This window comes from Euprymna scolopes, chromosome 15, assembly GCF_053919585.1.
Source record: "Euprymna scolopes isolate OS-2025 chromosome 15, ASM5391958v1, whole genome shotgun sequence".
NCBI classification, from domain to species: domain Eukaryota; kingdom Metazoa; phylum Mollusca; class Cephalopoda; order Sepiida; family Sepiolidae; genus Euprymna; species Euprymna scolopes.
In genome coordinates, this window is record NC_136496.1 from 105,960,957 (window position 1) to 106,033,045 (window position 72,089).

The window sequence follows — 72,089 nt, forward strand, 5'->3', positions numbered from 1 at the left end:
TGCAGTTTGGTTTGGCCAAAGTGCCACTGGTGCTTTATCTATTCTGATACAAATACAAGAGAAGTAGTTTGGTAAGAAGAAACTGTAACTTGCCTTAGTGGATTTGGATGTGCTGAAGAGTTAACTACATCCCTACTACATAATCAATTCACGTAACTTGATTGTAGTGTTGTTTTTTTCTTTTTTAGGGCAACACTTATCATTCCACCCCGTATTCAATGTAGCCCTCTTCAGCCTCAATACGAGTCCAGAACTGGGAGCATGCCTTTTCTACTAGCGCTAGCAGTAGCTCAGCAAATATTCGGCGACGATCAGGCTGGCTTTGGTGTTGTGGGAGGTCATCTTGGTGATGTTCTCGACATATGACCAAATGAAGTAGTCCAGCGGGTTCAGGTCAGGGGAGAAGGGAGCCAGTGAGAGAAGGATAAGTCGTAGCACTCCTCCTGAAGCTAAGCCTGGGTCTCTTTGGACTTGTGGGCTGGCACCGAGTACTGCTGGCACACTCAGGGTCTACCAGCGGTCACCTGATTGCACCAGGGGATCACCACACTCTTCAGTATATCCAGGTACACTTTGATGTTGACTTTCAAGCCAACTTCGAAGATGTGAGGTGGTATGATGTGATCCTCACTTGAAACTACACCAAAGGCCGTAACTGTGGCTGGAAACTTTGCTTTCATCACACTGGGCACGTCCCTATTATTCGTGGCAATCCAGCGATGCATTTTGAGGATGCTTTCAATGATCCTGTTGGCATAACTTGGATCAGTAGAGAGCATGAGTTGTACAGTGGCGCATCTCCAATCTCAATCGTTGAACATTGTGTCACTTTCACACATGATAGAGGCTCCTATTGATTTTGGGATTTGTACACAACTGACCAATTAGTAGATGGTCTGCAACAAAAAAAAAAAAAAAAAAAAAAAAAACCCTGATTGTCATCAAACGGAAATGGAATCCTGTAGTCTTTTCTAGGGCAACAATTTTATTGTTCCACCTTGAAGTAGAAAGTTTTATTTTTATTGTGAAAGTAAATTAGATCAGTGTTTAAATGAAGTGGTTATTGCTGGGTACAAAATGATTTCAGTGATAAGACATTTCATTTATTTTTTTAAATGTAATTGTTATTTACTTCATCTCCCCTTGAAGTCAGAGTTAGACACAAGGTTTATTTTAAGCGTCTGAGTTGGGATAAAAACAAAAACTACATCTCCCTTGACAGAGGATAGAAAAGATTAAGTGCCGTATCTGTTCAGATACTACACTTTACTTCAAACTAATAGGATAAAAACACTTGTCAGTTTAATACATTCAGATTTTGAAATTAGTTTAATTTTATGTAAACAACAGATTACTATCAGTTTCAGGTTTCTATTTGTAAACATGATTTTAAAGTTTTTTTTAAGCAGCCTTGTAATTCTTGCTTTCATTATTGTGTCTTTTAGTCCTCACATTCCATAAACGACACATGATGTTCCTGACAAAGATGGGAAAAAATGTTTGGGGGGGAGGGACACACACACACACACGGAATCTATCCATCTAATACTTATTGTTAATTAATTGTTTATTTTTTTAGCTGGTTATATCAAGTAGCTCCATGCCTTGTCTGGAGCAATTTGCATTATATATAAAAAAATAAATAAATAAATAAAAAAAAAAAAAAGAAAAAGAATCCGGAGCATCTAATGATAACGGGTCCACCACAGAAAAAAAAAATCTTATTGTGCATCTGTTTGGTTTGGTTATTTTGTTTTATGGCATATCAACCCTTTCAGGGAGGAGTGGTAATTATTAGTGAATGTTGGAATAGGAATATTAATTGTTACCAGTGGGACTTGGGGAAATTCCACAGTGGGCTCCTTCATATGTAATATATTGATGTTGGCATTCTGTAGATGTTCAGTGTAAATCGAGACGCTCTGATATTATTGTAGCTTTTTTTGTTAAAACTGCAAAAATATTTATCAAAGCTAGCAGAGACACCCAGCATAGCCCGGCCATAAAGTACGCTTAAATGATATTTTAATTCTTGCAGATTTTGTATATATTATTATAGAGTTAACGTTCTATCGATTTTTATATATTATAAAGTTGCGATTTCAAACCAAAAATTTATATCCATGACTTAGTGCACCAGCTTGAATCAAAACGAAAACTCATGAAGAATTCTTGGTAAAATTATTACAAGAAATGGAAGTCCATAACAATTAAGCGATAGTCACTCGGATGTAAGCGTGACACACAAAATAAATAACACACATGCTATCCTATTAATATATAGAGAAGTGAGTGCAGGTTTTATAATGGTGGGTATTGTCTAGCCCAGGTAGGGGACAAAGTGGAGTTCATCCACTTCCCCAGGTTATGAACGGCTGAACCACCAGGATCCTGTTTCTAAGCATAATTGCCAACCACAGGAGGAGGGAAAAAAAAAAAAAAAAAAAAGAAGAGAGAGAGGGAGAGAGAGAGGGAGGGTTGGTTGACGGCATATCAACCCTTTTCAGGTTATTTAATGCCGAATCGAAAGATTTTGAAAAAAAATTTTTTAATAGAATATATTTATTGTTTTCAATTCGGTTTCTATTTAACTCATACTTGGGACCCTGACAGGTACTCCCACTCCAGGTCAGAGTGGATCTGAGAGCAATGGCAATTAAACGGTGGCTCCACACTCCCCAAAGCCCACAAGCTGGGGCCTCACCACTGGATATAGTTTAAGGTCATATCCAGGACCGAGAGAGGGAGGGGGTGCTGGAGTTTTGCAAAGGAAAAGGAAAAAACAATATCAATGTTTAGTGCATTTCAGGTCAAGAAATAGTTATCTTCAAACTGACTGACATCTTACCTGTGTTAGATGGTTAATTTTAAAAATTGAAAAAAGGAAACAAATTAAAATGCAAATTACACAAATGATTTTATTGACGAATGTTTGATTTTATTTGCAATATTATATTTGTTCTAAAAATTAAAAGTTTCCTTGACAAAAAAAAAAAAAAAAAAAATCGATACCCCCCCTCCCTACCTCCCTCCCACACACTTTCTTTTTACTTGATGCGGTAAAGCATTTTTCTTTGCATTCGGTGTTGCAATTCACCACGGCGCAACATTAATGTAAGTACCTTGTAGATGGAACGTTCGGGATAATTCTGAAAAAAAAAAAAAAAAAAAAAAAATAAAAAAAAAAATATTTTTAAACAAATTGTAGGAAGTTAATAAAATTTTGACAAAAAAATAAAAAATTGTCCATAAGGCATCTGCATATCTCATATCATTAGAGAGCATCGTCGACCAATAAAGACCTGTATAATATGGATTCTTCGGACTACTGTTCTCAGCTTCAGTGTCCATTTTCAATGTTTCGATAGATGTAACCTCTGACCTTAAGATATATCTTGAACTCGGGAATTTGGACCCTTTATTTATTTCAAGAGAGTAGAATGAGGTCCTAAGGAAGTTGCGATTATATTTCCCGCTCACCCACACTGAGAATTGAACCTCTAACCTTCAACCTTCAGGAGAAGGTCACTTTTACAACTGATTTTTTGTAAGTACTCTGCACCATGGGTCCTTGCGGACAGTTCTAGTATGAATTTTAGGAGCCTTATAGCTATTTTATCTCTAATTGTAAATATCACTATTTTATTACTCTAATACATATAATTGTTTACTTATTACTGTATATATTATCTATTATATCAGCAGTTTTCATATAGGGTTAAATTCTATACTAGGTCTACTTAGTAATCGATTGTCGCCTAGCATATGCGCTGCTTCTTTGAGTAGTCTTACTCTGCATCGTTCTTGGGTCTATAACTTTTTACTTCATGCGATAATGGTAGATGGAACCTGAAGTCCTACCTAACTAATATTCCTAGTGAACCGAGTGCAAAAGAGATCCAGACAATTGCACTTCAGGGAACAACGAGGATACTAAAAAGAGCTCTCGGTTGGTTTCAATAAAAAGCAGGGGAAGTTGGCAGCTGGTTTGGCTGCCCTTTACCCAGCGTTACAATCTTCAAAGGAAAAAAAAAAAAAGATTTTAATCTTCACATACTGCAGTATTTCGAAGTTCTTCTAACCGTACTTTTAGTGGACAATACGTCTCACGTTTGTATAGTTTTATACATCACATTCACGTGGGATCTTTTGCATGTGGAGTGATAACATACATACATGCAAACACAAAATGCTTTAGCATATCATGTAGATATATAGATAAGCCCTCCACTAAGTACATGCTGCTAATACTTAATATATCTCTCAGATGTTAAAAAAAAAAATAAAGAAATAAAGAAATAGTTGATCTGTTCTTTCTGTTCACAATTGCCTTTATTTGTAAGTAGGGTAAGAAACGTTTTTTTATGAAGTGATTGTTAGTAAGAATTAGACATAAATATAACCATACACAACAGCTGTTATTATAACGATTCACATTGCATAATGTTGACTCTTTAAAGCAATATTGTGTGCAATGTGTTTTATATACCAGGGCTACCCAATATTGCCAGGGTAGAAATGCAGAATTTCTATTAAGACTTTAGAGATTGTGCAACAAACGAAAATATTAATGAACTAGCAGGCCGCCCAGCATTGTCCAGTTGTAAAATATGTATAATATTATACAAGTTAGAAAAGCATTTCATCCAAGGCATGAAAATTTTTAAACAAAATCTTTTTACTATAGGCTTTAAAAATAAAGGTACAAGATTCGATTTGAAATTTATTTATCTTCAAAGTACACTTTTATAAATTTTACAAAGTAAGGTATAAAAATTTAATTTAAATTGAATCAAAAAAAATTACCTTGGATTTATTTTATGTAATGTACATTCAATTGCACTTTAAAAAAAACTCACTGAACATTTTATATCTATATCATTAATTGCTAGATGAAAGATGTTTTAAAATTGCAACAAAATGTACATTACATAAAATAAATCCAAGGTAATTTTTTGATTCAATTTAAATTAAATTTTTATACCTTACTTTGTAAAATTTATAAAAGTGCACTTTGAAGATAAATAAATTTCAAATTGAATCTTGTACCTTTATTTTTAAAAGCCTATAGTAAAAACATTTTGTTTAACAATTTTCATGCCTTGGATGAAATGCTTTTCTAACTTGTATCTTATCTTTTTAAGATTATATTTTAAAACTCCTCTATTTCAGTTTGTATTTCTCACACCACAACTCATTTTTGCAACCCCCCTCTTTGTAATACAGGTCTGAATAATGAGAAAATCTGAATTTTTCTAACAAAAACTTTAAAACCTTTTTAGATTAAACTTTTTAAAACTTCTTTCAGAATAGCAAATCTTTAAAATTTAATAAGGAACATATTTCATATAGGTTTCATTAATAAATATTCAGTAGATAACGAGAAAAATAGAGATGAAAATTTCAAAAGTACTGTATAACTGGTTACGGTCAATAGTAGTCCTCGCCAGCGAAAGTCTTTGTTATTGTTATTCTATTATTATTATTATTATTATTTAAAACATTTTGTGTCCTGTTATTTCGCGCGAGGACTAATTTTAAGTAACGTAGAACTTTTATTTATAAACAGAAATACTGTAAGTATTAAGATTAGCATAAAATTACTTTAAAAATAATGAAATAAAAAAAAACTTAGACATGTGCATATGAGTATTGTTTTTTCTAAACAGTTCACTTCTTGTAAGTAAAAAAAAAAAAAAAAAAATACTCAAGCCGAGATCAAAACCAAAAGCTAAACATAGTTATTCAAGTAGATCTATAAAAAGTGTTTTCAAACATACTTATTCTTAACATAAAGAAGCTGTCATGTTTTCTGACCACTCACGCGCATTCGTGAAACAGTTGACAAACATAAAAATCCAACAACTCACGCATACCAATTTTTCAATTTTGACCACTTAGCAACCCTTTTTTTCGAGATGAAACAGATTAAAAAGTTTTCTGTATGTCTGAATATCCTATATACCAAATTTCAAGTCTTTAGTTCAAAAAATTCATTAAGTATATAGGTTGAAAAGTGTCCACACACACACACACACATCCTTACTTTTATAATAAATATTACCATAATCAAAAACAAGTTACTTTTCTATATATCTGGCTCATTTTCTTTTGTGTTTTAAGTAGTTTGTAATGCTTTTTATTTCATCTAAAATGTTTGGTTTTTATGAGTTGCTAACCAACAAGATGGCTGCCCAGATTCTTCTTCATGGGAAGCAAACTGACCGCCATCTTAACAACTAGTGAAACTGAGTATTTGAGATGAAATAAAGAACATTTAAAACAAAACAGAAATAAAAATGAGCCAGGTATGTAAAAAAGTAACTTATTGGCTATGGTAACATTTATTTATTGTACATTTGATTTTTTTTTTTTTCTTAGTTCGTTGATTTAACTGCACAATTCTCTCACACCTCTAGCTTTGGACATACAGAATAGAGAAATGAGTAAGTCTAAGGGAGATAACTCCTTGAAACTTTAGTCTTTGGTAGTACATCAAATGGTTGGAAAACAAACCCCCAACCTGAATGAAAGTTGTATTTATTTATTTTTTTGTTTACTTGCCTCCTCAAAAGGGCAGAGTTAGACACGCGGCCGGTTTTTAATGGGGAGAGCAGCTCCCCAAAAAGGGGCACTCTGGTTAGTAACAAAAATTAAAAATGTATCAGTCATGAAGGATTTCTCCATTCACAGAGACCAAAAGTGTAGTGCAGTATCAGAACAGATACTACACTTTGATCTTAGCTCGAAGGTCAAGAAAGAAATTATACATAAATATAATGAAGTAATTAAAATATTTAAAATATTCTTGGTCCAAGAAATAAACATTAAAAGAAAGGCCTCAAGCATGCATTTTTTGAATACAGGCATTCATTTGTCGACAAAACAAAAATCTTCTATGTGTCCTACTTTCCCTGCAGTGAATCATTCCAAGTATGGCAAAATTAATATTTCCAGAAAGTAAAAGTGGAGAGAGACAAACAGGAAGAAAAAAATAAACAGAATTAAGTCAGAAATTAGACCTAAAAAAAAAAAATAAAAATAAAAAGACGGATCAGTCACACTTGATTTATATTTCTTCTATCTATTCCAGGGGTTCTCAACCAGGGTCCACATGGACCCTAGGGGTCCATGGAATATTTCTGGGGGGTCCACAGGCAAAACATAACAGTCCATGAAGAAAACCAATTCAGAATAGTTTTTATTATTAAAAATTTAATTTCTACTGTCTGATCTCCATCGGCTTGACCATGGAAGAAATGTAATATTGTAATACAAGATATTGGTAAAGTATTATTATCACTCTAATTTAGATTATTATTATTATTATAGTGGTTGTATTACTATTATTATTATAGTGGTTGTATTATTATTATTATTATAGTGGTTGTATTATTATTATTATTATAGTGGTTGTATTATTATTATTATTATTATAGTGGTTGTATTATTATTATTATTATTATTATTATTATAGTGGTTGTATTATTATTATTATAGTGGTTGTATTATTATTATTATTATTATAGTGGTTGTATTATTATTATTATTATAGTGGTTGTATTATTATTATTATAGTTGTTGTAGAATACATTTGCATTAAATTAGTTTTCATTTAAAAATAAAGCTTGATTATATAACATTTCTTTGATTATTAAAAACTCAAAATTTATATTAGTGAAAAATAGAAGATTGCCTTATGACCAATAGTTACGAAGGGGTCCCCCAAGATAAAAAGAAGGGAAAAGGGGTCCATGAGTAAAAAAAGGTTGAGAACCACTGATCTATTCTATTTACTCCTAAACTAATGAAGTGATTAGGCACATGAGCCCCCCACCACCACCACCTCCAAGCACACATTCAATGATCAAGTTGGAGGATAAGTAATAAAAAATGATATTTCTACAAAATAATAAAAACACTTGGAATAAAATATTGGTAAGTCACGTAATCAACAATGTGAGTGGCCAAATGGCAAATGAGATCAATTTCTCAACATAGCCGTCACATGTAACCCCTTCAAATTTACTAACCTCACTTTCTCTGCACATGAAACTTAATGTAAACTAATCCTCTATTTTAGGGTCACTCCAACTTTTTAAGATAGTTAATCAAAAAAACTTTTTTGTGCCTATAGGAGAGACTACCTCCTCCCAAATGAGAAAAAAAAAAAAAAAAAAATGCATAGAATTTATCTCAGAAAAAGAAAAAAATGCTTAAAATACAGTTCTGTCCTTTATTGAAATTCTTTGTTCTCTGATCTGGTATATGAATGCCCTGTCAAAGTTGTTTCTGATTAATGTTTACTAGTTTTTAAATGTTATTCTGAATAACAGCCAAGTTCATTTGCACATTTTAAAACTGGTAAACATTAATCAGAAGCAACTTTTCCAGGGCATTCATATATATCAAATAAGATGGCGAATAATAGATCTTATTTTAACCAACACAGCTAATTAGCCCACAACACAACATAGGCCAGAAATAAGGGATCATCTTATACTGAATTCATGTGCAAAACTGATCTCATTTTAAATTCTAAATTTTTTTATTTTTTTTATTTTTGCAAAGTTTTTTCGTGTTCAACATAACTGCCTAAAAATATTAGAATCACATTTTATATTTTGGCAGTTTGAAAGTGCTTTAACAAAGGGTGTTAATCTCAACTAGCGGAACCTGTGTAATGATGTTGGCATTCTGGAGATGTTCAGTGTAAATAGAGACGCTCTGATATTATTGTAGCTCTTTTGTTAAAACTGCAAGAGTATTTATCTAAGCTAGCAGTAGTAGCCCGGTCGTAAAGTACGCTTAAATATATTTTAATTCTCGCAGATTTTGTATATATTAGAGAGTTGATGTCCTATCAATGTTTTTATATATAAAGTTGTGATTTCAAAAAAATAAAATATATCCATATGACTTGGGTGCATCAGCTTGAACCAAAACTAAAGTTCCTTCAGCTATACCCAAAACCAAAACTTATGAAGAATTCTTGATAAAATTATTTATAAAAAAAAAAAAGATTAATGTGCCATCAGCTATATATAATCAAAACTGAAACCGAAACTTATGAAGAATTCTTAGTAAAATTATTTATTACAAGAAATGGAAGTCCATAACAATTAAACGACAGTCACTTGGATGTAACCGTGACGCACAAAATAACAACTGCTATCCTATTAATATATAGATACTTTTTATACTGAAAGTATCGACTGATATTTGAACTTCATTTTTGTTATCAATTTTGTTAAATTTTATTCAAATTAACTTTCTGTAATAAAATCTGAAAACATTACAAATATGTTAGGTCTAAAAACAAAAAAAAAAGAAAGAAAATAAACGTGGTCGTTAACAAGAGAAGACGAGAAACTTTCTGGGATTAAATTAAAGTCTTTTATCCCTACTTCAAACCATCCACATCATTGATGGTTTGCAGTGTCACTAGAAACAAAGAAAGGAAGAGGACAAGAGAAATAAATAAATTTGAGAAAAGAGAAGGAAAGAAAAATATTGGCACTTGTACAGTTTAGTCAAGACATTAAAAAATGAAAATATCGAAAAAAAAAAAAAAAAAAGTCATATTGTACGTATCTGTTTTGGACTGAAGATCTCAAAAAAAAATTTCATTTAATTTGATAGAGTAGTTTTTTTTAGTTTTTTTACAGCGGAAAAACATGTTCTAATGAGAACGCTTTGAAGTCAGCCATTTTTAAATTTGCTAAACACGCCATGAGGAGATAACTCCATGTAAAGCACCGATACTCCCTCCCCATCTTTAATTCTAGCTTTTTTTCCTAAGAAAAAAAAAAAAAAAAAAAAAAAAAATCGAACCTTTTGCTCGATATCAAATTGTTTTTTTGCTGTAAAAAAAAAAAAAAAAAAAAAAAAAGATGAAATTAAGTGAAATTTTTTTTCGGAGAACTTTGTTCCATAACAGATACGTGCAATATAACCTTTTTTTCGATATTTTCATTTTTTAATGTCTTGACTAAACTGTACAAGTACCAAAATATCAAGCCAAATCATAAAAAATCAGCAGAAATCAGAATGCTTCTTGGAAGACATACACAGGTGAAATACAATAGTTCAACATAAACAGGAAAATCCTGATATACTTACGTATCAGATCAAAATAGATATCTACACAAAAAGTTATGGAGGTTATCAAGTAGAATTTTTTTAATAAATTCATTTATTCATATTTCCATTTAGTGCCTTTCAGGCAGCACGTCATAGATTATCTCCCCTGATTATGAAAACAGCATGCAGATTTGTCCCAAGTTCCTAGACTACACAATTTTTTTTTTTGTTTGTTTTTTATTATTCTAGTTCATAACTTTCCGTTAGTGTACATTTTTCACCTATGTATTTATTCTAAGAAGCACGAAAATCAGGGCTCCATATAAACCGTTTTCTTTAGTGGGTATCTCACGTAGTAATCCTCTGACTACTAATAAAGGCCATAATCTAAAATCTCCAGTGAGGGGTGAAAAGGCTCCAAAAGATGGGAAGGGGAGACAGTTCTAGGGCTAGGGTCTGGGCACGGTTTTTCTGATTTGATTAGGCCAGTGTGCCTTTTTGGGTAAGTTGGCTCCTTGGCATTTTTAGCCAAAAGAATTGTGACTCATTTTGGTTTGGTCAGGCAAAAATCTCATTTTGCAAGTCTGCTATTCAACTAAAGAAAACAAGCACAATTTTAAGCTTTGAAGAAGAATAAAACCTCTGTTGATTATTTTTAAACTGGAATTATGGTTTTTGTTTGCAAGGAAAATTTCTTTTGTAAAAACATTGAATTGATCAACTTTGGACTGGCACTACAAGTGGGGTGATCATGGTTTGTTCATAGATTGGCCGAAATTAAATTTGTGAGTTTCAAATAGAAAATAAGTCATATGTGGTAGAGTTGAGCATTTACAATTTTCAAGAAATGTCACAGGATGAGCATTCATTAATAATAAAAATTACTTTAATAAGAATATGAAATTGAAGACAAATGTGATTAAACTAATTCAAAGACAGTGATTCATCAAATGGAAGTTTCAAGAAAAAATTAAAAGATTTAAAAGAGAAGAGTTCTCTTTCACCTGTCGTAAGAAATCCTGAACAATGGCATATTCAGACACCTGGGAGCCAATGACAAAGCGACGTTTCAGCTGTTTCTCGATTCGGGAAATTACTTCTTGGTCGGCCTCAGACGTAAAACCTTCAGCACCTAAAATGGATAATAGAAAAATTTAAAGAAAGCTTATTTTTACCAACTAAGGATTTGCAGAAAACTGTTAGAGTTATTAAGCGTTATTATCTCTTATTTCTTAACATTGATCAAAATCTACATTATAGTTAACCACCGTGTAACTGGGGTGAGGTATGTCTGTTCTATGACGTATCACTCCATTTCAAGATTTTCTCTTTGCCAATTTCTGTGGAAGACATGAATTTAAAATGGAAATGAAGAAACAAAATGCACGACGATTCGTCTGTTCCATGGGTTTTATTTAAACAACCGTTTTCAAATCAGCTTCTAGTTCATGTCGGGATAGAAATATGGATCGTTTTGTCACCTTTTTGTAGTTATTCAATTCGTAAATTAATTGTAGGATGTTTTTGTGGGGTATTATACTTTGCTTTCCAGATAATGTTGGGTCATTAGGAGAGAATGCGCACAGTTTCAGTGCCAACCTTTAAACACTGATGTTTGGCCAATATTATCTGAATAGTTAAAAGCACATTTTTTTCTCATTTATATAAAATATTACCTTTAAATTTTTTAGTATTTGTGTATCATCACAATCGTAGTTGATGATGAGGCTAATAAATATATTACTTGTACTTATGAAAGCATCCATCTGGGTTGAGCCAGTTCCAAGAGAATTCACTAAATCACGAGTCAAGGTCTGTCCGCTGGTGACTCCTCAGCATACTTCAACTATTCACCATTTTATCGTCACACATTGAAGACACAAGAGCTGGTCATAGCATCTAAATCAACTTTGACCACTGCGTGTCACATCCTCAGTTGACCAGTCTTTTATCCTGGTAGCAGTGTCAGTGTTAATGCCTCAAGAATCAGGTCAGTTGGTGGATATAAGGTGTGACTAAAACCATAAGAGTCTCCTGATAAAATTCCTTCAAGTCTAGGAAGCTAACATCATGCATGGATTGTGACATTTGGGATGTGTTTGGAGATATGAATCCCAAGAATGCACCGAAGGCACTGCCACTCAGCCTTTGAACATCAGTTATTTATAGGGGTCAGGTTTCACTCCCATGGAGAAAAACCCCGTAAACAAGGGTCTGGTAGATACAGTATTTACATATATTAGTTACATAGATTCAATAAAGGATTTCTTAGAGTCTCATACCATCAATATCTGCAACATGTCATGAATGCATAAGTTCAGTCATCCTAACAATGCAATATGCAATCCTCTCTGATCCATTTGGGTGGAATAAAAAATAGGAGGCATTACTTTTGGAATGCCTCTTCTACAAAAAACTGTAACGGTATTCACCCAAGATGGGTTAAGCTAGCTCCACAGGAGATCATTGGATCTCGGGTTAAGGTGATCCAACTGCGGCGACGGCAACAGAGTCCTCAACATACTTTGTTGCCATTCCTGGTTCGAGCAGTGAACACCAAAAACGCAGGGGCCAACCACAAACTCCATCTCTCTTGTTGGATTCCCATCTAAGTCTGTTTGGTCACCTCCAAGCTTCCTTTAGTTGGTGGATGCGATTAGCACTACCATTTTCTGGATGAATTCCTCCTCAGAGTGCTGACTAATGTGACCAAACCAGCAGAGTTTGATGCCTGTATGGTGCATTTTAAGATTTATTCAGAGACAAATGCACAGGGTGCATCAAAGCAATACATGTCAAAGACTTTGAGTATGTCATGATTTTTGTACAAAAGTATTGTATATTACAATTTTCTTGAGTTTTATCAGGTGTGTGTGTGTGTGTGTATTACATACACACTAGCTGGACACCCAGTGTTGCCTGATCATACAATACGCTTAAATGTTTTAATTTATACAGACTGTATGTATTATTGTAGAATCAATCTTCTATTGAATATTATATATTACGAGAAATAATTTGCTCGGACTAATTCGCAAGAAGAAAATTTGAAATTAAAAATAGAATAATGTCATTTATCAATTCTGTCTATTTACAACATCATGTCAGCTGATATTTGGGCTTGCCGATCTTAAAAATAGTCTTTCTTCTCTTATAGATAAAATAGAATTTTTAGTGTAACTTAAAATATTTCCATGTAAAAATTCTTTTTATCTACAAGAAAAAAAAAAAAATTAAGGTTATTTTTAGGATCGTATTGTTTCGATTTTCGATACTTATCAGATTAATTTCTGTACAAAACATATCTAAGAACACTGCCAGACATATAAATTATCTGTGTGAAATTTGCAAAAGATAGGCTCAGGCGTTTCGGAACCTATGAGGAAGGAACTCACACACAAAGTGACTTTTATATAACAGTAGAGATATACATATATTTGCAACATGTTATGGATGCATAATTTCAGTCATAAAAATTATTTTTATTATAAAAATAAAAGTACTTGAATGATACTGATGCATATTGTGGACCAGACACATATCAGTGTTCGCTCGGCTTTGGTCAGAACATGATGCCAACAGCTGGATTATGCCGAGCATCACTGATAAAATGACAACACTACGTAAAAGAAAATAGCAAAATGAATAAATGTAAAATGTAGAGACCAAAAATAAAAATAACAACCTAATGTAATTTGCCGTTTTATCATTCATTTTTTTTTAATAACTGTCAAAAAAATGTTAGAAGCAAAAACTAATTTTTTAGGGGTGTCAAATAATTTTAGGGAAATGTAAAAAAGATTCAAAGAAAACAATTTTTTTTTCATTATAAAATATATTATAGTAGAGATATACATGTCTTACCAGAGAGATGGCCAGACATAGCAGCATCAAGTGTTGATACTTGAAACAATCTGAGAGCTTCATCAACATCGGCATCTGTGGCAAAGGCAGCAAGACGCATTTTGGCAAGAGATTCTGAGATTCTAACAATTGCTTCAAGTTGTCTGCAATGAATAAAAAAAACTTTTTTTTTATATATATCTTTGAAAACAGATTCAATTCTAGATAATAACTCATCTTTATTTCTCTATCTCATATATATATATATATCAACTGAAATAAGCAACATTATGAAATTTATATTAGTTCCAGAAAGTCGACATAAAATATTTTGTTGAATAATCATTTCTAAGACGAGCAGATTTTTTTTTTTTTGTTATTAAAATTCCATTTGTCTCTTCAGCAACGATTAATATCACGATTTGAAGTCAAACAAAAAAACACAAACATTATCTTCAAATATGTAGTGATTATAAAAACACACAAATTTTTTTTTTTTTAATGGTATATCAACCCTTTTCAGGTTATTTAATGCCAAATCAATCATTTTGGTAAAAGTTTTTCTTTTTCAAATGTTTATTCATTGTTTGTGTAAATTTACATTATATACATACATGATGCATGTATGTGTGACGGAAAAAAATATATACTAAAGATTATGATTTGATCAAGTTTTATTTTTAAATTAGAAAATACAATTTTTTTGCAAACAATGAGCGACAATTTTGCTATGACATTTTGACAAATTTTGAAGGAGCAGGAGAGATGACTAAATTCTAACTTTTGTGAAATTTTACAAAGCCATTCTTAACATGGTGGTGGTGGAGGAAGGGCATTGGAAAAACTCAAATTTGCTTAAAAATTATTTTTATTATAAAAATAAAAGTACTTGAATGATACTGATACATATTGTGGACCAGACACATATCAGCGTTCGCTCGGCTTTGGTCAGAACAAGATGCCAACAGCTGGATTATGCCGAGCATCACTGATAAAATGACAACACTACGTAAAAGAAAATAGCAAAATGAATAAATGTAAAATGTAGAGACCAAAAATAAAAATAACCTAATGTAATTTGCCGTTTTATCATTCATTTTTTTTAATAACTGTCAAAAAAAAGAATTAGAAGCAAAAACTAATTTTTCAGGGTTGTCAAATAATTTTAGGAAAATGTTAAAAAAATTCAAAGAAAACAATTTTTTTTCATTATAAAATAGTCGTAAATCAGTGCGCCATGTTGTGATTGACTGATTGGCATGTTACGTCAGACAACAGCTAAACCAAAGCTGTTACTCAGCATAATCTGGCTGTTGACATCATGTTCCGGCCAAAGCCGAGCGAACGCTGAGGTACGTTTGGTTCACAATATGCATCAGTACTATTGATTAATTTATGTGATTTTTTTGCTGTACAATATTTTCGCTTACATTATACAGATTTTTCATTTTTATTCTGAGAAGGAGGCGCCAGAAAACATACAATGCTAAAAACTCACCGTACAGTAATTGGGATGCCAATTTTCTTGCCCGTCTCCCGTTCATATTCACCGGCACTGTTTCTCATCATAACATAACGACCACTTAATTTTTCGGCAGCTGATGCAGAAATTCTAGGCCCACATTTTCTGGAAAAGGAAAGAATTTATTAGAACTTTTATTTTATTGAAATCTTATGGAAGCTAGTATCTTCACCAAGTCTGATCTGGAAGCACCAGGCATTTTATAATGGAAGAAAAAAAAAATAATAATATTATGTGTGCTTCGTGACCGGGTTAAAAAAATCATGACCGACCTACACTGATGATTGCGTAAGGATGAAACAGTGTCTGTAGGTAAGAATGAATAATTATATATATATATATATATACACACACACACACACACACAGCAGAACCCCGGGATATGGTGGCCCTGAGAATACATTTTTTTTTTCAGGTTACTGTGAAATACAATGTTTTTCCAGACCCTGGTAATTTCCCTGCCTTGCAGTGTTATTTATGTTATTTGATTATTATATATGTGTATTATATACTGTACTGTATGTTGTCACTAATTTTTAACTGTATAAAACTGTATAAGTTTTTGCTTAGGCCCTGCCATATGGAAACTTCATTTTAAAATCCGAATCCTGGAAGAGATTAATGACGTATTCTGTGGTTCTAGAGTTCTACTGTATATAAGAAAATATGCCAATACAAATATCAACTGTATATTAATTATAGTTAAGGCCTAAGAGTATTCATAGTTTACTAACATATATATATATATATATATATATATATATATATACATACATACATACACACACACATTTTAGGGAATTAAAGAAATAAAATAGGATTCTTTAAATGGAGACCTATCGAGATAAAAAAAAAAAAAAAACTCAACATTTAAGGTGGAGCTCATGTATATTAAAAAAATTGACAAAACAAAATACATAATAGATATAAATTTATCAGTTCAGTAGCTATTCATTGCAAGCTGAAATCATAAAAATTTGTCAGTCATCTCATAAGATGTATAGCAATACCATAATGAATTTTCAAGAGTGTACAACAATTTTACATACCTGTACAAAAAAAAGTATGGAAACTCATTTAAGGTACCACATAATAGTGATTTTAAAAGTTTTAAACAAAAAATAAAAATATGACTTGGATGCCATCAGCTAAAATCGAAACCAAAACATAGCTTTTCAGCCTTATTCGTCAACATATATACTATGTCCTAACACACAAAAACTAAATAACATTGTTAAAGATATAAATAAATATTTATGCATCTGTAGAAGAGCACTTAAAGTTGACTTATGGCTGCCAAGTTACAATTTTTTTTAATTTTTACCCTCTTAGCAGCTATTTTTACTAACTAAAGACGAAATTGAAAAATGTAATGCCATATAGAATTAAACAAGTGAAGTATGCACAGTCCCTCCTGAATGCACAGTGAATGAGACATTAAAAAAAAAAAAAAATGACTAAGTTCAGCAGAAAATTTTGGACAAATATGATAAAATAGTCCCAAAAATGAAGTGTTTTTATTAGCCCTAAAAGAGCCTCTGGGACACACCCAAGAGTTATCGCGAAGTATAGACAAACAAAATTATATAGAAATCAGTTAGTTACAACTTTTCAAAAAGTTTACTAAAAATCCAAGGCATTAATTTTCTTTTAATAAGCACAAAGTGTTTATTTTAACCAGAAACTAGGGGGCAACCGGAGTTTTCCCAGAAAAACTGTTGTTAGTTTTTTACTCATACGATTAATGTTTGTGCAAAAGTAGTTATTGAGAAAAGTGCAGACGAACGAACACACAAAAGCGACTTTACAGGTCAACCCTCCTTTTGTCGGGGGGGGGGGGGGGGGGGACCAAAAAGCACTTGTTTTAATGTTAATATAGTTAGGATATGTAGACAAAAACTTTCACATTCATTCATATGTCCCAATTCGACGATAGAGCAAAAACCATACGAATAACCAGAATGATTATGTTGAAGAAAGAAATTCATATCAGTTTTTTTTCAGCATTAAACACTTACGATCGACAATAAGAAATGTATTTTTTCAACATTTCCAGTCCCAATTCTCCTTCCTGTTTCTCTGCTGCTTGTAAAGAATTCAAATGAACATTCATCACATGCTTCGCCAACGTCTGGGAAAAAAATAAATAAATAAAAAAGGTGGATGAAGATTAAGGATTAAAAAAAAAAAAAAAAAGAAATAAAAAGAAAAAGAAAGTAGTGCTACACCGGAAGTTAGGAAGTAGGTAAATTAACTATAACCGTTACTTTCTTAGTTGATGCAAGATTTAAATACACTGATGCCAATCCAGTGAGGCGATTTGGACTAGTGCTTTTGTCAAAACACCATTAAATGACTATCTACAAAGCTTACACTATTTCACCTGCCATTAACCTGGAATTGTCTGTGAAATAAAACTTTTTAAAACAGAATTTTATACTAAAACAAAACCATCACGGAATCAAATATATATAGGCAATTAATAAAACATTATCAGAAAAAAGGAAATTGCATGAAATTCTAATTAATAAGAAAATCAAGTGATTTTAAAAATCCAAATTAAAAAAAAATAAAAATAAACTCACAACATCTCTTGATTCATCGTGTTCGTCCTTGATGATAAAAATCATGTCAAACCTAGACAAAATGGTTGGCATGAAATCTATGTTCTCTTCTCCTTTCGTGTCGTCCCATCGACCAAAAACACTATTGGCAGCAGCAAGGACAGAGCAACGAGAATTTAATGTGGTCGTAATTCCAGCCTAAATGAATGAAGAAAAAGAGATAAAAATAGCTTAATGTAGTTTGCTTGAAGCATTGCTTAGTGTGTATATGTAAAGGTAATTTACAGAATGTAGTACAAAGTAGAGGTGTAATGGATAGACATAAACTAAAGTAAATTAAGATATATAACAGTGAAATGAATTACCTTTTTTATTAAAATATTTTTTTATTAAGCCATTATTAAGGTCATAAAATCGTTGGCAACAGACACACGCTACTAAGTTACTGGGAAATGAATAAAACTTAGGACTTCACGATAATTAGCCGATACAGAACCTGAAAATGTGATACATGTTCATTCACACAATTCTGAAGCAACACGTGCAGGATTAAGAACATGTGAAAGGAGATTGCCAGTAAACCGGTTGATGACGCAGAGGGTCTAATGTGAATCTATATCGCCGTAGATTTCGTCTGTTCAGCCGCAGCAGAGAGCAATATTTAGGCATTGCAGAGAGGTAAGAACCATGAAAAGCTGTAGGCAACAAAAGTAACTACTGATACATTCTGACGAGTAGATGGCAGATCTAATCCAAGCAGATCATACTCCAGAGGGAACAGGTTTTTTTTTTTTTTTTTTTTTACATAGGCATAACCACTTATCAAGGCAGAGACCACTCGAGGATAAGGGTAAAGAGTGTACGGTAGTCAATTAGACAATATAGTAATCGTTAGAAATGGAAATTCGGTACATTTGTTAACTTAAGTGAGGCGATTCATCAAGAACATATTGTAGTCAGCTGGAAAGCAGGAAACCGGAAGACAATTCCACAGGTGTGCAGTTTTACGAAAGAAGCTTTATTCATGGAATCTATGTTTAGGTTTAGGCACAGATAAAGAGTGGGGGGAATTATTGATAGTGTTTTCAGCTAGACGAGTGTTTCTTGTGAAAGTTTTGCAAGGGGGGGGGCATAGATTGGAGCTCAGTCGAGCACTTTCCATGAAAATAACGATAAAGCAGAGAAACTCGCAACATCTCTTCTGTGAGATAGAGGTTGCAGGGAAAAGAAAAGGACATCTACAAGGCCACAAAGTCTATTTTGAACTCTATCAAGGCAGGATAAGTCCTTTTTAGCAGCTCCTGCCCAGATGTGGCAACAGTACTCCATCCTTGGACATACCTGGAACTTATATAGATAGAATATTGCATCAGCAGTGAGATATCTACTGAATCGATAGAAGGATCCGACCATTTTTCCAGCGGCCTTGGCAACAGATTTGATGTACGTGTTCCATTTAAGATCAGGAGTAAGGTCAAGCCCAGAAGCTTGTCAAAACATGAGGCCTCCTCAAGAAGAGAACCATTCATTTCAATTGATGCCAGATGGGGATCAGAATGTTGATGATGTAAAGATAGAAGCTTGGTCTTAGATGCATTAAAAGTAACCAGCCACTCCTTTCTCCATTGTACCACGTGCTCAAGATCAGAGGAGAGAGAATCTGAGAGAACTTGGTCATTTACGATTTTAGATGTGCTACCATAGATGGTAGTGTCATCAGCATAAATTTCTACGAATAATGTAAGGATATGATTTGGAAGATCATTAAAGTAGATCAGAAGAGTTGGGCCCAGGATGGACCCCTGAGGGACTCCAGCATTAATACTAAGAGCTTCTGATTTCTGCCCATAGAAATTATTTAATAATTGAGAAAACATTTCCAGCTATACCATAGCTGGAGATCTGGTGAAGTAAATGCCATACCCTATCAAAGGCCTTTGATATGTCAAGAGCAATTGCCCTAGAAAGGTTGCCTTCGTCGAGAGATTTGCTAATCCTATGATATATAACTGTAAGCAGGTTTGCTGTAGATCTAGCAGAACGGAAACCATATTGAGTGTCACTAAGAAGGTTATTTTTGCTGAGATGGTTGATTACTTCTCTATTTAACACAGATTCCAGCAACTTACTCATGACGCACAGGAGACTTATTGGCCTGTACCGAGAGGGAGATGAGCGATCACCTAAATTCTTAAATACAGGACATACTGATGAGATTTACCAAGGTGATAGAAAGCAATTCTCCTTAAGACAATGTTTAAACAGTTTTGTAAGTATGGGCGCTAGTTCTGGTTGAAGCTTTTTGAGTACTATAATTGGAATACCGTCAGAGCCAGTTGCTTTATTGGAATCAAGGTTTTTGATTAGCTTGGCAACATCACATACAGATATTTGTATATTATATAGCGTGTTTTCTGATACAGGAGGAAATATGGGGGGGGGCCTTGGTCGCAAAGGGTAGAATTAGCAGCAGGAAATAATTAGTGTGTATGTATGTATATATATATATATATATATATACACATTTTATTTTTTATTACCGTATCTTTTTGTTAAGTTACATTATTGTTTCAGCTACTTGGCCGTTTTTTTGGCCGTCTGTAGCATCGGCCAAGTAACTGAAACAATAATGTAACTTAACAAAGATACGGTAATAAAAATAAAACGCATATCTGCTCTACAACGGTATTGAGCACTTTCTCCAGTTTTTATTAATTACCATTTCCACTATATATATATATATATATATATATATATATATATATATATATATATACATACACACACAAAAAAATCTTTATTTGAAAAATATCGTTATATCGGTTGTATGTGTTTGTGCACACGTGTGTGAGAGAGAAGGGACGGTTCATTCCCTATGGACTCGAAAATGGCTGGGCCAATTTTTATGAAATTTCACAAGGATACTTTGTGTGTCTGTTAATAGATAGGTTTTCTATCAATAATCGAAATAATCTGATGCAAGAAACAGGTGATTTTGATGAAAGTTAACACCTTATACAACCTAACATCACAAGTGTATTTGAGAAGTTTTATTATCACACAAGCCATAAGGCCCAACATCTAAAATCAACAGGGACATGTTCAAAAGGAATGTTTCTATTTAGAGCACAATTGAAGCATTATACTTGACTTTTGCATTTTAAACTTTAATGCATATAAAAGAAATAATTTTATAAAATTATCAGTAAATTCTCTACAGTGCAATGTAGACTACAATGTATTGTGAACTAAGTCACTATGGGGAAGCATGTGAAGCTTCTTTCCAGTGTACTGGGATGTGTCTCCAACTAGAGCAGGCAATCAACCGATCTGATTGAAAAATGGGTGATTTCACTGATTTCAATGACAAAAATATGGGAGAGTGAAACACTTGCTGATCATCATTCAATCACAGGCAACACCAGGTCTCCCTACTAACATATGTTTTTTGGTTCTTTTATTTTAATAACAAAAAAAAAAAAAAAAAAAAGAAAATTAATCCTATACATGTTGCTTATACAGGGTGACCAAAAAAAAAAACAAAAAAAACAAAAGCTAAATGGAGGCCATCTAGAACATATGCTGTAGAACAGAGAAAAAAAGGCCAAAAACCCTAGCGTTTTGATGTGATGTTTTGAATATAATAATCTAGTTATGACCAAACTTTCATTTCATTCAGACAAAACACTAAGAAACGGGGCCTAATTAGAGCTGGGGCCAGTTTTTTTTTTTTTTTTTTTGGGGGGGGGGGGGGGGTCACCTTGTACTTATCTTGGGACGGATATTTACCTATTATACAAAATAAACATAAAAATAAAGAAATTGTTTTCATTCATGCAGATGACCTTATCTATTCTTTGCAGGAAAAATACTAAAATCTGCCTTCTAATTGATTTTTGAAGTAAAAATTTCAAACGCTAAAAAAATTAAAAAGAGCATCATATGTTTAAGATTTTCATATAATTTTTAAATTCGCTAAATAAAAACCTGACTAGAGATATGGAGTGGATTTCTAAAAAGCATCCAACTGATTACAATGAAAAAAAAGGAAAAGTGCAATTAATTCAGAAAGGTTTTTACCTTGGCAATAGAAATTGTCTGTTGTTCCATGGCCTCGTGAATGGCCACTCGGTCATCTTCTCTCATTTTATCAAATTCATCAATACACACAACACCACCATCAGCCAATACCATAGCACCACCTTCCATTATAAAACCACGCTGAAGAAAAAAAAAAAAAAAAAAAAAAAAAAAAAAAAGAATAATATGAAAGTATTTAATCATACAAAAACTCAAAAACATTATCTAATTTTAAAACTCATATAAATAAAAATTAAGTAGAATATTTTTCAAAACGATTCACTTACCGATTGAGGGTCTCTAATAACAGAAGCTGTTAATCCAGCTGCACTGCTACCTTTACCAGACGTATATACCTAAAATGAGAGAATCAAGAATAGACAAAAGGAGTTTCAGAATTAGCTGCAATTGTGCAAATTTTACAGAGGTCAAATAATTAAAAAACAAAAAAAAACATTAAGTGATTGGCAGTACATCCAGATATTAGTAGAAATATTCGTTTTTGAGAGTCTCAATATTTTCTGAGGACTTCATTTTTTTTTTTTTTTTTTTTTTTTTTTAGAATACAAAGATGGATGACTGAAAACTTTTTTTTTTTAATATCAATTTAGGCACAAACAAGCCAAGCATGCAAGGTCCCCCTTCACAAGTATAAAATTTACTTTCACCATGACTAATATTTGTGCAAAATTTTTTTTTTAAATCCAACATGTGGTTATTGAGAAAAGGGCAAACAGACAAACAATTTGGGAGCAATTTTACCCATACAACCAATACTCTAACCACTGTGCCACCATTGTGCAGTGGTTAGAGTACTTGGAAAAATCAACTGTAAAAAAAGTGATATTCTCCTGAAGGTTCAATTCTCAGTGTGGATGACCAAAAAATACAATTGTGAATTACTTAGGACCTCTATCCAATAATGACTGACGGAACAAGAGCCTGCTGCCCCCATGAAGTAAATAAAGAGTTCCACTCGAAATTCAATCCAAATTCCCGAGTTTGACAAGATACATCTGAAGAAGGTCGGAGGTTGCATCAACCGAAACGTTGTGAAAAATCACTCAAGATGAGAACAGTAGTATAATGAATCTAAATACGAATAACCAATCCTTATCTCAAGAATTCAGAAACGCCATGTTTCCACGTATAATTATATTTTACAATATATATACACAAAGTTAAATGAATTAAATAATCATGTATGTATGTTCCAAGAATTCAACATAAACAATTTTGTGTATGATCGTTTGAGACGATAGGAGTTTGATCTCATCAAAAAAAGAAATTGACACCAAGTTCAAAGTTCAAATATAGGGACTTGTGAACAGATTAAACAGTTATACAGCAAATCGAGAGCTACAGGGAGTGTTACACTAAGGTATTTTTGATATAATTGCTTTGTAATTGGTTGTAATTAATTAGAACCAATTACAAAACAATTATATCAAATGGGGCACAAGTAAAAAAAAGATGGTTCACATTAGAGGTACGCATAAAAACATACTATATATAAAATTTTAACGATTACTTTTTTCTGGAGAAAATATATCACTTTGTAAAACTGGAAGGATACTAAACTGATTTCATTCCAAAAATAAAGAAAGAAAATATTTCAACAAAAATAATTACCCCAATTGGAGAGACCTGCTCCACAAATTTTAGAAGCTGACTTTTTGCCGTTCCTGGATCTCCTAACATAAGCAAATTTACATCACCTCTGCGAGTCAAACCATCAGGTAAGCTAAAAGAAAAGAAAACAGAAAATGTATTAAGTTGCCAATAGCAACAAGATTCTCATCCATTAAAATGCATCCATATCTATATGCCCTGTTGGTCTTTCATGACTAGTTTTTTTTTTAATAGCACTTTTCATTGGTCTGTCACACTTAGTCATAAATGCTTAAATTGGCAATATTAACAAAATGTATTTATTCAAACAATTCCTTCTGATAATATCTCAACAATTGTAAAAATAGAGATACGACACATGTCTATAAATGTTGGAGAATCACAATAGAGCAGAGATTATTTTACTGGACACAATCTGACATACTCACACATTAAACTAACCTTGTGCCAAACATGTCTGTGGGGAAAAGAATAGGTGTGAACGTGCATTGCGATATGTCATATGTTCAGCAATAGTGCAATGCATGCGTGCGACAGATAGCTGTTTTCTGATACATATTAATTACACAAAATAGTGTAATTAATATGTATCAGAAAACAGCTTTAGGGAAACAAATGTTGATTAATAATAGAATAGTATGGTTAGCGCATGTAGCATCTCTTAAAACCTCTACATAAAACTTGTAATTTTACAAATTATATTTGGTTTCGTGAATCGGACACACTGAAGAAGACCGGTTACCTCCATTTTTAGTCCTCATTTTTTTTACAAGGTGGTCACCACTTCTCAAGGCCCGGAAGCCACTCAGGGATAAGTGTTATCGTAAGTACAGTATGTTAGTGTGGATATTTAATAAAGTGTCTACTTAAGGCGGCGGTTTATCAGGAATTTGTTTACGTTGGACTTGAAGACAACCAGGTTATAGTCAAGTGGGAAGCAGGCAGACGGAACAGTTCCACAGTCATGCAGTTCTAAGAAGCTTTGTTCATGGAATCTACGTTTTGATTTAGGCATAGATAAAGAGTGGGGAAAGATTTTGACAGTGGATTCAGCTAGACGGGTGTTTTTCGTAAAAGACTGGCGAGGTGGGACTAGAGATTGGAGTTCAGACGAGCACTTGCCATGGAAATAACGATAAAATAAAGATAGGCTTGCAACGTCTCTTCTGTGGGAGAGAGGTTGCAGGGAAGAGAAAAGGGCATCCCCCACTAAGCCACAAAGTCTATTTTGTACTCTATCAAGGCAGGATAGGCTGTTTTTAGCAGCTTCTGCCCAGATATGGCAGCAGTATTCCATCCTTGGACGTACTTGGCTTTTATATAGATAGAGAATTGTATCAGTAGTGAGATATCTTCTGGAGCGGTAGAAGGATCCCACCATCTTTCCAGCGACCTTGGCAACAGACTTGATGTACGTGTTCCATTTCAGATCAGGAGTAAAGGTCAAACCCAGAAGCTTGTCAAAACACGGGGCCTCACCCAGACGAGAGCCATCCATCACAATTAATGCCAGATGGGGATCAGAGCGTTGATGATGTAAGGATAGGAGTTTGGTTTTAGATGCATTAAAGGTAACTAGCCACATCTTTCCCCACTGAACCACGCGCTTAAGATCAGAGGAGAGAGAATCAGAGAGAGCTTTGTCATTAACAGCCTTTGACGTGTTGCCGTAGATGGTCGTGTCATCAGCATAGATGTCAACGAATGATTTAAGTATGTGTTTAGGGAGATCATTGATGTAGATCAGGAAGAGAGTTGGGCCCAGGATGGACCCTTGAGAGATTCCAGCATTAATACTGCAGGTCTCTGATTTTTGTCCATCAACCACTACTCTTATGAGCCTATCAGAGAGAAATGATTTAATGATAGAGAGAATATTTCCAGTTATACCGTAGCTGGAAATCTTCGGAAGTAGGCCTTTATGCCATAGCTTGTCGAAGGCCTTTGAGATGTCAAGAGCAATTGCTCTAGAAAGGAAGCCTTTGTCGAGAGATTCTCTAATCCTATAAGATATAACCGTTAGCACATCTGCGATAGATCTTGCAGAACGGAAACCATATTGCGTGTCACTAAGAAGGTTATTTCTGCTGAGGTGGTTGACTATTTCTCTATTTAATATGGATTCTAACAACTTACTCATGACACTCAGGAGACTTCTTGGTCTGTACTGAGAGGAAGATGACTTATCACCTGAGTTCTTAAATACAGGGCATACTGATGAGGTTTTCCAGGGTGTTGGAAAGCACTTCTCCTTAAGGCAACGCTTAAACAGTTTCGTAAATATGAAAGCAAGTTCTGGTTGAAGCTTTTTTTAACACTATAATTGGGATGCCGTCAGGGCCAGTTGCTTTACTGGAATCAAGGTTCTTGATTAGTTTGGCGACCTTATGCACAGATATTTGTATGTTACCTAGCGTGGTCTGTGTTATAGGAGGAAATATGGGGAGTTGATGGCCTTCATCTCATAGGGTAGAATTAGCTGCAAAGTTCTTGGCAAATAGTTTGGTCTAGTCTGAAGCTGAAGAGATGACCTCTGGTCCGTTGATAATGGTTCGGATAGAACGCACACTTCTGTTCAGGATCCTATTTGTTATTTGCCAAAACTGGTGGGAACCAAGCCGCTGATCAGCTACTTTGGATTTAACAGACTGGGCATATAGCTCTCTTGCATTTTTTATTACTCTTTTACAGTGGTTGCTGGCGTTCCTGAAAGCAGCTTTAGTCTCAGTGCATCTATTACGTTGGTAGCTATGGAAAAAGTGATTTCTGTGCGCGATGGCAGCAGCATTCTGTGGAGAACCATGGTTTTTAGTCCTTATGGGCCTTCTCAAAAGTCTTAATATTTCCAATGTTTGTATAGGTGTTCACTGTCCATTTTCAAGGACTTTTCAAGGCTTTTCAAAGTTTTTCAAAGCCTTCTCCAGAAAAAAAATTAAAGTTTTCAAAACAATTTGGGTTTTGTTTTACAATTCACAGCAATTCAAAAAAGTGGTAAAAATATAAAATATGCAATAAATGAATGTTACCATCACCAATAAAAGTTCCTTTGCAACTTATATGCATCATTTTTGGTGTTTTAAGTCGTTTTAAATGCTATTTATTTCATCTCAAATACTAACTCTCTTTACAGCTTTTAATTTCTAACCAAGATGGCTGCTGTCCTGTCAATTTTTGGAAGCCCAACCGGCCTAATTTAAAAGGAAAGTATTATTTATTTATTTATTTTTTTTTTTAGAAGGAGAAGGAGGTATTTCGGGCGGTTGCCACTAATCTCTCCTCCCCTTAACAAAAAAATAAAAAATTAAATTATAAATGAGAACAAAAATAGATAGAGATTTCAATCTTTATCATGAAACGACCAGTAGTTTTGTGATGAAAGGATGTATCCACAACACAATGCAATTTCAGAACAATTTATTCGATTTTAGTTTCAATATTTACAAAATGTTTTCACGTTATTTTTATTAATGCTTCAAATAATTTAACAGTGGACATGAAGAATACAATTTTAAAGAAATTTTCAATTTTTTTCTCCATATTTTCGAGGATTTTTCAAAGAAATAAAAATAAGGCCTTTTAAAGGCTAAAGTCAAAATTCAAGGACTTTTCAAGTCTGTACGAACCCTAATTTCTATTAAAAGAAAAAAAAAAAATCATACATGAAAAGGTTAAAAAAAGTTTTTAACGTACCGCTTGCGTGATCCGCCAAACAAAAGACATGAAATGGCCTTTTTTACATCTACGCTACCCCAGATAGAAGGCGCAATGCTTTTGGCAATCGTTTCATACAAATCTGGACGAGTTGACAACTGAATAAATTCCTCCTCTTCAGCTGGTGTCAGTTGAACACTTGAAGATTGACCAGCTCCTTCCATATTAATACCCAGTACGCGGAAATACGGGGCGCGGATTCCAACATTAACCTTTTCACGGTTGTTTTTCTGAAAATAGAATTACCCAATAATTCAAAATTAATTTAAGTATTAACCTGTAGCATTGTATTTTCCTTTCGTCGAAAAAAATCAATCGTTCAATTAGTAATACACACGGAAGAAAAAACGCTTTGGATAATCACAGATTTCAAGGTAGTTCTACTAAAATAGCCATATTTTTCAAACCAAAGCACTTCAAGTCTTCAAATTATCACTGTTTTGTTCGGAAATGAATATACTTTCAAATGAATTAATAAATATGAATGTACATTATATATTTTAAGAGTTTTAAGCAAATAAAGTGATAAAAATGTGAACGTCATAAAATGGCGTTTTCGGTAAGGTTTTGTAATGACCCCCCCCTGTTTTCTAAAGGTCCGTACCGTGATTGTATGAAGAATTTCGTCATGAAATTTGGTAACCAATCAGAAGAGGTGTTAATCTTAATACTATCAAGTGTCCGAAATATTTTTGACCATTTCTTTTTTTGTCGTGTTAAAAATAAGACTTTAATATGATGAGTATCGAACATTTTGAAAAAAAAATTCTTCGGACACCCAGTAGTAAGTAAATCAATCTTTTTACTATCTTTATCAATTAAAAGTATTATTTTATGTTGAGTAGGACCGCGGTAATTGATAATTTAAAAGGACCTACCCGAAAAAAAAATTGTTTCTATTTCTCGAATTTGGTCAAATGAAGTTAGTATTACTAGAAGCAGCAGCAGCTCCAGCCTATAGAATCAGCGATAGCACAGTGTAAACAAACACGCGTTTTTAATTTTTATTCCAGAACGAATTAAGAAAAACATGAAAATATGAATATAAATGTTCTTATGCTTAATTAGAGCTATTTTGTTATCAGAATAACATTAGTTTAGAACTATTCGGTTTTCAGAATGTATAATAACAACAATCCCAACCAATTCGGCATTATGAATCTGTTGCAATTTCTCACATTTCTCGTCAAATTTAAAAACGGTTAAAAAAGCAAAATAAACTTTTGTAGATATATAGCTTGCATGCACTTTTATTCTTTAAATTAGTTTTGAACAGCAAATTAAAATAATGTTTTACTGCGAACAGCCACAAATGTTTTTTTTTTTCAAAATCAAAATAAGTATCAAAATCTCGTTTATACATAGATTCGAAAAAGTTGTCAAAAAACAAATATATAACAAATAAATGTTATCAAAGGCAAGATAAGTTACTTTTCTACCTAACTGGATAATTTTCTAGTGTTTTTATTTAATGTAACATGTTTATTCAACTCGAAAAACGTACAGTGTTTACCGATGTATTGGAAAATTAAAAATGGCGCCCGGCCCGACTCTCTTTGACACGGTAAGTTTGAAAAAAGGAGTTAAAAATAAAAAAAAACTATACAAAATACTGTTAAAAACTCACCGAATATATGTCAGCCTATGTCACGGTAACATATTTAGCGAGTTTCTAGCAGTATTTTGTCTACTTTTTTATTTTTAACTCTTTTCCCCAAACTTACCGTTTCAAGAGAGTCGGGCGCCATTTTAAATTTTCCAAAACATCGGTAAACACTGTTTTCAAGCTGAATAAACATGTTACATTAAATAAAAACACTAAAAAATTATCCAGTTAGGTAGAAAAGTAACTTGCTTTTGATAACATTTATTTGTTATATATTTGTTTTTTGACAACTTTTTCGAATCTATGTGTATAGTAATACAAACCCTCAAAATCTATATCAATATTCTTGAAATTTTAAAAGCAGTTAGAAAACACATCAAACTACAATTAGGAAGCTTTTTATTTAGTTATTTTTTTTTCTACTTATTAAGCGAAAGATATTTTTACAACCTGCTCCAGCGTAGTATAAACTTAAGTAGAATTAACACCTTCAACCTCGAAAATAGAAATCAACAAATTTATGGAATTTTCTTTGACTTCACCTCGAATCCAAATTATGTGTGGCAAGTCTCCTCCTAAAACACTCTTTAACCCTAACAATAACACTAAGTTTGAGTGGCAAGCCCCCCCCAACAAAATACCTCATCTACAAGCATCTAAAACAAACAAACAAAAAATAGATCCTTCCTTAAAGAAAAATACACATAAAAATAAATTGGTTAACTGTCCTAAAATGCTAGAATGGCCAGGAAATGGTGAATTATTTTACATTACATTTTTGTGAAACTAACCGCCCCACCCCCATCTAATATTGTTTTGTTGTTTCTGTCAAATCTTCAGTATGTTCACACAATTTTCCTTAGCCCTACAATTAATTCAAAGTCCGAATGGCAACCCTCCCCATATTCTCATTGCATAGAAACCCTCTTAAAACTACACATAAAAAAAAGCATGCATATTTTCCCATGGAAAAAAAAAAACAGTTAACTGCCCTAAAATGCTAGAATGACCTGTAATAGGAAATTATTTTACATTCAATTCTAAAATAATTTGTTTATCTTTCATTAAAGTTTTTCATGGCATTTTATACATAATTTCCTAAAAAGGTAGAATCACATTTTGGAGGGGTGGTCAGAAGCAGTTGAGTGGGGTTAAACAGAAGGTGTTAATCTACAATAATACCAAAGAAATATTGCAATATATTCATTTTTAAATGGTCTTATGTTTAGATTTAAGTTTTTTGTACATAAAGCACATTACAATTCAACTTTGAGTTCTCCAACTTCTTTTCTGTTTATGGATACATGGCATTTTTAAGGAATTGCTGCATATTTATGCACATTTACTGCAGATTATTTGGAAACCATAAACTTTGGGAGATTTTCAGTTGCATATTCTGATTCCTTGTACAAAAATACACTTATATGGTAAATTTCATTTCTTAGTCTTGTGTTTTAACAAAGATATGACATTTTTACTGAAAAAGTAGTGTCAAAAATGTGACGAAACGCATATGGTCTTAAAGAGGGAAAAATATCCAAACGTGTGAGGCACAAAAATAGCCATAACTTCCTTAATTTTAATCAGATTTTAAAAATTTAAAAAGATTCTTTCTTAGCTCATCAAGCTCTTTCTATGCATACCAATATTGAAATATTTCAAGCTTTTTCAATTTTTTCATGTGTATTGCTAGTTCAATTTAGAGAATAAATTATTTTTTAACTTTTGGAAAAAAGAAAATGAACTGAAATTATATTTTTAATTAGCAGAACCCATATTCCAGCGTTGATAAAAAAAATTGAAAAAACAAGAATCACAATTCCCAGAAGTAATTTCACCAGATTGAAGAAAGTTCATATGAATAAATATGGCACACCTTTGTTGATCAGCTTAACTTTATTGTTGGAATCAGATGCAGGAGGAATCATATATCAATATCGCTAGTGTTCTTTGAATTTTTAATGTAAACTTCATCTTCAGAAAGAAGATGAAACTATACAATCACTCAGTTGAGGTGGTTTTTTTTTATCAAGAAGACAGAAGTTATATCAAAATATGGTGCTTATTTTGACCGTAAATTTTAAGTAAAGAAAATGCAGAAAAGTATTTATGATGTACATATTAAGCATGGAACAACGGCATATTCCAAAAATCATATAATTAAATCTTATAATTTGCTTAATACGATAAAACTAGTTGCCATATTTAATTGAATTCAAAATTTATTTCTCTTAACCTCTCTAGAATCTTGATCTTATCAATGGCTGATAAAATACTTAATCACTAAAAATCATAAATTTGATTTGCTTAAATAATAAAAAAAACTACTTTATCAATTTGTGATTTTTGGAATATGACATGTTGGGACAAGTAGGTACACCATAAGGGGTTTTTCTTTATTTTTATTTTCCTAAGTGCAAGTCATAAAAAAAAAAAAAAAAAAAAAAAAAAAGCACTGAAAATGCCAATAGAACTAGGTATTACAGTAAAATGAAAACATTCAAAACGAACAATAAAATGTTTTACAAAGCAATGGTCAAATTAATCAACCTAAAAAGAAAAAAAACCGATCGCATACACAATGTAGAAAGATATTGCTATTCTATTGGGACCATCTGCTTCCCCTCACTCTACAACAAAAGCTGATCCCAATGACATTTTTATCTATTCTGGCCATGTTGCTGTCTCTTACATTGTAGGGTGGTGCGCACAGGTTCACAAGTTCAAAACTAAAACAATTCAAACGAAATATAGAAAACACATTCTGTGGAAATCAGTTGGGCTCAGGGGATGTCTGTAACACCACTGCGAGAAAAACCATAGAAGTGCTGAAGTCTATTGACGTCTCTTTGTCATCAGTTGATGTCAGCTCATCGCAATCTGATCCACAACCTGCCTTCAATCATGTCAAACTCACAACTGTTCTCAACCGTCGTATACCAAAGATGGCTTGTAAACTGTCACAAGATTCATTGTCATTCCTGAAACTAGCCGTAAGCTAACTCTAAGTATTGATTATTTTTTCCCTTGTTATTGTTATACCTTGATTAACAATCCTATTTTAGCTCCCTTTTGTGTTCCTTGGTGAACAACTTCTTACTCATTTGTTCTGCTGATAAACTTTTTTTTTTCCCTTCTTTTTGTTATATTTTTTACCTCACTGTTGATGCAATAAATGACAAGATTTATAAATATAGAAATGCTTATGCATACAATAGTAAAACAGGAATGTAAACTAAATATAAACCATGAAAAATTGAAGATATGTTATAATTTTCATCTCAAATTTAACAACCCACATAAAAATTTAGGGGCACTTATGTAGTATTAGTGACAAGTGAAAATCATAATGCAAGTAAAAAACAATTTGATGTACGGGTTATACTGAAATACATATCCTTGCCAAAACCAGAAAAAAAATAAATAAAAAAAAAATGATTGAAATTTAAAAAATTATATTTTTCTGATCAGACATTGAGAGCAGAGGTACCACTTACAATGACTGCATTACCTCTCCTATTATTGAAGATTATTTTTAAAACAAATAAAATAAAACTACAATTTACAATAAAATTGATTTTTACTTGTAATTGATCTTCTACGGAATCATTTCTTTCTAATTTTTAGTATTATTTTAAAGTATTTAAGTACATGACGGTTTTTATTTGAAATGCAATTTTCACTTGTGATTATTATATAGGAACCTATTTACGCAAATGAATTGTCTCCCTTGTTACAGTTGACAAAAGATTCAAGTAATTTCCTCCAATTGGTCCAAACATTTTCAAATTGATTAATAACTTCGTGAAGTTGGTAATTAAAAAGACGAACAATGTCTCAGCATATTTTTACATAAAACATGAACGCTAAAAAGATGTTATTCTTTGAAATTTAGTTTAGTCTTTCCAAAAAGAACAATTCATCATATCCCAGTGTCAATGATGTAAAAGTTATGTATCTTATGCAGTTTCTGACGTTTTGCCGGGCAGACATTGATGCACACAATTCTCCCTCATATAATAGAGGATTAACTGGTTCATTCTTTTTAGTAGTTAGTTTATGTCAATATATATGATTCATTGAGGAAAAGCCAATTTTGGAATTGCCCCATCAGATTTGCTTCAACCTGATGGGACAATTTCAAAGGGTTTCCCCAATTCTGATGCAATTATTGATTCCGATTCTTTAAAAATTTCAAAACATTTAATTAGAGATTTGATGGGTTTTTTTTTAAATTCAAATGATTGTAAACCTCCATGTAATGTTCATATAGTTTGCAAACCGTAAAAAATACACTTGATAGGGGAAAGGCATACATTACAAGAGAAAATGTTTGTAAATATTTTTCTTACATGTTTTCCTCATGTGAGACAAAATTGTTTTTTTTTTCCTTTAAAAAACAAAGCTGATTTGCCTTTGTTAATACTATTTGAAGTTTTCATAAAGAGTTGACAATTTGCGTGCAAAATAAGATTGTAAGAACAGTTGATAAAGCCCACCATGTCAAATTTCTACATAATGTTACTATTTAGAAAACCATTCTTAACATTGAGAGGGGTCTTAACTATTCTCTACCTTCCTGTCTATAAATAACAATAGTAATAATAATTAGCAGAAATTCCACAGGGGAACTCATTCATATGTAATATATTGATGTTGGCATTTTGTAGATGTTCAGTGTACATGGAGACTGTTCTTATTGTAGCTCTTTTGTTAAAACTGCAAAAGTATCTAAACTAGCACGAACGCCTGACAAAGCCTTGTCGTAAATTATGCTTAAATATAATTTTATTCATGCAGATTTCATACATATTATTATACAGTTAATGTTCTCTTGATTTTCATATATTATAAAGTTGCGATTTCAAAAGTAAAAAAATATACCCATGACTTGGGTGCATTAGCTTGAATCGAAACCGAAATAAAAACTTATGAAAAAATATATGTATATAACTTTAGTTTCTTCAGCCAGAATCGAAACCAAAACTTATGAAGAATTCTGGATAAAATTATTTATAAAAAAAAATACATGACTTAAGTGCCATCAGCTATAATCAAAACCGAACCAAAAACTTATGAAGAATTCTTGATAAGTTATGACAAGAAATAGAAGTACATAACAATTAAATGACCCGGATGCAAGCGTGACACACAAAAGAACACACATGCTATCGTATTAATACATAGATAATGGCATACAGATTAACACCTTTAGCTAAATCACTCTCCCAAAAAGAATGCAAATTTTTTTTTTTTTTTTTAATAATTACGTGTCAGAAAAATTTTTTTAGAATTTCAAGTAGGAAAACAATTTTACACAATTTTAACAAAAAATTACAATTTCCGGTCCAGTCTAGCTTTATAATATTGTCTAATCACTCAAAAATCGAAACAAAATATTGGTTTAACACAACATTTTTGCTGGATTGCTAACATTTATTTGATGCATTTCTACTAGTGTTTATTTGATTTTGGTTTTTGAGCAGTTATCAAGGATTAATGTACAGGGAGGCAAGCATTTTTTTTTTTATTCTGACAGAGTAGACACGAAGTTTGTTTTAAACTAAAAGCACACTTTAAACTAAGTTTAAACACAAATAAACTTATCCAGGTAAGCTGAAGAGTCTTGCATTTGGTAACATTTATTTGTTGCATATTTATTTTTCATCACTTTTTTTAGTCTTGGTTATAGTAATAACGCCCGAATTTCACTTTTTTTAAAGATGGTGTATACATTTAAATGTAGATAAATTTCCTAATTCGGAAAACTTCTGATTAATTTTTCACTTGTGTACAAAGTGGAAAATACAATAAAACGTTAATTATTTCAGAAGAAGCTGATAATAAACAATGTCCAGCTGGTACCAACAGAATTGAAAATTCTTGTCCAGAATATTTTAAATCTTTGAATAATCAAGTGTGAACTCCCTGAGAGGAATATAGGCGTTTAGTAAATAGGTGCAAAAAGGTTTACTAAGAGAATAGGCAAGTTGAATGTTTACATAGTTTACAGTAATTGACCAATAAAAGAAATAAATTACTTTGAGAATCAATGTTAAATCTGAATATGGGATTCTTAACCCATGCTGTGACCGTTAGTCATGTTGTAAATCAAAAAACTTACAAGAAATAAAATTTGTGATTTTTTATTTTTATTTAAAAAATAAATAAATAAATAAAAAATAATAAAAATAAAAAAAAAATTTAAAAAAAATTAATAAAAAGAATTGTTTTGGAATTAGAAATTAGGCTCAAATTTTTCCGATTCTGATTTTTTCAGATTAATTTTCCCCAACATTAGTTCATACCTTTCCCAAACACATAATTGCATAACAATAGATCCAGAAGGATTTGAACTTGATTTGCCAATCAACTAGGTCACTCACAACTTTAGTTTTACTATGTCTTAACAGGATATGTAGAAAAGTTTGGAGTCACTTACCCTTGAAGCACCGCCAGATTTTTTGATAGAGAAAATTCCAATCACAGATACTCGGTTTCCTGGAACAACTCGATCACATAAATACCTAAAATAAAAGCATTTTTTCATTTGGTTAAATATATAGACTTCAAAGCATGAATACAAGAATAACATTAAATATCTTTGCTTTAAACTTAGCCACATGGAATTACAAACTCAAGGTATTAGGAAAATTTAAATCAAATACTGAATAATAAAAGTTTGAAAACATTGCCAAACCATTTTAATCTAATCATCTTAAATTATTGGACATTATTAATTAATAAAAAAAAAATAAACAATTGCATTTTACGATGCTTCTTTACATTGGCCATCTTTTAAACCAATGCATTTCAGGTAAAAATATTACATACTTACATGTCATGACAAAATTAGTGTAAATTCCTAAAATTATTAAAAATGATCCAGTAGAAAATTACCAAATTTTATTGTAGGTTTTAATATGGAAAAGTTGTGCAACCAATTCAGTATGATAAACAAGCGAGATAATCCTTGACTTAAATAATGGGTCCGCCATCTTTAAACACAATATCTGGGAAAGTAATTGTTGCATTATTTATTTTAGTCCTGGATCATTTTGCAACATTTTTGAAATTTATGCTAATTTTTCCATGTAATAAGAATATTTAGTTCTCTCCCGCTGCAAGAACTATGAAACCAGGGTAAGTGCGATCAAGAAAGTCAGCGCCATCAGGGAGGGGCATTGACCTGCAAAAAGTGCCTGAGCAGACCCACTGGCATTCCCCAGTAAGGACGCCTCTGGCGATTAGCCCCTTCTCAAAGAGAGAAGGCAAAGCCTCAGAGGGTTGGTCTCCTAGAACTGTTAGACAATAGTCAGGCAGAAGCAATAAATTATCTGTTTATCTTAGCCATATAATTAGATATCTTAGCCATATAATTAGATATCTATCTATGAGTGAGTGGATAACAGAGATTTGTATCATCATGTTTTGACAAGTTGTCAAACTTTGTCAAACTCTGTAACCAGTCAGTTTGCACCAGAAAGTATCCGAACGCAGACTGGAAATGACAGGTCACATGTTCCGGTTTGCGCAAGCATAAGGGCAGTTGGATTGGAGTCACCGAGGTCAGTTTGCACCGGAAAGTATCCGAACGTTCTGACAGGTGGGCTAAAAATGGGTCTCTCCATGAGGCAGGCAGGGAGGGTCGCAGAATGGAGACAGAAGAACTCCCCAAGCCAAAGATCGTTGCCGATCACTCCTTTCTGCTATGACGAATAGCTGGGAGTGAATAAAATACATAAAATCTCACATTGGTTCTGTGTTGAGCTGTTCCTTTAAACAGATTCCAGCTCCCCCAAGGATGGTTGACGAACCTCCCCGAAGAAACAATAATAGAAACAGGTATGTCATCATGTATACGTTATGTGTATGTGACACATGTTCTGACAAGCACGCACCAGCACCTAGACGAATCACGGGACGCTAAAATAGACATTAAGGATAAGAGATCAACAGTCCATTACACACCAAATACAATGGATATACATATGGTCGATTTATGATAAGAACACAAGATATTTATTAGTGCCACATACACATTCAATACATCACAATGCAAACAGTATACACATATATAAAAACCTTTCCGCAACACAAATACATCACAAATACATGTGTATGTACATCAGAACTGCACAGAAACCAGCATTACACTACAATCAGGGACAAGATCAGGAATGGTCTAATCTCTCACTTTTGGAGGCTGAGAATAAAAAAGTATGTAATAATGTTTTCACGTAAAATCCGTAGGCTTAAAAGACCACTAAGCACCCATTTTTATTTTCAGCACATTTGGGAAATATCTGCTGATAATTCCACCTCGTATTCTCTGGAATATTGTCAAAGAGTTCCATTTTCAAATCTTATGATTTATGCAAGTTGGTTTGCTGTTAATGGCATTTCGATCCTGTTATTAGCTCATTTAATGCAAAAAAGGTTATTTTTTATGCATAAGTAATATGCAACAATATTGAATCACATGTTTGTTTTTTGTTTTTGTTTTTTGTTGTTGTTTTTTGTTTTGTTTTTTTTTTAAGTATATTTGGTAGAAATATTTGCAAGATAGCGAAATAGATTTTTGTGCATTTTAAAATTTTCTTATAAATTCTTGTGACTTTCAGAAAATCTAATATATTGTCTACATGTGTTGGATATTTGGCAGGTGACCCTGTGAAGAAAGGTATTCAATGGGTTGCACACATACAAATTCCATAATTTGACCAGAAATATACAAGAAATATTGGTCAAAAAAGTAGAACAATAGACAATGGGAAATATTAAATATTCCAGAATGAAAGAATGTTTATATAAGAAAAAAAAAAAAAACAACGAATATAGACAGAGTCGGTAAAAAAGCGAAGATAAACCAACAGTTTCTTCACTGCCAAACATCCACATCCCTGCCACGCACCTTCACTGATGTCACAACTATCAATACAAAAATCAAGATTGTCATTGGGAATAAACAAAGTATTTTATAACCAGCTATGTAAGTTTTATTTTGCTGCTAAGTGTATATATCAAGACAGTGACAAAAGTTGATTTTAGAAATTATAGACTAAAAAGCACGTTGGATGACCGCCCATAGTGAATATATACCCTGAATTTTGTTAACGAGACCCTTCATATTTTCTATTAGTGTTTTTGTCTGGTTTGTTGGAGATCTTTACAAGCAATGAATAGGTGTTCGATGAACGATGACTGGTATGCATGTTCGAAATTCTTTCAGAAAATGTGAAGGAGTTCAGCAAGATTCGTATTCTTGCAAATAAAATCGCCTCTCTCCGTGTCTTGGCCGCCATTCTTATAGAATACTAGCAGGGGTGCTTGGCATTGTCCGGGTATTTGTTGGGGGGGGGGGTCGACCCCATGATGCGAAGACGGACAAGAAAAAAGTGAAAGAAAAGCCGAGAGCTTACCGATACGCTAAGACGGGAGAGGTAGTGGGAAGCGTTCAAATTTATCGATGTCAATCAAAAAGTTGACTTGAAGTGAATAAGCTAAGAATCATGGAGGCGCAGAAATGATGGTTGGCTGCAGGCCAGTTTCTACCGGATTTTGCTTCCCCACGATGTTGGGGAAAACCAGCTCCCCCAAAAAAGAGGGAGCTCTCCAAATGAATAGCAGTTGCTTAATATGAAGTGTTTACCAGATATTGCTCAAAGCTAATTAATTTGTTCTGATACGAAAAAGACAAACATGCGAAAAAAAACAAATAGAAGGAATTTTTTTAAAAGGCTATCTAAGTAAATGTAGAGACGACGTCCATTTGCAAATCTTAGATATTATAATCTAGAAAGTTTAAGAAAAGTTCTAAAAAATAGTAATGTGGTCAAGAGCCCCACCCGAAAAAAGCCTTTCATGGACATACAAAAATGCGTGCACTACTTTTGCCTTTTATATATATGTAACTCCTCCATCGGGTCACATATATAGATAATTTTTTGGGAAAAGTTTTTACGTGCCTTGCCATTTGATTGAAATGTGATTTTTGTTTTTAAGTCTTGATATGAGATTTTGTCTTATGGCAAACCATTTCTCAGGGTTTCTCTGCTGCAGTATCAGCCTGTTTCTTTTAATAACAATATGGCCTGGTATCCAGAAGAAAGTTATTTGTTTTCAATTCTTTCAATTTACGTAGTTTGATTATTAATAGGTTTTTATGTTTCTTATTTTTTAGGGAATTCACGACAGAATCAGAAAAGGATTTTTTAATGACAATCCTGAGGATCATTTCATCAACTGCATGGATCTCTGTATTAAAGAAGAATACATCTTCATGTATTCTTTGTTGGACGATTTTTTAGGTTTCTTTTACAATTCACAGAGGTACATAAAAAGTGGTCAAAAAACAAATGTATACCAAATAAATGTTATGATACCTGTTCGTATTCATGGCTTATGCCAGCCAATCAAATTCTTGTGAGAGAGAACCCAGATATATTTATATTCATTACATCAGCTAACATTTTTAAACTGTAAATTTAAATAATCTTAATTAGGTGGACATAAAATGAAATTGAAAATGAATTCCCTTTAAATGTGAAATATTAACAGGTTCAGTTAGCTAAAAATTATACAGTTGAACGTTGCATGAACTGGTATTTCAAACACAAAACTAATATATTGGTTAAAAAAAAAAAAAAAAAAAAAAAAAAAAAAAAAGCCTTACCGATCACAATAAAGCTGCATGTGTCTTGGAAGTTCTCCATTCGGAACATCTTCGGGATTTTCCTGCAGTTTCAGTGTTTGAAAATCAACACACTTGCATTTGTCTGGCATGATGAAATACGGATCCACAGGACATTTCGGGGCACCAGCTTGTTGAGTGTTGCATTTTCGTGGCAGGGCATAACCTTCGAGTCCAGGCTTCACAGAAATGTTTGTAATGATGTTACGACACGTACGGCACTGAATAGCAAGTTTTGTTGCTTTTGCTTTCACTGAGGAGGCGGCAATCACGATACCAGACATGATTACAAGATTGGCCATTTGGTCAGACTAGCAAAAGAAATTAGTAAAAAAAAAAAAAAAAAAAAAAAATAGAATTAAAATTACTTTAGTAATTAAAATTATAAAATAATAATAGTCATATAATTTACTATTTCATACATATAGATATACACATATCAAATGGGTTTAAAGTATATCGATTGATTCTTTATCGACTTATCAATATATGGGGGTGAAGCATAACATAAAATTAAACTATAGACAAGGTAAAATAAATTTTTGTATGAATTTATTTCCTTCCTAATATATTCTTAAGCTAGGTGTCGCATTTCCCTACATCTGTAATTTAGATCCCTTTAGCTCTTCTGATGAGAAGCATTAGGTGCTGAAATGCCTAGGTATATAAAGAGTGTTAATAATCCTCTTCCTATTGATGTGTTCCTTATTGAACTGACAAATTCATCTATACATACACATTATTTACTACTGAAGCAATATTCTCCATTTCTAAAAAGTGATTATCGTCTGATATTCGGAAATGAGATAAATTCCACATTGTAGTTATGTTAAAAAAAATTTTTTTTCAATTTTGACCGATAGGCGAAACAAAATAAATATATAGATGAATGTGAATATATATATATATATATATATATATATATATATAATTTAAAGGAGATTAGAATAATAGTCTAAAGAGCTAAGTGTATTTTAATGTAATAGTGAAATTACTAGTTTAATTAAAATACAGGAAATGCTCGTTGTAATTTAGATATATAATAAGCTCGATAGTTAAATGTCCTAGAGCTAATTCAATATTAAGTAATGTGATTTATAATTTAAAAATTAAAAAAAAATTTTTTAAATTTAAAAATCAAATTTTAATTAAATTAAAAATCAGTTTCATAAGAAGGAACAACAACAAAGTCAATTATCTGTACAATCGTTTCGGAAATCCGTGCTTTTTATTTGTGGTATATATGAAGTCACGTAGAACAATTATACATAGTTTTTTTGGTAAGCACGGTCTCCTCATCAGCAAATTTAGGAGGATTTCTATTGAATTGAAAAGACACCAAAAATAAACCTAGCATTAAAAGTAAGGCAGATGAATCTTTTAGTTTTTCTTTTTTTGAAATCAGGAACTGTGTTTAAAGTAGTCATTTAGATGTTTGCTATAGCTTTTTATTTTATTGAATATTCAATAAAATAAAATAAAATAAAAAGCTATAGCAAACATCTAAATGACTTCTTTAAACACAGTTCCTGATTTCAAAAAAAGAAAAACTAAAAGATTCATCTGCCTTACTTTTAATGCTAGGTTTATTTTTGGTGTCTTTTCAATTCAATAGAAATCCTCCTAAATTTGCTGATGAGGAGACCGTGCTTACCAAAAAAACTATGTATAATTGTGTTACATTTGAATATGTTATATAGAGTTCTTCATTTAGGGGCACATTTTACGTTTTCTATATAACATAAGAAAGATTCCGTGTGATTGTCTCTAATATAAATGGTTGTGTGTTTGATTATTATAAAGGGAATCGTGTGTGTGACATGTAATTTATGAACCTACCTCTGCTTCTGCAAAACGGATCATCTGGAAATTTCTCATCCTGGAGGGAGACTTGATACCTGTTTGACGAAGATTTATCACTCCAAGACGATGAAATGGTTTTATAGTTTTTTTATTTCACTTTCCCCAGAGGTTCTGCAGAAGTGGAAGTGAAATCGGCTTGTGTTAGTTCTTCTTCACACACGTCAGCGTTCGTCTCCCCCCTCCCCAGTTAAGAGGGGGAGACCACGGAAAACGTCCTTCTTCAAAGCTCAAATCAAATCTCACAGATCTAGCCAACCACGTCACACATACGTAATTTGGTCAGCTGACCTTTGGTTCTGGTAAACGTGTCTACCTCCACGTTTACTCACCTCTCTCTCTCTCTCTCTCTCTATCTCCCTCTCTCCTTCTCTATTCTCTTATAGAGACACAGAGAGAGAAAACAGAAAGAGTAAGAAAGCCAGAGAGGGGGGGGGAGAGATGCTCGTTAACAATTGTTCTACGTGACTTCATGTATACCACAAATAAAAAGCACGGATTTCCGAAATGATCGTACAGATAATTGACTTTGTTGTTGTTCCTTCTTATGAAACTGATTTTTAATTTAATTAAAATTTGATTTTTAAATTTTAAAAATTTTTTTTAAATTTTTAAATTATAAATCACATTACTTAATATATATATATATATATATATATATATATATATATATATATATATATATATTCATCTATATATTTATTTTATTTCGCCTTAATTATATATACTTATAGAGATTTTGTTTGCCTATCAGTCAAAATTTTTTTTTTTTTTTTTTTTTTTTTTTTTTACATAATAACTATAGTGTGGAATTTATCTAATTTCCGAATATCAGACAATAATCACTTTTTAGAAATGGAGAATATTGCTCCAGTAGTAAATAATAAATTTCTAACAAATAAAGCAGATGGTATGACTGGAAATCAAAACTGAAACATTGAGATCTTTAACAGGTTTTTAAAAGAAAATTATAGTTTGGGTCTAACATCAGATGATTTATATGTCTCGCTCTCGAAATACGAATTCAAACGTAAGACATAATAATGTAACAAAATAAATAAATAAAAAAGAAGAGTAATTCCATGTCAAATCATCCAGGGCTTGATATCCATATTCTCAGATTTTGTTGCAACTTGCACCACAGATGGACATACTAAAAACTTAGAAATCCTGAAAATTTGAGCATGTGACCCCAAGCGGTTTCTGATTTAAAGCATTTTCTGTTTTGCATAAATAGCGAGAGATATCACTTGGCTGGCATTTTAATAATTTTTTGGAATACGTCCGATGTGTCTGTTTCTACGGTAAGAGGTATGTTGGGATCAATCGTCAAAATGAAACATGCTAGAGTTCTACTGATGGATCGGCGAGTGGCTTCTGGATTTTGTAGCAATAGACTTGCAACCAAGCGATAAATATTTGAATAGTAATGGAAAAACAAGATGGGATGCTATTACTAGATCTTTGTATTTCTACCTTTGAGTGTAGTTTGAGAAAGTCATGGCCAAGTAAGGCGTCTCAGCAAAGAGAAAAAAAGGATTGAAAGTTTGAAGCGTGGGTAGGTAAATCTAATGTACTGCTTGATAAGGCTGTGGATGCAATAGATATCTTCCTGCTAGAAGTTTGTGCCTGCCAGTTTTACTTATGGATGATATTCGATCATATAGTTTTATGAGCTACAAATATCCACCAGAGCCTCCACGATTATTCCATTCACTGAAAGTTTAATTATGGCTTTCGACAGACAATCAGGATGCAATTGATGATTCACAAGCAGAGGGGGAACGATTTGATCGGCAGCTTCTACAGACCACATTATGGGCAGGGCATTTAATTCGTAGATGTCGATTATTGCAGGAGAAACATTTTTCCCTTGCTACAGCCGAAACATTTTCAGAAGTACAAAAAACCTCACAAGTCACCGATGGTGGCACCACAAAGTGGAAGGTTGACATAAGATTCTGCTCGTTTCTGAACCGTTTCTAGAGAACGAGCTAAGTTGGAAGTGTCTTTCAAATTGAGTGTCCTTTCTAAGAGTCGTTATCAAATTGCATAAGAGCGAATGCCTGCTATGAGGGCATCAAAATGTTCTTTGGTCGTTACTGCCTCAAAGCGACAAGTGGGCTCTTGCTTAGAGGTTACCAAAAGATGTCTAAAGGACTTTACAAAAAAAAATAGACTGGAGTTTAATGATGGCCCAGTCATAGGAGTCACAATTTGCTATTAATTTGTGCACTGGATGGGAGATGCAGTTGGTAAGAAAGTCTAGTTTGCTAGTTGGTAGACAGTCAATTGACTTCAGGAAGTTGTTGAATATACACAGTCAATGTGTCCAATAGTTTGTGAAATCAGGCATTGAAAAGTTACCATCGAAACGCTGTGGCTTCAGAAGTTGGTCTATTTCGGATTAGATTTTAAATGAATAAATTGCAATGTTTCGGAACACGGAAGATGAATGATTACCAGTTAATAAGGCTTGATTGACAGGTATGCTAAAATAGAAGAATGAAAAACTGCTTTACACAAAGTTAACAATACTAATGTGACAATGATATGATCCTGAAAATTCACCCAGGTAAGTTTTGGATTTGAAGAATAGAAAAAATGCTATCAGATTTGCTCATACATTAATTTTCTACACAATTTTATCAAATTTTGCACAAGTGAGATAGTACTGTTTTTTCTTTTTTTTTTTTTCCTTTTCTTTTGAACATTCATGCAGACACTATGAAGTACCTCTGGACCAAAAGTGGTAAAAGGCCTTGTTTTTTTTTGTTTTTTTTTTTCAGTCAGTGTCTATTCAAAATTACGTCTTTTTCCCTGAAGGTCCAGTCTGGGTATGCAAGTTGTGGAGACTATCTAAACTCATATTGAAATAAGATTTCGAAAGTAGAAGCTAAATATTAAAAGGTATAACAGTCTCACAGTGATCCGATATAAAACAGACTTCACGATGAAGATCAACAAACATTATCTACAACTTAAATGGTAGGTTCGTTCTTCTGTCAGAAGATATAATACTTGGGAGTTCTCTTTGACAAAGGAAGAATTGGTATAAACCACAGACAGCGTGGATAACACAACCTTTTGAACACGGTATGGCTCTGAAGTACTGGCTGAAGTTGTACAGTATTCTTAGGATGTATTGTTTCACTTTCAAATTCGGTTTCAAAAGTTCTTTTTCCCGTCTCTTGCAATGACCAATGAACTGGTAGGTATGTCTGCCATAATTTTCCTTGCATTTTGTGCAAATTTCATAAGAATTTACATATACCTGACTGTCTTGATTCTTGGACTCCCACCAGTAGCTGAAAAGGAGTTCATGCATGTGACACGCTTGAATGGTTGCATTTGTCATGTGCTTGATATAGGTATCTGGCATGAAGTTTGTACGGTATGACCAGCTTTGGTGAATGTTTATGATCTCATATCGTTAAAACAGAGGTTCCTGGTTCTAGAAAAAAAAATGAGACTTTTGAAAAGTTTGGCCTGATGGTCATCGGGATAAATAAGTGAATCATATAGTTTGGACGTCTGGAGGGCGCATACGATCTTAGCGTCTCGTCTTGTTGCTGTTTGTTCGCAATGGCGAGATAGTTGTAAATTCTTTCTGTTAGAATGGAAGAAGTGGAGTGATAAGCAAAAATTGCATCGACCATGCATTTTTGTGGGTGGAACATTTTGTGGTATATGTGTCTTAGTGACAAGTTGCAAATCGTTTATATCTCCGAGGCACCACAATGGGACGTACATGTTCAAGTTGGAACTGTTTAATGTAAATGCAATGCCTGCTGGGTTAGGGTCTCATTTAGATTCTTTTATCCACTACTTTTGCTAAGCATGTCAGTCCATACGCTGGATTTACCTCCCACATATTCTAAGACGAATCTTTAGCACGATATTTCCTTTTGCCACATTCATATTTTTGCAGGATTGAATTGTTTTCGGTTTGTGATCTGAAAATATTACAAAGAAGCAGTTGTGTCAGAAATAATCAAATTGCTGGATTGTCCATTACACAGCAAATACTTTGCCTTCCGTCATAGACCATTCTTGTTCAGAGGGGCTGAACATGTGAGAAACAACTGCAACTATAGTCTTTTTTTTTTTTTTCGCTGTTTGTTTCCTGTATTAAGATTGTGCCGCATGTGATATTGCTAGTGTTTGTTGTTAATGTAAAAGGATTTGAGAAATCAGGAAAGGAGATGATAGACAGAGAGGAGAGGTGATCCTTAACTAGCATTACAAGCGTATGCTGTATTTTTGTGGACATCGGCACTATTACATACCTAATGTGCTTCAACAAGTCATATCTTTTTTATTTGTAGGTCAATTTTTAAAAGAATTACATTGATGAAAAGAGAATAGAATAAGCATTCCAATGATGGTAATTTATTTTGCTTTCATGCGTTCAATGTTTTTATGCTCCAAGTTAAAAATGAAAATACGGTAAAAAATAACAAAAAGAGAAACAGTTTTTCCAATGTTTACATTTTATACGTTACGTTCGGATACACATGTGCGGAGTCAAATTTGATTGAATATGGCTGAAATTTTAACAGGCTATATAAGCATAGAAGTCCATCTCTACTGGACTTTGATTTTGATTTTTATGACCACAGGAAACAAAGTTACAACCGAGCAAAGTTGACAAAGAATATGTTAAAATTGATAAGATAAATCGGCATATATCATCCATTTTCATATAGATAATAGTTTCAGAATTACTTTCATGTATAATATGTAAATATTTGATAATTATTAATTGTGTGGAAATTTCTTTAAAATATTATCTTTTATAGAAATTATGCACTAATGTACTGACCAGCACTCAGCTGACTTAAGTCAGTGCATTAACGAGTTTCGTTTGTATTCTCACATCTGTCAACCATCAATTCAGAGTTCTTGTTTTTTTTAATTTTGTTCGGATGTTTATCTGTGTCAATTATTTTGCGAGGTTTGAAAATTTTTTAAAGATTGTGGCAAGTTGCTGTAATAATTATTGTGCTTTACTGACTGTCTTTAAGTTTTGGTTTCAATCTACAGAGTATTTTTTTTTTTTTTTTTTTACTTACAAGTGAACTGTTTAGAAAAAACATACTTGTCTCAGTTTCATTTCGTTTTTTTGCTTCATTTTTTTTTTTTAAAGGATTTAAACGTTACGTTTAATACCAGGCAACGCCGGGTACAACTAGTATAATTTTAGGAGATATAGAATTAAAAAAAAAAAAATTGTATCCTTTTGTGCTTCAAATAAATAACATTGAACAAAAAAAAAATAAATAAAATCACCTTCAAATTCCTCATCGGTATCGGATTTGCATTAGATCGCAAAGTAATTTGAATATCTTGAACAATCTCTTCACCCTCTGGGCGGGGTTGGGTGATCTCATCAGCCACTTCTTTAACAGCATCTTCAAACTAAAATTGAAAGATAAGAAAAAGTGATGAAAATTAAATTAAGTTTTAGCTAAATCCAAGATTTTTTTTAGTTTCATTTGCTAATATATTAATTTTCTGCAAATATAAAATTCCAAGTACTTTTTTTTCCTGGTAGGTGGTTATACGTCTTGAACAAGAGTCACCTACCTTGGCCAGTCTATTCTCAATTCTCTTTAAGGGATGATTACTAATAGTATATAGCGAAAAAAAAAAATTGTTTTTAATTGGACAAAAGATAATCCAAATAACATTTTTAAATGTTCAGGAAAGTATATTACATCCCTTGAATAAGAGTTAACTCCCTTGGGGACATCTTAAATTTTTTACTTTCTACTGTAGAGGTAATATCAAAAAATGACAAAGACAATTCATACAAATAACATTTATTTAACAAGCTTCATTAAAACACCAAGTTTAAAAAAAAAAAAAAAAAAAAAAACTGTCTAAAGTAAAATCTGAAAGAAAATATTCAAGAGCAGCCACTGCACGTGGCCCTTGCTAGTAGTAATCGTTGGTTGCATTGTTGTTTTTCTTGTAAGGCACCCACCCTAAGTAGATGGAACTGACTTCCTCCAAAGTAAGTGTCAAGAGAATATTAAATTCACAGATGGTCTCCTCCTGCAGATTTTCTATTCATGTAATTCAGGCATGTTATTCGAGCAACCCGCAATGCCAAATCGGGATTATTTTTTTTTTTTTTTCTTTTTTGACAATTATCTTTGCTTCTATTTGTCATAAATTAATAGTAAAACTGCACGGACAAATTTTTATAATAAAAGAATCCTTCCTCCCACAGGCTGTGAAGATTCTGTTTGCCATAATCCGTACTACAATTGAACTACGGCATGCCGTTAACCTTTTCCCTGCCCACTTTGAATAACTGAACCATAAATGACCAGAAGAAGAATGAAGTCACTTTTTTTTTTCTTTCTATTGGGTTTTGTTGAAGACAGATGTGCTATTTGAGATTGGAAGACACTGCCACCTTTTCCAGATTCATAGACTAGATGTTAGGAGTATATATGGAACTATAGTTCAGTACTTTTAGTTCCAGAAATCCAAATAAACATGTGACCCATAGAAAAAGCATTGTTGTCCCTTGAGCTTTTATTCCAGATCAACATGCATACAATTCTAATTCAAATATAATGGGATAAGTGTGGGATCATTATCACCATCATCATAGTTGGACAAGATTCAAGTCAAAGTATGAGCCAACTCATGCCTGGCATTATGCAACTTTTTTTCTTTTTTTTTAGCGTTTACTCCAGATAAATAATTTAAAATAATGCATTAGGAAAGCGGAGGAATTATTGTTAGCTTTACATAAAGTTAGCCATACGTTTATCTATTTCTTTGTATCGCATTCACTCCCAGACTAATTTAATCAATTAGGAATTTTGAAACAACTGCTCTGCATAAATGGATAGTGCGGACTATGTTAAGTTTTATGCAAAAGGGATGGACACCCTTAATGAATATATAAACATGCATGTTCATTGCACAGGCCGTGATTGTCCTAGTGTTGGTACAAAGTTATTAGATTCAGTCAGCGTTGCAACAAAAGAACTCTGCCCAAAAAAAGAAAAGTTTAACCATGTTTCAGCCAACTCATTCTCTTCAGGTGATTAACCGCAACGAGATAGGAATGCCAAGTCTAACTGTATCCCTAATAATTATTGCTGTAACGCCTCCTTTGAGGAGGTGGTTAGGACTCTTATTTCTCTGGATTCTCGGCACTTGTCGTCTAGACTCCTCTGAGGCTGTTACATAAAATCTGGCATGCTGAAAGCGAATATCGAAGCGGCAGGCAGACCGATGGATGAGGTGGGGAGGGGTCACGTCTCTGCTCTACTCTGATCTGAAACTCTCTTCGACTCAACTCTGAAATTCTTCTCTGACTAATTTTCGCACGACAGTCGTATATATAGTAAGGTAAGTGGATGGGAGTGGAAATTCTCCCCAGCCAATATGATTTCGCCACAAAATCGAAAGCCCCAGGTCCCTGAGTGGGCACCGTTCCCACACCTCTCACCATTTTCAAGGACAGATGTCAATTCTGAAACCAGACCCCGGGTTCATTTAAGGCCAGACAAGGTTCTAAGTTATATTTCCTGTCGTCAACTTTTAGCCGTAAAAATATATTTCTCCAGTTTTCAAACAATATCTATTTTGACATGAAATAAAATATGTATATTTATCTTCTCTATCTTAAATCCTTGGGTTATCTGGCATCACCCGGGAATACAAAGCTACCTCAGTGTAGTTCTAACGCTCCTCAATGGGGGATTACGTTACATTGTCTTCCATACGTGTCTCATCACGTTTTGGCCAAATAATCCTGTCCTGCTTTAGGTAGGATTAAACCACTATCTTCAGACAATGCTCACCTGGAACCGTAAAGATTCAACACCTGTATCCACTGCGCCACGGGCCCCCAAAGGCCCGTGTTCATAAATATTTTTAAAACAAAAAAAACTGGGGAAAAAAAAAATTCATATATTTTCTTGGAAGTTATATCTTTATTAAAAAAAAAGTTTATAAAAATTTTTATTATAAAAGTTATAATTTTGTTATAAAAGTTCAGTATAGACTTTAAAACTCATTTTTATATTTGCTAAAGAAAAAAAAAAAAGAAAAAAAAGCTATATTGGTCATCTGTACCTTAAAGTTTGTTTGATGTCACTCCCGCCGAATGGCTTAAACAAAGTGCAACTCTTAACGAAATCTCTAACACTATAATTTTCGTGCATATTAAATTAAAAAAAAAAATAAAATGATTGCATGGCTTTTCTTACCAAAGGAATGTGTTCAGCCGGCAATTTGTGGATCTTATCAGCCAAGACTTCGTCAAAGTTGGATAAATCTTCAAGTTCGATTTCAAGGCAATAATTGCCAGTGTTGTAATGACGCTTCAATAAATCACTGGAAAAAAAAAAAAAAAAAAATTTTTAAGAGCAGAAGACAAAGTTTAAAAGGAGTTTGCAATAAATTTGTGGGGATTTGCGCGTTGATTCAAAATGCAAGGAAACTAAACAAGAAATTGTTTTGAATAAAGAGTAAGTGGAAATCGATAAAGGCACCTTGACGGGGAGGACGTAAGGGAGAGGATAACAGATGCATAAAAGGTGCACAAGAGGGGAAGAAAACAGATGCAATTGGCACACCAGTCATCTGGTGCCACAAAATGGTGGTCTACCCAAAGAAGTCCGGCAAACCTCGACAGACGGTTGACCTACAATCCCTCAACCGTCACGCCACTAGAGAGAAAACGTCCCAAAATTATTATAAAAATTGTCGAATTTTGAATTTTTTTTTTATTACATAGGCATTACCACATTATGAAGGCCAAGAGGCCACTCAAGAATAAGGGTTAAAGAGTGTACAGTAGAAATTGGACAATATAGTAATCATTAGTAATGAAAATTTGGTAAATTTGATAACTTATATGGAACTCAATCAGTTCGCCATTTACTACGTCACGAATGACATTTAATTCTTGGCCGCCATCTTGGTTACTGATCTGAACTACGCCGCCATCTTTGTTCAACACAATGTCTCAAAACTTAACAGGTTATGCAACCAGCCACCGTCTTTTCTTTGACGGATCGGAATCTAAATTCGAATTGTGGCAGGTAAATTTCTGGGATATCTAAGGATTCGAAAATTACACAAAGTCATACAATCTACAACAGAGAATCCAAACGACCCCGAATTTCTCGAAAAGAACGCGACTTTTTGCAGAACTGATTCAATGTTTAGACGATAGAAGTCTGTCTCTGATGATAAGAGACGCACTGGATGATGGGAGGAAAGCATTGAACATATTAAGAGAACATTATTTATCAAAAGGGAAACCGAAAATAATATCCCTATATACAGAATTAACGTCTCTAAAACTTAACGAGGATGAAACGATTACCGACTACATTTTAAGAGCAAACAACCGCCAATGCCTTAAAACTCTCAGGTGAAATAATAAGCGATAGCTTGTTGATATCAATGACCCTCAAGGGACTTCCAGCCGATTTTAAACCATTTACAACTGTTATAACTCAGACAGACAAACCACTAAATTTCAGCAAATTTAAAGTGGCATTGCGCAGTTACGAAGAGACTAATCATATGCTCGTGGACAATAATAACTCCAGTAATATTATAAAGTTAAAAAATGCTTCTCAAAAGCAGACACCACCAAATTACGCACCTCACCGCAACATATTCTCCAAAAGTAATTTTCCCAAGAAAAAGAATAAAATTATCTGCTATAATTCTGGACGACCCAACCACAAAAGTTTTCAATGTCGATATAAACGCTCTAAAATGGACTCCGTAAAAAACGTTGAGAACTTTGAGGAAGAACATACATTTCTATTCACATGTAACTTTGACAATATCACAAACGGTAAAAATCTCCTTGTAGACTGTGGTGCTACAGCGCACGTTATCACCAAGGAATCTGATTTTATTAATTTTTATTCAAACTTTAATCCTCAAAGTCATTTTGTCAAACTTGCCGACGGTAGTCAAATAAATGATATAGTCTTGAAAAAAGGCGATGCTAAAATATCCCTAAAAAATAATAAAGGCAAAATCTGTAACTGTATTTTAAAGAATGCTCTGTTCATACCTACATTTAAGCAAGACATATTTTCCATGCAGGCTGCAATTAAACAAGGCGCGAATATATAATTTGGCCAAAATAAGTCAAAATTGATATACCCCAATGGAACTGTATTTGACATTAAAGAAAATGGCCAACTATATTATTTAAAAAGTATGGTTCCCTCAAAAACTGCCTGTCACGACTTGGAAACCTGGCATAAAATTCTAGGACACTGCAATACAGCTGATATTAAAAAATTACCAAATGTAGTCGAAGGCATGAAAATAATACCTTCAGACGATCTCCAAAATTGTGATGCGTGTGCACAGGGGAAAATGACAAAAGATATAAGCTGAACGCCAGACAAAAAAGCTACGAAAATTTTCTCACTTGTGCATTGGGACTTAACAGGTCCGATCAGCCCGATGGGGAGAAACAATCTAAGGTGCGTTTTGAACTTTATTGATGATTTTTCCGGTTTAATTATGGTTTATTTTCTAAAAAACAAATCCGACACTATCCTCGACACTAAGAAATATTTAGCTGATGTTGCCCCGTACGGCTCAGTAAAATGTATTCGCTCAGACAATGGGACTGAATTTAATAGTAAAGACTTTGAACTTCTATTAATTAACCACCGTATTAAACACGAGAAATCGGCGCCGTATTCCCCCCTTCCAACCGCTGAAAGAGCATGGCGAACCCTTTTTGAGATGACAAATGCCTACTTATCGAATCAAAATTAGCGCATAGTTTATGGACATACGCTTTAATGACAGCAGCATATATCAGAAATAGATCGTTCAATAAGAGGCAAGGAAAAACGCCATATGAAGCATTTTGCGGTGTAAAACCTAAAATGAACAGAATGCATCTATTTGGTTCTGATTGTTTTGCATTTATAGAAAACACCAGTAAACTAAATACTAAAAGCGAAAAAGGTTACAATAAAAATAGCCCGGCATACTTTATCTACTTCACAGCTCAAAATGCCATAAAAAGGGTTAGATGTGTAAAATTCAACGATACATTAAATTTAAAAATTGGCGATCCAGTGGATGAAAAACATGAAAAATTACCTAGCATCTTAATCGATTACAATGAAAATATTACTAACGACAACAATTACAGTACTTCTGATGAAAATAGTAACCAGACACGTCGATACCCAATAAGGGAGCGAAAAAGGCCAGACTTCTTACAAATTGAAAAGATACAAGATTACGCCGTGGATTACGGTTATTGAACAGCGCACCGGAAAGTTATGAGGCGAAAATATATCGTCAACCCAAAATTCGACAATTTTTATAATTTTGGGACGTTTTCATTGGTTGTTTAGCACAGCCGTTGGTTATAAAAATGAGATTGGCAAATCCATTCGTCTCATAGCCCCATTAGTCCTCTGATGGGGAAGGTCTCCTAGCGGCTTCGGCTGCAGGGAGACAGGGTAGTAGTACTCGTCAAGGATTCGTCACTTGACACTCAGCCCAACAGGTGAGGGGCCGGGAACTGGCCCAGCACCTGTTGGACCGAGGTACGCCGCCTGGGTAATACCTAGGAAGTCCACCCTCCCAGGCCTTGCCCACTGGGCTTTCCGGTGGAGTAAGTTCATTGCTTACTGCCAGAGAGGCCCCGACCGAGGAATGCCGACGGGGTTACTCAGGCAATTTTTAAAATTGCAGGAGTGTCTCTCCTTTAGGGGAGCCTGCTGGATCCCCACTTTCTAGCCTTGTGCCATATTTTGCCGAAGTGGAGGACAAATAAATAACTACCCCCATTAGGAGTCAAAAACATTTTAAACCCACCATACCCAGTCACTTTTCCACCAAGCCAGGATCATACCTCCAGTGGCCTCCACACACTCGCAAAACAGTATCCGACGCTTGGAATGGCTATTATAGCGTTGCTCTCCATGAGGACGACAGCTACTTTACCATGTTCCTTGCCGCTACCGCGTCGCACCACAGGGCTACATCGTGTCTGGGGATGGCTACGCTCGTCGCTTTGATGAAATCGTATCCCACATCAAACGGAAAACCAAATGCGTGGATGACATCCTCATGTGGTCAGACTCGATTGAAGATGCATTCTGCCAAGCGGTAGAATGGTTCCATACCTGTGGCAACAATGGCATAATCTTGAACCCAAGCAAATTCGTTTTTCATCCACGTGACATTTGCTGGCTTCGAGATCACCCCAACCACAGTACGGCCATGTCCCCGGTACCTAGAGGCGATCCAGGACTTCCCTGCTCCTCACAACATCACAGATGTCCGCAGCTGGTTCAGGCTCATCAATCAGGTGTCCTACGCCTTCGCCTCAGCTGAGCGCATGAAGCCATTCTGCACAATGCAAAAACCTGGCAACCCATTCCAATGGACAAACTCACTGAATCAACTTTTTGAGGAGTCCAAAACCATCATAATCAGTGAAATTCAAAAGGGGGTAGAAATATTCGACAAGACAAAGCCAACCTGCCAGAAGCACTGTGATTGCTCATATCCCAGGCCGTTCTGCTGCAGAATGGGTTGGAAGATCACACTGGTTGGTAAATACTTCACGTCAAGGGCAGAATCCCGCTACGGCCCAGTAGAGGGAGAGGTACTCACCGTAGTCGACACTCTGGACAAATGTCAACACTTTGTGCTCGGATATTCCGACATGATTATCGCAATGGATGACCACAAGCCCCTCTTGAAGGTATTTACCAACCACTCTCTTGACGACATCCCAAACCCAAGGCTGTACAATCTGAAGGAAAGATTGCTCCGCTACCAATACAAGATGGTGCACATCCCAGGTGCTCGCCATGCCGCAGCTGACAGCCTATCTAGACACCCCACGCTCCCTGATGACATGGATGACACAGCCCCAGTAACGTCTCAGCAGGGTCGAGTCGACTGCTTATTACTACCATACATGCCACATGACATCCTGGCCACAATCCGCACCCAAATCGAAGACACTTCGGACTCCAGCATCTGCTCCCAGGCAGCTATCACCACTGTCAAAGTGATCAAATCGATCACGTGGGATGATGTTCACGTCGTCACATCCAGCGATGCATCCATGATCAGGTTAACGGAAGCCATCCACCAGGGCTTCCCCAATTACCCAACAGATCTCCTTGATGACATCCGACCCTACCATCAATTCAGAGAATACTTCTCAGAGTTCGATGAGGTATGCCTTTACAAGGACCGAATTATCATCCCCCCAACTCTCAATAACCAGTTGCTCCAATGCTCCACTACTGCGGTAGATGCTACATTCTTCTCACCAGGGTGTAACCACAATGTGCTCACGTGCAGAGCCATCATTCTTCTGGTCAGTGATTACACGAATACTATACCTGCAAGCGCCGGATGAAGTTGAAGTTAGTCCCGGAAATTTCAACAAAAAGAAAACAAGTTAATCAACGAACTTATAATATAACAATGTTAAGTAACAAAGTAAACTTATTAATTAACGTATTACACAAAACAAACAAAAAAGTAAACAACCTGTTACAATGAAATGATCTTTAATTAATCAACAAAAATTAAATAAAATTGTTAATTAATGGAAATGAAAAATCATATCACATATTGCTCCCTGGTGGCAATATTATACGGAGGGGGGGGGGAATACTTACTTCTCCCTTACCATCGTTTCAAACAAGTTTAATTTTTGTTTTGGATTAACATCGTTACAGTGTAATAGTTTACTTTTGTTTTGCGTAATACGTTAATTAATAAGTTTATTTACTTACTTAACATTGTTATATTTTAAGTTCGTTGATTAACTTAGATAACTTGTTTCCTTTTTGTAAACTGCTTCAGCAATTTCCGGAACTCGGCTACAGTAATCGTGTAAATTTTTTTATTTATTTAACATTTTTCATTGTTCTGATTATTTTCAGCGTCCCAAATTGTATCTTGCAAAATATGCTGGTTATCTCCCTTAGATTTAATGATCCGTTGACATAAGCGCCAAAGGTTTTTGTTCATCATCACCACAAGTGCTAATCTCGACTTGCACCAATTTTCTTGTTAATTACCTACAACTATAATTTCCGGGGAGGGGGGGGGGCACACACCAAACTTCTTTCTTTTTCGAAATAATGAACGCTCCCGCGAACGAACTGCGTACAACATCGGAGCCGATGCGTATTTCGCTAAATAAGCCGCACTCGTACACGGTGACATAAGCGCCAATCTTTAAGCGGTCATCATTTAAAGTAAAATTGTAAAAAATATATGGTTTATTCATTTCTTTTTGTCTTGTTTTAATGCCTTTTAATTGATCTACAAAAGTTTTCACGAGCGGTTTACCAAAACATAACCATAATATTTTTGTTTTTCGTTCTTTTTAGGGATGGGGGGGGGGGTATTCCATTAACAGGTTCTTCTGCAGTTTACTTAACCGTTTTTCCGTAAGTAATGTGCCGACCATTTCACAAAAATTGTTTACATTGGAGAGGGGGGCGGGGGCGGTGGTGTTGGTGGTTATGTTTTTGCAAACCGCCTGTGAAAACTTTATTTTTTGATAAATTAAAAAACATTTTTTTAAACTTTCTTATTTGAAAGATTGATACGACACCTCACTACGCCCGTTCGCACGCGAACGTATTATGTAAGAAAAACGGTAAAACTATACAAACACCGTGACAGCGAATTAACCCTACCCCTAACCCTAACGCTGTCACGGTGTTTGTATAATAATACCAGAAAAACACTACCGAAGGCGGTGAAATGGCACAAAATAGTCCCAAGGTCTAGGGGGGGTTCATACCATGCAAACGTTAACTTTGCGGCGGGTTTGATTATCAGATTCTTTGTCAGCGACCTCGAATACCCCTAAAAAAACAAATTAGACTGATGGGTGTTGTTCTGTTGTGGCGTGAGGTAACATTTACCAAAAAAAAAAAAAAAAAAAAAAAAAAAAAAAAAAAAAAAAAAACGGGTTTGTATTACTGTACACAGATTCGAAAAAGTTAATAAACAAATAAATATTATCAAAAGGCAAGAAGTTACTTTTCTACCTAACTGGATGTTTTAGTGTTTTTATTTAATGTAACACGTTTATTCAGCTCGAAAACCGATGTATTGGAAAATTAATAATAGCGCCCGCCCGACTCTTTGACACGATAAGTTTGGGAAAAAAGGAGTTAAAAAAGAAAAAAAATTAGACAAAATACTGTTAAAAACCCATCGAATATATGTCGGTCTATGTCGCGTAAAACATATATTGAGCGAGTTTCTAACAGTATTTTGTCTAGTTTTTTTTTTATTTTTAACTCCTTTTCCCAAACTTACTGTGTCAAAGAGAGAGTCGGGCGCCATTTTTACTTTTCCAATACCTCAGGAAACACTATGTTTTTTTAGCTGAATAAACAAGTAACATTAAATAAAAATACTAAAAAATTACCCAGTTAGGTAAAAAGGTAACTTATCTTGCCTATGATAACATTTGTTATATATTTGTTTCTGGACAATTTTTTCAAAGCTACATACATGTATATAATACAAAAAAAAAAATAAATAAATAAATAAAATAAAAATAGTGCGGTAGCAAAAGTGTACAAGTATCCTACTCCCATTTTTTTTTTTTTTTTTTAATACATTTTATTTAAAATTTCAACACAAACTAAATATTTTAAGTAGGATCAGAAGCCCCTATTCTACAATTGAATCATATCTTCTGTTGTATATATTTAAATAAACTACGAGCATAATGCAGTTTAAACACAAACAAATTTAGAACAAAAGGATTAGATATTTACTTAAAAATTTAGAGAAAATATACTTTGTTTTTCTTTTAAAATAAAAATAAGCTTCAACTTTTCAACAACAACAAAAAAAAGAAAACTTCATACCGATATTTGTAACTGAAGTTTCCTTCGTGAAATTGTCGAATAAAATCCTTCAATCGTTTCTTGATTTCTTGTCGGTTGATATTCTGATCATCGGGCTGATCTTCGGAACCGAAATTATCACTGAAAAATACTCCCAAATCGTCAAATCCAGACATTTTTAAAGTTTTTTTTTTTACGATTAGAGATAAAAAGTAAGCGTGAAAGTTTACAACAATAAGATTGTCACGTGGTAAAATTTCGCGGGAAATATTACGCGCCTTTTTTAATGTTTGATTGAAAACTAGAAATCCATCCAGTTAAAATTAAACGAAATTTGGAGAGTGCAAACGAAACGAAATTTTTTTCTCCCCTTCTTACCTACGAGTGCAAATTTAGATACGTGTACAATGGTCATTCTGCCTCCTTTTTATTTTTTTTTAGAGTGTAGAAAATCGAGAGAGAAAAATGGATTGTTATTCACAATCAAACAATAGTTAATCATGTTTTTGTATGATTTTTAAGGATTTAATATTAATTGTAACCAATACAAAACTGATTTTGTGTTGTCTCCCCTTGTTTATTAGATGTGGCGAATTAAAACACGTCTCGCTTCCTTCATCATAACATTTTCTGCATTTTTTTTTTATTATTATTAAATAAGGTTGAATTGTAGACTTGCACCGAAAAATTAAAATTGCCTCAATCTTCTAGAACTCCGTAACTGATGTTTTGTTTTTGTTTGCTTATTTTTTTTGGGGGGGGGGGTAGATTAGGTCCACCTCCACAATTTTCTTTTAAATGACAACTTTTAACGGTTTTCGACTATGCTGAATACGAAAATCGCATTGAAATTTTGCAGAAATAAGTAGTTATCGAGATCTAAAAAGTTGTATTTTCTTTGGCGAACATCTTTTTTACGCGTATGGTGCGAGCACGTGCGTAAAAAAGATGGCCGCCAAAGAATACAATGCATAATACAACTTTTTATATCTCAATAACTACTTATTTCTGCAAAATTTCAATGCGGTTTCCGTATTCAGCATAGTCGAAAATTTTTTAAAAAGTTGTGGAGGTGGGTGGACCTAATCTGAAAATTTAGCACGTTTTTATTTATAAAATCATGGAGGGTGTTTTGTAATTATTCTGTATTTTTCACCTAACAATTTAAAAAAAAAAAAAAAAAAAAGATATCGTAAAACTTGAATTTAACTTGAAAATACCATTTTAAAAAAATAGCACGGTAACAAAAAATGCACAAGCACCCAATTCTCATCAAAATAAAGCTGAATGAATACGAGGGCATAGCCAACAAAGCAAAACAAATAAAAAAAGATGTAAAAATAAATATACAACAAATAAAGGCTATCTTGAAAATTGTAGGTTGAATATCGAACAACAAAACATTAGCATGGTTACCAAAAGGTGATGTAATTTGGGAAATGCAAAGTCCAGCGGTTCTGAGGAAGAAACCACTAAAGTAGATAAAAGGCTCTCTTACATCTAGGGATCTCTACTGTGAAGGGGTGGGATTTAGCTGCTTGTCAGGTTTGTCAGGGGTATTTACGTCGAGGGGGTACAAGTGCTTGCAGTTCGTCAGAGCATTCACCATTAAAGTACCTGTAAAACAGGCAGAGGGATGCAACATTTCGTCGATGGGACAGAGGCTGAAGCTTAGATGACAGCTCAGGACCTATCAGATTGGCGACTCTCTTTTGAACCCCGTCCAGGAGCGAGAGACTAGCAGCAAATGCACCAGCCCAAATATGACAACAATACTCCATACATGGGCGAATGGTGGCCTTATAGAGGTACAGGATACTTTCGGGTATTAGTAGCTTTCTAGAATGATAGAGAGAACCTACCTTCTTCGCAGCGGTCTTGGTAATACAATATCTTTTTATTTTCGGTTTATTTGTATTATTTTTTATTTTCCAAATAAAATTAAGGCAAAAGTATAGTATCTGTTTTAATACTATACTTTATCTTTTCTGTCCTTGGTTAATGAAGGAGAAATTCTTTAAGATTGAGGATAAAAAAAAAACCTGCCCCAATCCCGAGTGCCTCTTTGTAAGGGTAGCGAGGTTTTCACTACATTAAAAACCAACCTTGTGTCTAACTTTGCCATTGTAGGAAGGCAAGTAAATGTTTTTTTCCATGAACAAAGCTTCTTTCATAGAACTGCACACCTCTGGAACTCTCTTCCATTTAGCTGCTTTCCAGCTGACTACAATATGGCCATCTTCAAGTCCAATGTAAACAAGTTCTTGATGAACCGTTCCCCTTAAGTAATCCAATTTACCAAATTTACACTTCTAACAAATACTATGATATTGTCCTTTTGACCACTGTACACTCTTTAACCCTTATCCTCGAGTGGCCTCTGGGCCTTGATAAGTGGTGATTCCTTTGTAAAAAAAAAAAAAAGTGGTTCATGCAGACAATTAAATGTAATTATAAACGTTGAAAAAATAGTAGAAACAAGTAAAATCATGAACGTGTAATAAATATAATTAGAACCTTCTTAGACAATAGGATCGTCCAGTTTGTCGTTGATGGACATCCAAACAGCATAACATTAGTGCAGGAGTGACTGAGGAGGCGATTCTTGGACCACTATTTTTTTTTTTTTTTTTTTTTTACACAGTGGTCACCACTTATCAAGGCCCGGAAGCCACTCAGGGATAAGGGTTATTGCAAGTACATTACGTTAGTGTGGAGATTTGATGAAGTGTTTACTTAAGGGGGCGGTTCATTAGGAATTTGTTAACGTTGGACTTGAAGACATCCAAGTTGTAGTCAGGTGGGAAGCAGGCAGACGGAACATTCCTGATATTTATTAATGACTTCCCTGATAATATTGTGCCTCCAATACTAACATATCCCAAAATTACAAAAAACTATAAGGTGGAAAAATAATTATTAATGAGAAAAGAAATTTGTAAAATGCAGCAAAATCAGTTACACTTACTAAGAAAAAAAAAAAGAGATCAGTTGACAGGGGAGATAATTAAGTTTTATTGCTTACATCACATGATTACCATAATTCAAAATTTTATTCCTCATCTAAACTTTATCGCAAACGGTTTTTCACTAATAATTATTTTCCCACCTTATTGTTTTCCGTAATTGTTGGATATGTTACTATTTGCGACATGACAATTACGCAGGTACTATTTGTTTTACTTGAAATTCAATATTTTTTCATTATTAAAATATAGAAACACCCAAAACTCCCAATTTAATTTTAAGGTAATTTATTTCAATGTAATTTGTAACTAATTGTGAAATACGAAAATGACTTTTTTTTTTCATCTGTTATGTCAAAAACTACTTAAACGTATTTCATTTCACGTATCTGGATGTCGCATTTTATATTTTCCAATTGATGTTATTTTTTGGTGGTCATGTTATCAATGTTTCGACATTCAACCTACGATGGTCAAGATTACCCAAATAAATGTTACCAAAGGCAAGATAAGTTACTCTTCCACCTGTCTGAATGAGTTTTTTGAGGTTTGTATTACCATCCACAAAGGTATTAAAAAGTATTCAAAAGACAAATATATAACAAAGGTGTAGCAGCCAAAACTTGCTACAATCACAAGCAGGAGCTAATTTTCATGGTTCGCGATTTGAAATCCATTTTCTCCCTAGTTTGTTCAATCACAAGCCAGCTCTCAATCACATGACCAAGTACATAAAAGGTGAAATCTGAAATTCTTACTCCTCTTTCTTTCTCCCTGATCTGCCCAGCAGCACACATTGCCGGTGGTTGGGGGCTTTGGCTCTCGGCCAAAGTGAGTATAATAACCAACATGGCTTTCTTCTAACTCCCACTTTTTTCCACGTGCGGTGCCCACACAAACATTCTTTATCATGCTACAGAACTGCTCTCATTGATACACCGACACACACACCCAATACAACACGCAAATACACTGAAGACTTTGCTCTTTCTTTCTCCTTTAACCAGCCTCCTTCATCCTGATGACTGCTGGCTACAGGCACGTGTGGACTGAATTCTTCTATCCTCAACAAACCGGCAATATATTAAATCTATCTTTATACAAGAACACTTCCAACTTTTGGCCTTTTGGCCGAGATCAAAGTGTAGCATCTGTTCTTCAGATGCGGCACTTCCATTTCTTGTTCTCTTTCAGTGGAGGAGAAATCCTTCATGACTGAGACAATTTTTATTTTTGTACCTTTTCTCCACGTTAAAAAACGACCCTGGTGTCTAACTCTGTCCCATGGGGAGGCATTGTAAATAGGTACTAACCCACATCTCTCTTCTACACACGCTACTAACGAAGATGACAAATAAAGTTGTTTATTGAATGTTAACTAAAAAAGTAATCAAAGGCAAGATAAGTTACTTTTCTACTTAACTGAAGAATTTTTTTGTGTTTTTATTTAATTTAACATATTTTTTCTGGTTAAAAAAAACACGTAGTATTGAGTACTACCGGGGAACAAAAAAACATTGTGCGATAGGCACTAAATTATAACCCATCTGTTTGCCGGTGGAATGTTCCCAGATCATCATTGAGACCTTTCTAGCACCACCAGTATTAACAAATGGTATTCCAAAAACAATAATACATACCACAGTGGTGTGGAACTTTTCTGTTTGGCTGATGTCCAGTTCAGCTCATTGCTTCTTGGGTCATTCTGACTGTGATGTCTGCTTGGGTGGTGACAAATGACATGCAACACAGGTTTGTAATATAAAAAACTTAACTATTTATTTTACAATTGTTACATGTTGAGACATTATGTTGAACAAAGATGGCAGCAGTAAATCAAATTGGTGAAGAATTAATGTAGTCATGATTTTGAGTGTTAATTCTTAGTAACAAAGAAGGCGGCAAAGAATCAATGCAGTCACGATTCAGTCATTTCAAGATAGAGGTTTGACAGTGAACTGAATTGAATTTTTTTTCATACATTATATACAAATGTATAATAGACCGATAATACTAGACTTAGACATGTGCATATGGATATGTGCATACATTAAATTATGTATGCACATATGTAGCCAATAATATTTGTATAAATAAAAAAAATGATATAATAAACTTATAGTTATCAAGAAAAAGATTAAAATTTAAACACTTAGTCCCTAAAATAAATGTGGAATTGTTGTTAAGTGTTGAGACATTATGTTGAACAAAGATGGCGGCAGTAAATCAAATCGGCAAAGAATCAATGCAGTCACGATCCCAAGTGTTGAGTAATTCTTAGTGACAAAGATCGCGGCGAAGAATCAATGCAGTCACGATTCAGTTGTTTCAAGATAGAGGTTTTACAGTGAACTGAGTTGAATCCAAAATGGATATTTTTATAATGATGTTGAAAGCCACTCATTGGTTGATTTTCATAACCGTGGTTATAAAAACGATCATCGAAATCATTTGTGTCATCGCTCCATTATTAGTCAAAAACATTTTAACAACAATATTATACATTAGACATTAAATAAAAAGATTATAACTGTCTTCTTGTATTCTAGCTAGGCTACTTTAGTTAATTCTATGCGCGGGAAGACGGGGTGCCCCCCCCTCCTCATCTCATCTCCCACGGAGATACCGAAATATGCACGTTTATTGCATGCTAGTCAGACAAGAAAGAGAGAGAGAGAGAGAGAGAGAGAGAGAGAGAGAGAGAGAGAGAGAGAGAGAGAGTTGTAAGAATGGGATTATGGGAAATCTATTGCCTAACTCTTACACAACAAGCCTCATCACTCAGCAAGAATATCTATGTTACTACACTGAGTGTGGCACCAAAACAAATAGTGCCATAATATCATATTCAATTAAACTTTCTAAATCCTATTCAATAATAATAATAATAATAATAGTTTGGATAAAACCAGAGATTATCTTGAAGCAGTTGATTTTCGAAATAGAATTTTGGTAAAAATGGCACAAGAGGATAAACAGGAAAAAAAACGGCATGAGGGAAAAACATGAAAATCTCACAAAACGTCTGTTAAGACCTTGCATACAATACATCAAGGGAAAACATTTAAAAAATTTATGCGAGGTGCTTAAATAAGTTCCTTGACTTTTTCTGTAAAAGCATTTAAAATTGTCTTGACTCTTGAAAATTCAATATGTAATTGGGGGTTTGTATTACTGTACACATAGATTCAAAAAAGTTGTTAAAAAACAAATATATAACAAATAAATGTTATCAAAGGCAAGATAAGTTACTTTTCTACCAAACTGGATATAATTTTTGTGTTTTTATTCAATGTAACAGGTTTATTCAGCTCGAAAACCATACAATGTTTACCGATGTATTAGAAAATTCAAAATGGCGCCCGACTCTCTCTTTAACAGGGTAAGTTCGAGAAAAGGTGTTATAAATAATAAACTAGACAAAATACTGTTAGCAATTCGTTCAATATATGTTACCGTGACATAAGTTGACATATATTCGGTGTTTTTTTAATAGTATTTTGTCTAGTTTATAAAACTTCATGATAAAAAGAAAAACAAAGGGAAGCAACTCTTATTTCCTAATCATAAATAACTTGTATGACCACTTTTCGTGTGTGTGTGTGTATGTGTGTGCGTGCGTCTCTGTTTCTCACAACTGTGTGATTTTCAAGGGTGAGCAATTAGAGATATTTGTTTTTTAGTGTTTGTAGGAAGCTGATCGCAAACAAGTGTTTAGCTACAATAATAGCGAAATGCTAACAAAATAATAATAAAAGCTAATAAAAATTTTGGTGACTAAATTAAGAAATAACATTGTGCGTCATATTGTTTGTTTTTTTTTGGGGTTTTTTTACAAAATCATTTATCAAGGCCCAGATACCATTCGAGGATAAGGGTTATTGAGTGTATGGAAGTGAATGGGAAAATATCGTAGTAAACATTAGTAGTGGAAATTTGGCGAATTAGATTATTTAAGGGGATGATTCATCAAGAACTTGTTCACATATTGGACGTGAAGAAAACAGAACGGAGTTCAACAGGTGTGAAGTTTAAAGAAAAAAGCTTTGTTCGTGGAATTTACGTTTAAGTTTAGGCACAGATAAAGAGTGAGGGAAATTATTGATAGTGGTTTCAGCTAGACAAGTGTTTTTCATGAAAGTCAGGCAAGGTGGGAGCATAGATTAGAGCTCAGACGAGCACTTGCCTAATGATAAAACAGAGACAGACTCGCAGTGTCTCTTCTGTGGGAAAGAGATTGCAGGAAAAAGAAAAGGGAATCTCCTATTAGGCTATAAAGTCTATTTTGAAGTCTGTTAAGGCAGGATAAGCCTGCTTCTAGCAGTTTCTGCCCAGATGTGGTAACTGTACTCCATTCTTGGATGTATTTGGCTCTTATACAGGTAGAGAATTGCATCAGCAGTGAGATATCTACTGGGGCGGTAGAATGATCCCACCATTTTTCCAGCAGCCTTGGCAGCAAATTTGATGTACATGTTCCATCTCAGATCAAGAGTAAAGGTCAGACCCAGAAGCTTGTCAAAACATGAAGCCTCCCCAAAATGAGAGCCATTCATTTCAATTGATGCCAGATGGGGATAAGAGCATTAATATCTTAACCAAATTTACTGATTAATTCTGAATCACAAGGGGAAAATTTGATTTTGCATTTATTACATATACTAGCAGATGTACCCGACATTGCCCAGTATTAAATGTAACGTTAAATTCCTTTTTAAAAAAATGAAGTAAAAAAAGTGGCAAGAAACTGACACATATGCATGCAAATATTGTTTTTTCGTGTAAAAAAAAAATACTCGAGCTAAAATCAAAACTAAAGCTTAAAGACAGTGAGTAAAGTACAATAACCATTAGGCCATCTTGACACGATCTTTAAAAAATGTTTTCAAACCTACTTATTCTTAACATACGGAAACTGTCATGTGATCGATTTACGCATGCTCAGTTGTGAAACAGTTAACAAACAGATAAAAATCCGATAACTCTCAAGTGACATTTTTTAAAATTTTGACACCTTAGCAATCTTTTTTTCTGGATGAAAACTGATTAAAAAGTTTTCCACGTGTCTGAATACCCTATATACCAAATTTCAAGTGTGTAGATCAAAAATTCGTTGAGTATATAGGTTGAGAGTTGTCCTCACACACACACACACACACACACACACACAGACACATACACACACACACATTCTTTTGTAGATATATTAGTGGTGAAGCGCCCGGCGTTGCATGATTATAAAATACAATTAAATATGATATTTTAATTTATGGAGATTTTGTATATATTATAATAGAGTCAATAAAAAAAAAATCTACACGTACGATTAACAAACAGCATCGCACTAACATTTTTATTTTCAAACAAAACGACATGAAATAATTGACGATTTTTTAGATATTATGTGTCTGAGACATCACTCTTGCTAACAAAACCAGGTTCATGCCAGTTCGATGCAGATGACAAAAGATTTTAGCAGACAGGTCTCATGTATGATATGAAAAGAAACTGGAATCTGAGAGAGATATCAATCATCATTATCATAGTTATCATAGGTGCCACAGGGCTTATGAGAAGAACCTGAAGTCCTACCTAACTAATATTCTTGATGAACCAAGTGCAAAAGAGATCCAGACAACTGCACTTAAGCGAACAGCGAGGATATTAAAAAGAGCTCTCGGTTGGTTTCAATAAAAAGCAGGGCAATGTTGGCAGCTGGTTTGGCTGTCCTAACATTACAATCTTCAAAGTAAGAAAATTAAAAATAAATAAATACACAGACAACTGAGACTTAGATAGATAGATAGATAGATAGATAGATAGATAGATAGATAGATAGATATTAAGAATACCTTTGCTTTGTTTCTTAATAAAATTTTGGTTATATGGAATTTTAAGCTATTGTTCTAAGGGAGATAAATCTATTTTACTAAGAATTGTAAAATAAAATGATTTTTTTTTACATTTGCTTCATTTAATGTAACAAAGTCGTATAAAATTAATAACAAAAAAATGCAAAATGTAACGATAATGTCATTTTTCTTAAACAAAACATTCGAGTAATTGTAAGAAAAAAAGTTATCTTTTTCAACTGCTTTAGTAAAATAAAGTTACCTCCCTTAGAACCATACATTAAAATTCTGAATAAACTCATTCCTGTAGTTTTAAATTAAAATAGGGCGGGGGGGGGGGATCTGGAATTACCGAAAGCACAAATCGACAACTATTGTACAACTATTATACACCAACAAAACAAGAACATGTATTTTTATCACAAATAAAAGTACTTTAGATTTCAGTCAAACCGAGATGAAAAAACTTGTAGGTATGTGCAAAATGAATGAACAATCTCTAAAATGCATAAACATTTTCACCCCTCCCTTCATTTAAAAATTCACTAAAATTCAGGAAATCAAACAATTTTTAATGAAATTTTTAGTATTTATTAATTAACAATGACAGAATATAATGAACCCATTATTTATTTATTTTAATTTTAATGACAATGTATTATTTTTTGTAAACAAAATACACCTTTATTAAGAATTAAAGTTTTAAGTACAAAGAAAAACATGCATGAATTTGTTTGCTTTTTTATAAAAATAAGAACGAAAAAAATGTTTTTAATATTTCAAGAACATTACGAAAAAAAAGCCCGTAATATCTGTGCTAATGAAATTAATATAACTTGAAGAAAAATTGATTTCTCGAACTATCAATATTATTATTGAATTCAGAATTGTTTATTTAATATTTTCTTCAAAAATATAATATAATTGAAAAAATATTTCATGTGATTTTAATGATAACAATTATCACAAAAAATTTTAATGTAATATTATAATATTTTTCTTGTTCGCATGATGGTGTAAACATTAGTGCAAGAATTTTTTTATAATCCTGAAAAAAAAAAAATTTAATTTGAAATCCAGGATCACTAAGGAAAAAATAATTTAAAAAATGGTATTATTTTTAATAACGATTAATTTAGACAACTACGGATGGACAAAAGTGTAACAAGAAACAAAAATGAAACAGAGAGAATTTGCATCTTATCCGCCGTATTTTCTTTAATTATTAATAAAAAAATTTTGCTTATTTTTCAATCAATAAATTGTAAGTGTAATCAGTGATTTTAATAGACTTTTTTTCACACTTAAAATGCACGTTTACTTTATCTTAAAAAGGAAAAATTTAATTTATCGTACAATAAAGAAATAAGGGCATAATAATGTTTTAATTCCTCTATAAATTTAAAAATAAAGTTGACTTTCTAACATGTTAGCTTTCTGTAGATGCATGATGCTTTTTCATTTATTTTGATTGGGCGAAGCTGAACATGTTAAAAAATCTCGCTTTTGGGGACTAATTAAACTATTTTTTGTACAAACAAGATGGGTTTTTTTTGTTTTGTTTTAATTTAATTCAACATCTTAAGATATTACTTTACTAATTATCCTTGAAATAGTACAAAAAACTAATATTTATCTACCAAGGGATTTTTACAATGAATCTATTTAACTTCCAAATTTAGTTGAACTTGTCAGTTTCTGATGTAACCATGAAAACATTTTCTGGGTTTTTGAGATGAGGATTGGTTATTCGTATTATTTGGATTCATCGGACTATGGTTCTCATCTTGAGTGTGAGTTTTGGTCCAACCTTCTTCAGCTGTATCTTGTCGAACTCGTGAATTTGGAAGGAATTTCGAGCGGAGCCCTTTATTTACTTCACGGGAGTAATGTGCTCTTGTTCTGTCAGCCATGACTGGATAGAGATGCTAAGTAATTTGCAGTTGTATTTTTCGGTCGCCCACCCTGAGGATTGAACCTTCAACCTTCAGGACAATATCACTTTTTACGATTAACTTTTCCAAGTACTCTAACCACTGCGCCACGGGTCCTTGCGGCTTTCAAAACCCTGTCCCCCCCCCCTATCAGTTTCCACCATTAAATTGCATGTACAAACATACAATTCAGAATTTAAAATGAAAAATAAGTTTCGTGTAAAACTTTAATGTAATATGTTGCTTTTTCTTTTTTTTTTTTTTTTTCAGAATACATAAATACATTAATTTACTTCCTAATCGCATTCATTGTGCTTTTTTGCTTTCCTTTTTTCTTTAACAAATAATAATGATAAGAGTTAAATGTTGGTGTTTGGAATTTATAGATTAAACAAAAATGCGCAAATCGGTGATTATTCTACATCGCACACAAATATATATATATATACTAGCTAGCCGCCTGGCGTTGCCTGGTCGTACAATACGCTTAAACATGATATTTTACTTTATGCAGATTGCGTATGTATTATTATAGAATCAATCCTCTGTTGAATATTGTATATTACGCGGAATAATTTGCCCAGTGAATTAATTCATAAAACAATACAAAAATTTAAAAAAGAATAATTATAATGTCGTTCATCAAATTCCGCCTGCGTTTGTTTACAATATCATGTCAATTGATATTTGGGCTCGACGATTTTTTAAAACAGTCTTTCTTCTCTTATAGAAAACTGTTTACAAGCCACAAAGAAAACAGAACAACGGAATAGAGTTTAAACAATGTATTACTGGAACAATAACGTAAAAAGGTTACAACTGAAAAGAATAGTCAACGTCACCGAGCAGGGTTGCTCTGGTGTTTAATCCACACCTGGGATCAAGAGGTCTATGGTTTATATAATGGATAGAACAGTCTATTTGGAGGGTGATTCCCCCACAACACCCCCCTCCCAAGTTGATTTCCGCAGTTGTGAAAATCAGTATTTCTTCCTTTTGGGGCAGACCACGAAGGGGTTTGTGCACTTCCTCTTTCTGCCAGAGCGTCTCGGTTCTGACATCCCTTTTGGAGGGTCTATGTCAAAACAGTCATACACAGTTTCAATCACCTCACTGGCGTCCTGCGGTGGTTCTTCTTGATCCTCGTAGAAGCATTTCCTGAATTGGTTCAGGTGCCTCTTATGTTGGAACTTTGGGCCCTGAATGATGTATGTAACATAGCCGATTCTCCATAAGATCGTGCCCTGTTCCCAAAAAGAAACGTTATTTCTAAAATGTCTAAAATCCACGTTATCTCTGCTGTTACACCGTTTCGTTGGCATTGTAGAGGTTCTGTTGTGTACTATGTGTTTGGGTAGCAGTTTGTCATATACAAATTTTATTTTCCGTCCAAACATGATTTCTGCTGCGGATCCCGCATCTGGTTTGTTCAGATTTCTCGTGATTCCTTTTAAACGTATCGACAAAACGTTCAGCCTGGCCGTTGTTTCTGGCATGGTACTGGGGTGTCGTAATATGCTTGACTTGATACGTCTCACAGAATTCTCTGAACTCTGTCGAGGTGAACTGTGTAGCGTTGTCGCTAATCAAACAGTCTACAACCCCAAACCGAGCAAACAATTCCAATAAAAAATTTGTCGTTGTTGCCGTGGTCGGTTTTTTGCATCTTAGTACCTCTGGCCATTTAGAGTAAGAGTCAACTACTATCAGGTAGTAAAAATCCTCCACAGGTCCCGCATAATCAATGTGGATCCTCAACCATGGTTGTTCAGCCTTAGGCCAAGGTTTATATGTTATCAGTGGTGCTTTTGCAGCCAAAGCAAAGCCTTTGCATCTGTTCACCATGTCGGTAATATCTTGGTCCATAGCTGGCCATTAAACAAAACTTTTCATTAGGTTTTTCATTCTGTTTATTCCTGGATGCCCCATGTGAAAATCCCTGAGAATTCTTTTTTGAAGGGTTTGGGGGATGACAACCCTTTCACCGTATTACAGTATTTTCGTCGCAACCAGAAAAAATGTCTGAACTGGTGTTACCCAGTGCTAATTTCTGCTTTGTGGTTTGAATGAAATTGTCATTTAGGGATTCTGACTTAATTTCCTGAAATGTGACTGGCAGTTCGTGGATAATATTGTTTATCATGGTTTTTACATCACTATTTATACGTAGTCCCGCGATTACTGAATCTTCAATAGGTTCCATTTTGGCAGGAATCAGTCTCGATAGACCGTCTGCATAGACTAGTTGTTTTGAGGGGAGAAATTGAATTGTAAAATTATAATTCAGCAGAATAGTTCCCCATCTTAATAGTCGGTTCGCAGTGAATGTTGGAAGTCCTTTTTTTGATCCAAAAATGGATATCAACGACTTATGGTCGGTTTGTAGAAAAAAAAGGCTTCTGTACAAGAACCGGTGGAATAATTCCTAGGGCCTCTTTCTCGATCTGAGAATAATTCTTTTCCGCTGGCAAGAGAGTCTGTGATGCGAAAGCAATAGGCTGTTTCAAGCCATCCGCCATTCGATGTAGCATGCACGCCCAACACCATATTGACTAGCGTCGCTAGCTACTATTATGCCCAACTGTGGGTTGGAATGCGCTATGAATAGTTTTGAAGTCAGGATTCTTTTTATTTCTTGGAATGATTTCTGGCAATCTTATGTCCACTCCCAAGCCTTATCCTTTTTCAGCAATTCATTAAGTGGTGTGTGCAATTTGTGCATATTTAGGATGAACTCCTGGTAATAATTTGCCAAACCTAAAAAACTCTGCAATTGAGTTATGTTTACTGGTGCTAGCATTTCTTTAATAGCAGTCGCCCTATCTGGATCTTGACGTCTGCCATCTTTATCAATCATTTGACCCAGTTATTTAATTGTTTGTAAAAAGAACTCACATTTATCTTCTTTGATCTTAAATCCATAATCTTGTATTTGACTGAATACTTGTCTGATATGTTTTTCATGTTCCTCCCTGCTTTTGCTCGCTATGATAATATCATCAAGATATGCGATTGTGGTGTCCAAGCCAGACAGCATAGTATCCATTACTTGCTGGAATATTGCGGGTGCCACCTTGACACCAAATGCGAGTCTTTCATATCTGTACAAACCCAGATGAGTGTTAATACAGAGGATGTTAGCGCTTTTGTCGTTTACCGGAATCTGTAGGTAAGCGTCGCTTAGGTCGATCTTAGAAAAAAACTTGCCGCCATTTAATTTTGTGAACACTTCTTCTGGACTAGGTAATGATAGTGAAAATCTTCTAAGGACCCGTTGAGTCTGGTTGTGAAGTCAGCGCAAACGCGAATTTCCCCGGAACTTTTCTTTACGTAAACTGCCAGAGCAGCCCACTCACTATATTCAATTTTAGCCAGTATACCGATGCTTTCTAATCTGTCTAGTTTCTGATTTATTTTGTTCAGGGAAGCGAAGGGACATTATGTTCCTTTTTAAACACTGGTTGTGTGCCAGGTTTCAACTCAAAATCTGCAGCCATTTTTGTACATTTCCCGAGGCCAGGAGTAAATACGTTTGTGAATTCTTTTTTAAAATAAGTTATAAGTTTCTCCATTTCTGCTGGGCGGGTAACTATTTTCTTGCAGAATGTGGATATAGGAAGATGCCAGAGACGAAACTCCTCCATGCTGCCAGAACCGAACAGGTTCTCACTATCTTTTAGCACATACAATCTTAGTTGTTTTGTTGTCCCCCGTAAAGTGACGTTTGCAATTAATTCACCTTCAAAATGAATTTTTGTACCATTAATGGCCTTCACCGTTCTGTTAGTTTTTAACATAATCGGCTTTCATAATATTTTCCACGTTTTGAGATTTATTATTCAAAGATCCGATCCACTGT

The 72,089-nt window shown here is 33.8% G+C and overlaps 1 protein-coding gene across 1 annotated transcript; it reads right to left on the reverse strand.

The window, feature by feature from the left end:
• Nucleotides 1-2,892: 2,892 nt before the first annotated feature.
• LOC145294051 (DNA replication licensing factor mcm5-like) lies at nt 2,893-57,769 on the reverse strand. Its single transcript, XM_080141041.1, has 15 exons — nt 57,500-57,769; nt 49,835-49,961; nt 46,887-47,015; nt 39,717-40,045; nt 35,484-35,568; nt 27,415-27,665; nt 23,725-23,836; nt 22,380-22,448; nt 22,093-22,233; nt 18,034-18,210; nt 17,467-17,579; nt 15,425-15,553; nt 13,948-14,090; nt 11,088-11,215; nt 2,893-3,149 (listed from the first exon to the last, which is right to left on the reverse strand). The coding sequence occupies exons 1-15, from the start codon at nt 57,652-57,654 to the stop codon at nt 3,048-3,050; spliced, it is 2,190 nt and encodes a 729-aa protein (XP_079997167.1). The 5' UTR covers nt 57,655-57,769; the 3' UTR covers nt 2,893-3,047.
• Nucleotides 57,770-72,089: the final 14,320 nt, after the last annotated feature.

Coding starts and splice junctions, on each gene's coding strand:
- LOC145294051 (XM_080141041.1), bottom strand. CDS start 57,654: ATGTCTGGATTTGACGATTTGGGAGTATTTTTCAGTGATAATTTCGGT. Junction 17,580..18,033: donor ACGATGAATCAAGAGATGTT/GTGAGTTTATTT, acceptor TTTTTTTCCCAG/ACGTTGGCGAAGCATGTGAT. Junction 11,216..13,947: donor TATGTCTGGCCATCTCTCTG/GTAAGACATGTA, acceptor TATCCATTTTAG/GTGCTGAAGGTTTTACGTCT.